The 62,045-nt window shown below is 42.6% G+C and overlaps 1 protein-coding gene and 1 non-coding gene across 3 annotated transcripts; both read left to right on the plus strand.

The window, feature by feature from the left end:
- The first annotated feature begins 20,058 nt into the window (after positions 1–20,058).
- On the plus strand, positions 20,059–20,132 carry TRNAG-UCC (transfer RNA glycine (anticodon UCC)). The gene has a single exon. It is a non-coding gene; the product is annotated as a tRNA-Gly (tRNA).
- Positions 20,133–30,379: 10,247 nt separating this feature from the next.
- CASR (calcium sensing receptor) lies at positions 30,380–59,204 on the plus strand. Of its 2 annotated transcripts, none has more exons than XM_068986648.1 (6): positions 30,380–30,567; positions 33,009–33,315; positions 37,452–38,336; positions 51,500–51,730; positions 55,619–55,769; positions 57,682–59,204. In XM_068986648.1, exons 1-6 carry the CDS (start codon positions 30,380–30,382, stop codon positions 59,202–59,204), a joined length of 3,285 nt encoding a protein of 1,094 aa, XP_068842749.1. The 2 variants fall into 2 exon arrangements, with proteins under 2 accessions (XP_068842749.1, XP_068842750.1); XM_068986649.1 differs by having other exon boundaries at positions 55,646–55,769.
- Positions 59,205–62,045: the final 2,841 nt, after the last annotated feature.

Raw genomic sequence — 62,045 nt, forward strand, 5'->3', positions numbered from 1 at the left:
GATGTTCATAATGTCCACTTTTCATGAGCTGTTATGAGAATCAAATTAAGTCATGGATGTGACAGCTATTTTACAAACTGGCAAGCCCTGTACAAATATAAGGCACTATTACTTAAGTATGTTTGTCAAATTAATCTTGTTTTTTGATAGGCACACTTCCTACAAACACTGTCACTCTGTGATCACATCATCAAAGCATAAGTGGGTAGGTCCATTCTCTTCCCTTCCGCTCTCCTCAGGTTGCAGGTTTATTATCCCTTCAAGGCTGCTTTGCCCTTGGCCTTATGCTCATTTTACTTGACTTTCCAATACCTGAGCATGGACAAGGAAAATCAAAGAAGGCCAGTGGGACACTGTTTGACTCACTACCCCTGGAATTTCTAGCTTTCAGCAGCCAGTGAGGGCAGGCGGTGAAGGTAAAGGTGTGAGTGACCTCAGTCTGGAGTGTCTATCTTGGAATTTTAAAAGGATCTGGTCAATTTACTATCTACCTGAAAGTTCTTTGGACATTTGAAACTCATCAAATCACTTTGCTCAGAACAAGGGAATCTGAATTCCCATGATGCATTTAAAAACGGAAGATTTAAAACTACCAATTTTCTCATCTATAAAAATGGGAGTAATAAATGTACCATCCTAATAGGTGGTTGCTGCTGCTGCTAAGTCGCTTCAGTCATGTCCGACTCTGTGCGACCCCAGAGACAGCAGCCCACCAGGCTCCCCCATCCCTGGGATTCTCTAGGCAAGAACACTGGAGTGGGTTGCCATTGCCTTCTCCAATGCAGGAAGGTGAAAAGTGAAAGTGAAGTTGCTCAGTCATGTCCGACTCCTAGTGACCCCATGGACTGCAGCCCACCAGGCTCCTCCATCCATGGGATTTGCCAGGCAAGAGTACTGGCTTGAGTTGGGCTAAATTTTAGGTATTGGTACAGTCTGGCACATCAGGAGTGCTCAGTAAATGCTAGCTATTACTTTTGGTATTATTATTAACAAAAGATTGGACTCTATTGACTCTCTAAGAAGGGTGTCATTGTATACGTCATCAGTAACTTTGATACATGAAAGAGTACCTCAGCAGTAATGATCTACTATTACTCAAATGTAATTTATGGATATAATTTGACCATTTGGAATGTCTGCTTTTTTATTTGTATTCTACTTTTAATTCTTTTTTATTTTATGTATGTATTTATTTTTGGCTGTGCTGGGTCTTCATTGCTGCTCAAAGGTTTCCCTAGTTGTGGAGATCAGGGGCTGCTCTCTAGTTGCAGCGTGCGGGCTTCTCATTGCAGTGACTGCTCTCATTACAGAGCACAGGCCCCAGAGTGCGTGAGCTTCAGTAGTTTCAGCATATGGACTCAGTAATTTCAACTTCCTGGTTCTAGAGCACAGATTCAGTAGCTTTGGTGCACAGGCTTAGTGGCCGGCCCTGTGGCACGTGGAATCTTCTCAGACCAGGTATAGAGCTCATGTCCCCTGCATTGGCTGGAAGATTCCTAACCATTTCATCACCAGGGAAGTCCTTATTGGTGTTCATTCGTCATATATTTATTGAGCGTTTACTATATGTAAGGCATTGTGTGTCCACTGGAGATACAACAGAGAACCAAACAGCCCTCATCCCCATGGAGCTTACTGTCTAGCGAAGGAGACGAGCAGTAAACAATTACAGAAATGAATATTCTGTTAGAACTTAAATGCAATGATGGGAAAATATAATTCTATGAGATCAAGTAGCTGAGGGGACCTAATCTTGTGTGGGTAGATAGGGAGCAGGTAGGGAAGATTCAGGGGAGTTTTCCTGAAGTAAATGATAGATGTGCTGAGATCCAAATAATGAGCAGGACAAACATAGCCAAGGATAAGGAGAAGCAGATTCCCAGGGGAAGGAATGACAGAAGCAAAGGCCCAGCGGCTGGAAGAACAGGACATAGTCATGGCTGGAGGAATGAGAGTGATGGGCTGTGGAGCAGAAAATGAGGTTGGGAGCTGGCAGGGACTGAAACAGGCAGGGCCCTGTAGACCATGATAACAACTGTGGTCTTGACCTTCATAGCAAAGGAAGCCATTGAAGTGACTTAAACAAGAACATGAAATGACCAAATTCCTGTATTCCAAGATTACTCCCACTGCACAGAGTAGCGTGGATTGGAGGAAGCTTAGAATTTATTAATCTTTCATTTGACAAAAATGAAGAATGAATCCAGTTGGTATGGCAGAGACTCTAATTCTGCAGTTTTTATTAAGTCACCCAAAGTCAAGTCTTTTGTTAAAGACATAGAATCTTTACTGATTTGTTACAGCTAGAAAGATGTAACAATTGTTTTTGTTGTTCAGTGGCTAAGTCATGTCCCACTGTTTGTGGCCCCATAGACTGCAGCATGCCAGCTCCCCATCCTTCACTGTCTCCTGGAGTTTGCTCAGATTTGTGTCCATTGAGTCAGTGATGCTATCCAATCATCCCATCCTCTGTTGCCCTCTTCTCCTCCTGCCCTCAATCTTTCCCAGCATAAGGGTCTTTTCCAATGAGTTGGCTCTTTGCCTCAAGTGGCCAGAGCAACAATAAAAACAGCAAAAATCTCCAGTATACTGGTGAAGTCTTCTGGGAACAATCCACTCTAGGTTTAAATTCTTTCTCCATCGTTTGTTACAGTGTGACTTGGCCAAGTTGCTTCACCTCTCTGAGTCTCACAAAATTTGTCTGAGTGAGGAAAACATTTGTGGAGATTGTTAAGAGGATTTAATGAACAGCTTTGGCAAATACCTTTTACTTACCTCTCTCTTGTTTGTCTATTTAGCTTCTAAACATTTTGAGATCCAGTAAGCTAGCACATTCTCCACCCAAAATATCTGCATCCACATCTATTAAACCCCTTCTCTCTGACCCAAGGGGCTTCATGGGTTGCTCAAGTGGTAAAGAATCTGCCTGCCAATGCAGGTTCAACTCAAGTTCAGTCTCTGGGTCAGGAAGATACCCTGGAGAAGAAAATGCCAGCCCACTCCAGTATTCTTGCCAGGATAATCCCATAGACAGAGAAGCCTAGTGGGCTACAAGTACGTGAGGTCCTAACCCAAGCACATCAACTGAGAATTCTATCAAAAAAAGGAGAATTGCCTGGCCTCTTTCTTCCAAGTTTAAGGTGGGGTTGTTCTTCTGCGATAGCCTCAAAAGACAACAGCGTTATTTCGGAGTAGATTCTACAAAGTGAGGTAATGGGGACTCGAAGAGGCCCTTGGGAGTGCCCATTCCAGCTAGGGGTAAACACTATTCACTTTATTTTGACCTTTGGTTTTCTCATTTGCTAAGCAGTTCTCAAGGTCCCCACCAGCTCTGAGAGGCGAGGTGCAGAGAGTGTGTGCATAAAGTGCCTGGCAGCTTGCCAACACCACTTGCCCATGAGAGATTCAGGAAGCCAGGAGGATGGCACCTAAATGACCCCGTGGCCATGTCAATATGGCTACATGAAAGGAACATGCCCTTCCTGAAATGTATATACTTAAGAGGGACACCAATGATCTGAGAAGGAGTGGATTAGAATGGTGCAGTGGAAGAATATTGAATCAGGAATGTGAAATCCAGTTCCAGCTAAGGCTTTGTCAATTGCCAGTTATATAATATTGGGCAAATAAATTGCTTAATCCCCATGAATCTCAAGTAATTTTATTTTTCCTGTTGTTTTCAGCATTGTAGAAATGTCACTAATAATCTCTTCCTTATTTAGCTCACAAGGATGTTAATAATTCTCCATATTTCCTTCCTTTGTCTATTCATATTTTCACAACAAATTAATTTCACTGTATATACTGTTCTGTTGACCATCTGGTAATGTCCATGTGTAGAGTCTTCTCTTGTGTTGTTGGAATAAGGTGTTTGCTATGACCAGTGTGTTCTCTTGGCAAAACCCTATTAGCCTTTGCCCTGCTTCATTCTGTACTCCAGGTGTTTCTTGACTTCCTACTTTTCCATTCCTGTCCCCTATAATGAAAAGGACATCTTTTTTGGGTGTTAGTTCTAAAAGGTCTTGTAGGTCTTCATAGAACTGTTCAACTTCAGCTTCTTCAGTGTTACTGGTTGGGGCATAGGCTTGGATTACCATGATATTGAATGGTTTGCCTTGGAAACGAACAGAGATCATTCTATCGTTTTTGAGATTGCATCCAAGTACTGCATTTTGGACTCTTTTGTTGACCATGATGGCTACTCCATTTCTTCTAAGGGATTCCTGCCCACAGTAGTAGATATAATGGTCATCTGAGTTCAATTCACCCATTCAAGTCCATTTTAGTTCACTGATTCCTAGAGTGTCGATGTTCACTCTTGCCATCTCCTGTTTGACCACTTCCAATTTGCCTTGAATCATGGACCTAACATTCCAGGTTCCTATGCAGTATTGCTCTTTACAGCATCGGACCTTTCTTCTATCACCAGTCACATCCACAACTGGGTATTGTTTTTGCTTTGGCTCTATCCCTTCATTCTTTCTGGAGTTATTTCTCCACTGATCTCCAGTAGCATATTGGGCCCTACCGACTTGGGGAGTTCCTCTTTCAGTATCCTATCATTTTGCCTTTCCATACTGTTCATGGGGTTCTCAAGGCAAGAATACTAAAGTGGTTTTCCATTCCCTTCTCCAGTGGACAACATTCTGTCAGATGGAGAAGCTCTATACAGTCAGCAAAAACAAGACTGGAAGCTGACTGTGGCTCAGATCATGAGCTCCTTATTGCCAAATTCAGACTTAAATTGAAGAAAGTAAGGAAAACCACTAGACCATTCAGGTATGACTTAAATCAAATCCCTTATGATTATACAGTGGAAGTGAGAAATAGATTTAAGGGACTAGATCTGATAGATAGAGTGCCTGATGAACTATGGACAGAGGTTCATGACATTGTACAGGAGACTGGGATCAAGACCATCCCCATGGAAAAGAAATGCAAAAAAGCAAAATGGCTGTCTGGGGAGGCCTTACAAATAGCTGTGAAAAGAAGAGAAGTGAAAAGCAAAGGAGAAAAGGAAAGATATAAGCATCTGAATGCAGAGTTCCAAAGAACAGCAAGAAGAGACAAAAAAGGCTTCCTCAGCGATCAATGCAAAGAAATAGAGGAAAACAACAGAATGGGAAAGACTAGAGATCTCTTCAAGAAAATTAGAGATACCAAGGGAACATTTCATGCAAAGATGGGCTCGATAAAGGACAGAAATGGTATGGACGTAACAGAAGCAGAAGATATTAAGAAGAGGTGACAAGAATACACAGAAGAACTGTACAAAAAAGATCTTCACGACCAAAATAATCATGACGGTGTTATCAGTCACCTAGAGCCAGACATCCTGGAATGTGAAGTCAAGTGGGCCTTAGAAAGCATCACTACAAACAAAGCTAGTGGAGGTGATGGAATTCCAGTGGAGCTATTTCAAATCCTGAAAGATGATGCTGTGAAAGTGCTGCACTCAATATGCCAGCAAATTTGGAAAACTCAGCAGTGGCCACAGGACTGGAAAAGGTCAGTTTTCATTCCAGTCCCAAAGAAAGGCAATGCCGAAGAATGCTCAAACTACCGCACAATTGCACTAATCTCACACGTTAGTCAAATAATGCTCAAAATTCTCCAAGCCAGCCTTCAGCAATATGCGAACCATGAACTTCCAGATGTTCAAGCTGGTTTTAGAAAAGGCAGAGGTTCCAGAGATGAAATTTTCAACATCTGCTGGATCATGGAAAAAGCAAGAAAGTTCCAGAAAAACATCGATTTCTGCTTTATTGACTATGCCAAAGCCTTTGACTATGTGTATCACAATAAACTGTGGAAAATTCTGAAAGAGATGGGAATACCAGACCACCCGACCTGCCTCTTGAGAAACCTGTATGCAGGTCAGGAAGCAACAGTTAGAACTGGACATGGAACAACAGACCGGTTCCAAATAGGAAAAGCAGTATGTCAAGGCTGTGTATTGTCACCCTGCTTATTTAACTTCTATGCCGAGTACATCATGAGAAACGCTGGGCTGGAAGAAGCACAAGCTGGAATCAAGATTGCCGGGAGAAATATCAATAACCTCAGATATGCAGATGACACCACCCTTATGGCAGAAAGTGAAGAAGAACTAAAAAGCCTCTTGATAAAAGTGAAAGAGGAGAATGAAAAAGTTGGCTTAAAGCTCAACATTCAGAAAACGAAGATCATGGCATCTGGTCCCATCACTTCATGGGTAATAGATGGGGAAACAGTGGAAACAGTGTCAGACTGTATTTTGGGGGCTCCAAAATCAATGCAGATGGTGACTGCAGCCATGAAATTAAAAGATGCTTACTCCTTGGAAGGAAAGTTATGACCAACCTAGATAGCAAATTCAAAAGCAGAGACATTGCTTTGCCAAGAAAGGTCCATCTAGTCAAGGCTATGTTTTTTCCAGTGGTCATATATGGATATGAGAGTTGGACTGTGAAGAAAACGGAGTGCCGAAGAATTGATGCTTTTGAACTGTGGTGTTGGAGAAAACTCCTGAGAGTCCCTTGGACTGCAAGGAGATCCAACCGGTCCATCCTAAAGGAGATCAGCCCTGGGTGTTCTTTGGAAGGACTGATGCTAAAGCTGAAACTCCAGTACTTTGGCCACCTCATGTGAAGAGTTGACTCATTGGAAAAGACTCTGATGCTGGGAGGGATTGGGGGCAGGAGGAAAAGGGGATGACAGAGGTTAGATGGCTGTATGGCATCACCAGCCCAATGGACGTGAGTCTGAGTGAACTCCACAGTTGGTGATGGACAGGGAGGCCTGGTGTGCTGCGATTCATGGGTCACAAAGAGTCGGACACAACTTAGCGACTGAACTGAACTGATACTGTTCTGTAAATTTTTTTTTAATTTATTTAACAACATATCATGAGTGTTGTTCCACGTCTTTAGGTAGTTTTCTTGTGTGGCTTTTAGGACTGCACAGTCTTCTGTTGTGATACTCTACTGTCTTTGCATGCCAGTCCTCACTTGTTGGTCATGCTGCTGCTGCTAAGTCACCTCAGTCATGTCCAGCTCTGTGCAACCCCATAGACGGCAGCCCACCAGGCTCTGCCATCCCTGGGATTCTCCAGGCAAGAGCACTGGAGTGGGTTGTTGGTAATGGAGTTCCATTATTTAGAAATAGTGTTGCCAGATGCAAAGAAAAGGAAGCAATCTGAGCTCCTCAAATTGAGATCACACCTCTTGCACTCTCCATAAATAGATCCATCTTTGTATCTGTCTCTTGCTGGAATCAAGACCCTGAAAACCCAAGGGACTTAAGGATTGGTGACTTAGGAGGAAGGGGCTGATTAGAACAGAACCAGAGCTGTGTCTATTTATTGAGGTCCGACACTTTTACATGTGCTAGAAGAACAATTCTGTAATGTAAACGTTGTCCCCTAAAAACAGAACCACACTGTGCCACCCCTGCTGTGCCCCCTGTCCACACCTTCCACCCCCTAACACACCACTCCTTTCAAATACATCCCTCAGATACCTCCTGATTTATCCTCTCTGCGATTCTCAGTCACATATTAGCATTTTGTTACGAATGACCTAATCCTCAGATTCTTAGGGTGACCACAGTTTATTCACACAGCCTTGCCTGTGTGCAATCAGGTCCATACAAGATAGACAAACACTTGGAGGTTAAAATTTAATGATTCCACAACACTATAAAGATACTCTATACTAAGTGCATATTTTATTGTAAACAGTCTTAAATTTTAAATACATTTTAAGTGTGCTAAACACTTTTTGCCAGCCTCTGTACTTTTCCCTGGGACTTCCCTGGTGGCTCAGATGATAAAGAAACTGCCTGCAATGTGGGAGACCCAGGTTCAATCCCTGGGTCAGGAAGATCCCCTGGAGAAGAAATGGCAACCCACTCCAGTATTCTTGCCTGGAGAATCCCATGGACAGAGGAGCCTGGAAGGCTACAGTCCGTAGGGTTTCAAAGAGTTGGACATGACTGAATGCCTAACACACACACACACACACACACACACACACACACATACACACTTTTCCCTGTCACCCTGAAAATCAGGACACACACTAGAAACAAAATTTTTTACTTTCTTCCGGAGTGTGTGGGTTTATTTGCATTTCTATTAAGATAATGCTCTTCTCTGCCACTAAGTCACAATAACTGAAATGAGGGAGTGAGCTGGAAGACCTCTAATATCCTTTCTAAATGTAAAATTCTGTATCATTTGGACATAATATGTAAATGTTGCAGTGGGATGGATCTTTCTGTCAACAAAAATAAATTAACCAATAGTCAATCTAAGAAAGAAATAGCACATTTTATTCAAGTCAAACTGAGGATTATAACCAGGAAGACAGTCTCTCAGAGAGCTCAGAGAACTGTTCTGAAGAAGTAAAGGGGTATTTTGTGATTTGAAGTAAGTATGTGATTTCGGTGAAAGAGGTACATGCAGTCAAGTACACATCTTGGTCGAAGGTTGCTGCTAGTCATGAGGAACAGACATCTTAGTTAACTATATTAGTGCTTTCCTAAGGATGAGAAGATGCCAGACCAGGTTCATAAAAAATTTCTCCTGAAAATATGTATCTGAGGGCCAGTTCTGTCAGTTTTCCCAGAGCATAGAGTGCTTCATCCTGAACTTCATCCTGAATTCCTTTCAGGGTGTACGGTACGCCAGCAGCCATGCAGAGGCAAATGACTGGATTCATGGAGTACTAGGTTGTGGGCAACATTCTTTATGTTGCCATCCCCTCCCCTTCATGGGCTTCCCTGGTGGCTCAGATGATAAAGAATCTGCCTGCAATGCAGGAGACATGGGTTTGATCCCTGGGTTGGGAAGATTCCCTGGAGAAGGGAATGGCTACCCACTCCAGTATCCTTGCCTGGAGAATCCCATGGACAGAGGAACCTGGTGGGCTACAGTCCATGGCATTGCAAAGAGTCAGACATGACTGAAGCGACTAACACTTACACTTCCTTTCTTTCCCTTCAGTCTTAACTTCAGCCAAAGTTTGGGTGGCATTTTGTGACCAGTTCGTCCCATGGTGTTAGGAATGTTCACCCCCAGGTCAGGTGAGGACTTTATTGATAGGCCACTCCATGTGCTGTTGCTGGACTTGGCTACTTTTTAACAGCAGTCAAAAGCCTCTGAATCACCAGTCTTACTAGTCTTTTGTGGTCCAAGAAAAATGGTTCTCTCTTATTGCTTCTTTCTGTATCTAGAGCTACACGATTACAATCATTGATCTTATAGGATTATATATTTGGTCAATTGTTTCAAGTCACCGAATCATTGTTAATCTTATTGGAGGCTCAGTCACACATTTGGTAATGCAAGAAATAATAACCATATAAAATGGGCAGAATACAAGTAACACAGCTAGTAACATTAATAGGATCACAAGTAAGTATTTAAGCTAAGAAAGACCATAAGTAAGTATTTAAGCTTCCATTACATGGTGCCCAGTATCTTCCCAGATCAGCTGACCAGTCTCCACTAGTTGATATCTTTAAGGGAAATAATAGATTGGCATTTGTACATAAAATTCATCAAAGATGTCTGCACATGTAGGGCAAATAGTAGAACATTATGACTTTACATTGTGAACTGTAAGGTCATTCTTACAGGATTGAGAAAAAAATGTTACTGTCTGGGGAGCTACAGGGCTGATACCAGAAGAAAACTTAATTTTTATTGCTAAGAGGGTATTTCTGCCATTGGGGAGGTCTAGTTAAGGCATAATGCACAACAGAGAGCAGGGAGGAGGCAAAAACGGGCAGAGAAAATTTTTTTTGTTTAAATTTTTCTTGTCTTGACTTAAAATATGAATTATTTCATTTCTGTTGTCATACTTTCTCTTGTAAAAAGTGCACACTAAAAAAGTGTTGTACTTACAATGAGAGATTTAAGCCAAACGTATTCTAAGATGTCTTCTGGCCCAGGTATGACTGGATTCTAATTACATATTCGTTCTGCTTATAGTGTCACTGGTCTTACGTTATCAATAACCCCTGAAGGAAAAGGACCCTTGGCCGGGATCCTCCAAGCCCTTAGGGGCGGCCCTTTGGAGGGGCCCATAGGGGCGCGTAGGGGCGGCCCTTTGGAGGAGTGGCCAGCCTGGGCCAGGAAGGCTCAAAGACAGCATCCCCTCTCCGCGGGGCCAGGCCGGAGGGCCTCTCCTCCAGCCCCACCGCATCGCAAGTCAAAACAGCCTCTCTTCCCTGCTGACGCCACGGCCGGGATGGGGCTGAAAATCGATCTTCAATCTTTCTGCTCCAGCACAGCCGGCCCCGCCGCGGATGCGGGCGCCGACGCGCAGGCTGAAAGGCCGAGGGCGGCGCAGGGGCGGCGGGCGGGCTGCTGACGGCGGAAAAACGAGCAAGCCCGCGTCCGGTGGAGCGTTCTCTCACCGCCCGGCGTTGGCCACGGGACGGTGGCCGAGTCCCCAGGTGGTGGGCGGTGGTGGGAAGGAGAAGAGGGACCCTGTCACGAAAGAGGGGAGGGGACAGGAAGAGTGGCCATTCTAAGCCCAGCCTCTACTGAAGCTCCGCCTGTGTAGACCGATTCTCAGTACCCAGGGCTCAATTCAGCCAGCATACAGATGAACAGACCAACGCCCAGGGTGCGGGCAGCAGCTGGACCCCAGGGGCAAGGGCGAAACCGAGACTAGAACCAGGGTCTCCAGACCCCTTCTAGACCACTGTCTCCTCCACCAGGTTCCTTTAGCCCAAGGGCTTTGTCTTGGTTTCTTCACTAGCAGGCTTCCAAGTTGTTGCATTCACCTGTCAAATTGATGGCTTTGCACGTTTGGAACCTCCCTATAAAATCTATAGCAGACTTTCCTTGCTTGTTCTGTTTGCCGTCAGTTCAGATTTTCTGCAGCTTCCTGAGTGTTACCATCTGCCCTGTGTCACCTTAGAGATGTCAGCAAATGTTTTGACCATGGTCTCATGTCAAGAGTGTGTCACACAGCTAATCTGATCCACCCTGTGGACAAGATGCTAACTGCATCTGGGACAGTTCCATTTCTCTAATCAAGCTGTTGGGTGGCTTGCCTGGCTTTCTGAAGCAGTCCTGTCTCATCATCGTACACTTGCTGTTTGAAGGTAGCCATGCTGCAGGTGAACTAAACCAGGTGACTTCTAGGACCAGAGGGAAATGACAAGCTGATGTGCGTGCAGGCTAAGTCACTGCAGTCGTGTCCTTTGCGATCCCATGGAGTGCAGCCTGCCAGGCTCCTCTACCCATGGGGATTGTCCAGGCAAGAATACTGGAGTGGGTTGCCATGCCCTCCTCCAGGGCATCTTCCCTACCCAGGGATTGAACCCAGGTCTCCTGCAGCTCCTGAACTGCAGGTGGATTCTTTACCACTGAGCCACCAGGGAAGCCTTGACAAACTGACAGTTCTGCTCAATTCAAGTGGGGAGTCACTATTTCATCATACAGGAACCAAGGTTTCTTGAGCATTTACTATGTGATAGGTTCTCTGCCAGATTCTCACAAGTGTTATTTTAATATTACCATTACAGCAACCTTGCTATTGTTATTCCAGTATTGTTATACAGATGAGGAAACAAAGTCACAGAAATTAAACAATTTGCCCCAAGTCACCAACTGTAGTTGTTGAAGCAGAGATTTGAATCCCAGGTTCATCCTGAACCTGGACCTTCAAAGGTTATGCCCTGTTGCTGCTTATAATAGAATAAATGTTTTGGTGTAAGGGAAAGGATGCTCCATGAGGAACGAGGAAACAAGCCTTCCATTCGAGCTCTACCTCTGTGGGCAAGTCACCTCACCTTGGTTTTAAGGTACATGAAACCCCTGACATATTTAGAATTATGTAAAAATAAATAAATAAATAATAAAAATAAAATAAAAAGAATTATGTGCATGTTTCTGGGATGCGCAGCCATAGTTTTCATCAGCTGAATCTCAGTTAGATTCATATACCCTCTCTCCCCTGCAAAAAATAATATGTATGTGTCAGAGCTCTCTGAACTATCTTAACTTTCTACCCTTTTCCATGCCAGTCTACTCCATATTCTCTTCTGACACTTTAGACAATGATGCAGTTACAGCTACAGACTCCAGGACCTTTCTCTGGTTCAGGGGTGTGAAGGGCTCCTGGCTGCACAAGGAGTCCTTTCAAGCACACCCGCATGTCCAGATAGCAATCGCAGGAAAGACGACATTGGAATAAGATCATCAAATTCACCCTCCACCTCCTTGCAACACCTCAGCATTTTTACTTTAGCCTGTTGTATTCTTTACTGGCAATAAGACTGTTTATATAGAAGCCCCAGGAAAAGATTTCAGAATCCTTTTTTTAAACTCTACTACAAAAAGAGTTCTAGTAGCAGATCCTCCAGCAGGCCTGGGGTAAAGTGTCCATTCATTAGTGAGCATCTTCTGTGTCCTGAGCAAGGAACCTGATAGACCAGACCCCTGATTGCTTGGAGACTCAGAAGGACTCTGACAGGGAAGTGTTAGAATGATGCATGGAGCACAGAAGAGTGAGGCCTGGGGAATCAGGAGGCCCCTTCTTGAGAAGTGGTGTTCGGGCCAATCTGTAAAGACAAGAAGGAATGGATTAAGCAAGAGATACAGATCAGAGGGGAGGAAGAGCATTCCAAGCAGAGGAAACAGCTAGTGAGTAGGGCCTAAGATGATAAAGTTGGAGGAACTTAAGGGCTGGGCAGGCTGGAGCACAGAAACAGGGAGAGCAGGATAGGCTCTCCCTGCACCTACGGATGAGGCTGCTTAGGAGGTAGGGCCTGTGTATTCAGTGCTTCCAGAGTCAAGAAACATGGATCCCAGTGCCAAGTGTGACACTAACTGGCTGTGTGACATTAGTAAGGCAGGTGACATCTCTGAGCTTTCATTTCCTGAGCTTAAACATGAGGACTTTGAACCAGTTGGTTTCTAAAGTTCTCTCTGTTTCTACTCTCCAGTGACTTTGTCACATTGAAAAAAGTGAAGTGATCTGTAAAAAAGAGAAAAACAGCTGCTGCTAGCCAGGAGCAGGGTGGTGCTGTCAGTGAGGCCCTGGTGTTCTCCTGTTGCACATAAACCACTTCATAGAATAATACCATCCAACATGGCCATTCTGTGACTGTGATGGATAAGGACAAAAATAAGGCCACTCTGTGATCACATCTGAACATGGACAAAAAAAAACAGAAACATTAACATTGTTTCCACTCCACAGTCACATTTGGACATGAAAAAAAAAAAAAAAACCACTGTCCAGACCTCAGAAATGACCAAACATCTCCCTATCCTGGCTCAGATGACTGCTGCCTCTTTAGAGTGAGCTTCAGCTTCACTCTAGTCTTTCCCCCTTCTAGACAAAATTTACCAAGATACACAGTCATAGAAGGACCCCTGCTTCCTGACAGCAAGCAAGCTCTGCTTCCTTAAACCCGTCCCCAAATCACCAAGCACAAGCCCCAACCCTGTTAAGTCCTTGCTAACAGTCTACATCTCTGCGGTGAGTAACAAACCCCCTTGTCCAATTGCAGGGGTGTTCCTCGAGCAGGGTGGGACCAGGGCCACCGTAGCAAGCAGCGCCTTTTACACTTTGCACCCTCGCTGCCTCTCCTTCCTCACCCTAGTTCCAGCCCCTTCCTGGTGTTCCTTGGCCAAAGGGTGTTACATCAGCCCTTTCTGCTTCTGATGTTCTCTAATCTCAGCCCAGGTACCCAGTTCTGGGCCTCAGGCAGGATATTGGGAAGTGGGGCCTTGAAGCAGGGGAGGAGAAGAGAGTGAGGAAGGAAAACGCGAGAGAACAACATTACCAGGGAATTTGCTCCCATCCAACAATGAGGAAGGGTCTTCCCTGGCGGCTCAGTGGTAAAGAATCCACCTACCAATGCAGGAGACCTGTGTTCGATCCCTGGGTCAGGAAAGGGAAGATCCCCTAGGGAAAGAGAAGGCAGCCCACTCTAGTATTCTTGCCTGGAGAATTCCATGGACAGAGGAGCCTGCTATGCTACAATCCATGGGGTCACAAAAGAGCTGGACATGACTTAGCAACTAAACAGCAACAACGATGAAGGAGCAGAATTAATACTATCTCCAGAGTGGACATTTCTTCCCTCACTGGAAGCCCTGGGCTTTCTCTTTCAGGCCTGCAGCACCCCCACCCATCCCCCACCAGATGGAGCATGGGCTACACGGGAGGTGGTGGTACTTCTGTTTCCCAACCAAACCACAGCAGTCATACCCTCCCTCAGAGTCATCTTCACAGGAAGATAGCTGGCTCCCAGAGAACTGACTCATCTGGCAGTGTTGATGGGGGCAGAAATTGCTGCTGGTGGTGATTCAGCTTCTCAGCGTGGACTTCCCATCCTTACCTAAAGTGTTTTCACTGTGGGGAGAGTCCCACTGGACAACCCACTCTACTCTGCTCATACAAACAGATGGTAAACAAATACCACCCCTGACACCTCCTGAGTCAGACGGCAACCAGGGGGAAGAAGTGACCTGTTTCTCTGGCCACAGGACAGACTGCTGGACTCCTTCCTCTGAGAAGGCTAGTGGAGTCAGCTCCTTTTAACCTGCAGAAATCATTGCTCACACCAGGCACATAACTGTTTCCAAAGCTGTCAACATACAGTCATGGCAAAAGTAGAGTTTTCTCCATGTTCTGTATAATCCAGGGGTCAACAGACTTTCTCTGTAAAGGACCAAACCGTTAACATTTCAGGCTTTGTGGACCAAATAGTCTCTGGATGGACCAAACCATCACTACTCAGATCAGCCTTTTTAGCCCCAAAGCAACCACAGATAATATGCAAGTGTATACACATGCCTGTATTTCAAGAAAACTATCTACAAAAACAGGTGGGCCAGATTTGGCCCACTGGCTTCGTGAGCTGACCCTTGGGCTACTGTAATTGACACATGAGCACAGCTGAATAATAACCATACCTGTAACTTGTAAAAGAGCTTTATTTTTCATCAGAAAGATAAGACTTTTTAAAAAGTTAAAAACTTCCAAAAGACAAAGGAAAGAAAAAAAGAGAGAGAAGAAAGCAAAAGTAAGAGAATAGAATTTTATTTCAAAAAAGGAACAAGCTCCTTTTTTGAGATGGGGGAGCTCTTTGTAAAGCCTCTGGTGGCTGCTTCTTACCCTGACCAGCTCTTCGGGAGCCCCTCACTGGCTCAGGGGCTGGCAGAGAGCACTGAGAGGATACTAGATGGCCAAGGATTCAGATTGTTCAGGACTGTTCCAGTTCCTGGGGAAAAGAGGCCTTTCTGAGCCCTTGGAAGGACTCTCGGAGAGAGCAGAAGAGACCAATGATGATAAACAAGGAGTATTTGTGAACGTGACTTCTAATGGCCCTGTGTGAACAGGGTCCTGCACCTTCCTGGGCTTCTGGGGTTAAGGTACTGGCTGTGAGGAGTATGTACCTCAAATTTTGCAAATTTTAAAATGGTTAATAATGAAAGATTTAGGTTTAAAAATAGGGCTCTCAAGATTCTGCAGAGAAAGGTAGAGGAGAATGGAAACCAGATAGAATGGAAACCCCTCCGTTTCTTGGGAGAAAGGGCAAGAAGTGGCCATTCTGTGGTAAGTGGCCATTCTCTAGTTCACAGAACATGTGTCCTGCTTATGCATGCATTTCAGAAAGTTACCCTAGCAAGAGAGCAATGATTTCTGAATTATGTTTCCTGGAATACTAGTGTCATAAAATGTTAGCAATTATTGCATGAGAAAAATTTCAAGGAAACTGAAGAATGAATTAACAGGAAACTGTCGTTGTTCCTGTGCATTTTTGTTTTCCTAGGTTATGCTGGTTGGGGTGGACAGGAGTGGGGGAAGCGAGTATAGTACGGTGGGGGCAAAAGTTTCATTCTGAAAATCATATTTTAGGAAACAGATTTTCTAGGGCCACAAATAGACTATTCACCTGAGCTAATGCAGTGTTTTTCAAATTTAAGTGTACAATAGATTCATCAAGAGAGCCTGTTAAAACACAGGTTGCTGGGTCCCACCCACAGAATTTCTAATTTAGTAGCTTGGGGTAGGACCAGGAACTTTCATTTCTAACAAGTTCCCAGGTGATGCTGCTGCTGCTGCTGCTGATCCAAAGACCTCATGTTGCCCTGCACCCAACCTGATAGATATGAAGCTCTTTATATAGTCACAGTTCTCCCTGAGGGGTACCACATTACAGAGAATCAACTGAATGGGTTTCCACCATGTGTGAGGATGCATCGCATATTCCAGCTTCAAAGTCAGGCTTATAGAAACATAGATGTGATTTATTTGGGGAAGGTTTATCACTTTGAGACACGCTTTCTCCAGAAGAACAACAGGTGTCATTAACCATGGAGCATCTTCTCATAGGAGCGATGGAAGGTGGTATGTTGCAGGATTTGTTTTTTAAAATAATGGCTCATGATTCTTCTGTGCAGAGTTAGAGAGGCCAGTTAATAAGTCCTAAAAATTTTCCTGGCATTTCCTGACAGGGAGACATGGTCCTTAAAAAATAGGAACAAAATCCAAAATGAACTTAACAGGATGCAATAGTTCATCAATTATAACATAATATTCAGTTTGAATGGTTGCACTGTGATGTATTTGGGGATTTAAAACATACAAATGTAAATTTGGATGGGACTGTTCAATCAAATGTATATTAGAAAAATGAGGAGGACCTAAATGACAGAATGTGGATGTGAGTCAGCTAGAGTGTGGAGTTATGGGCAAAAGGCAGCAAACTTATCCTGAGATCTGTCATGGAAGGACTGGGATGTGGTACACCCCAACCTGAGGTCAGTCTCAACCATGGTACCAAGTTTTATTAGCATACTCTAAAAAATGACCAAAAAAGAGTTAGAGAAAGTCCATGGGATATGAGTGTACTATCTCTTTAGAAAATATTTAAGGTAACCCTTAGCAGAAACATTTGAAAGAAATTTGGGTTGCTAAGCCTGGAAAAAAATTAAGCCATTCTATTCTACCTTTAAATGATTGAGAGTTTTCTACCTCTGGTCTTTCATTGCAGTGGTAAAATAAGCAAGAGGAAACAGCCCTAATTTTTTAAATGTATGTAATTTTCATTAACTTTGAGAAGAACATCTTCTTGAAAGCAGGATGATAGAACACTGGGGGTATGTCATTTTGGCCTTGCAAATGTGCAAGAAGCTAATAGCAGTTATCCATTTCAAGTTTCTTTAAAATTTCTTAAGCTCTTGCATGATTCTTGCACAGTTCTGGAGCAAACTTGAAGGAAAGGATTGCCGTTTACTGCATCAGTCCAAATGCCCATCAGTGGAAAAGTGCATAAGTATGATATATTCACATAGTGGCCTACTATACAGCAGTCAAATGATGAACTATAGTAAAACATAGTCATAGAGGCAAATCTTATTGATATAATGTTAAGCCAAAAAAGTAAGTCTCAGACGATTACAGCATGATACACTTGTATAAAGTTCAAAACTAAAAACAATTTTAATACTTTTTAGGAATACAGATGGACACAATATCACTATATAAAAGGAAAGCAAGAGATGACCACAATATAAAAGACTGGCAATTCCAAGGGTGGGCAAGGATATGGATCAGTGGAAATTTTCATATGCTGCTGATGGGAAGATAAACTGGTTCAGTTCAGTTCAGTTCAGTCACTCAGTCGTGTCCGACTCTTTGCGACCCCATGAATCGCAGCATGCCAGGCCTCCCTGTCCATCACCAACTCCCAGAGTTCACTCAGACTCACGTCCATAGAGTCAGTGATGCCATCCAGCCATCTCATCCTCTGTCGTCCCCTTCTCCTCCTGCCCCCAATCCCTCCCAGCATCAGGATCTTTTCCAGTGAGTCAACTCTTTGTATGAGGTGGCCAAAGTATTGGAGTTTCAGCTTTAGCATCATTCCTTCCAAAGAAATCCCAGGGCTGATCTCCTTCAGAATGGACTGGTTGGGTCTCCTTGCAGTCCAAGGGACTCACAAGAGTCTTCTCCAACACCACAGTTCAAAAGCATCAATTCTTCGGCACTCAGCTTTCTTCACAGTCCAACTTTCACATCCATACATGACCACTGGAAAAACCATAGCCTTGACTAGATGGACCTTTGTTGGCAAAGTAATGGCTCTGCTTTTGAATGTGCTGTCTAGGTTGGTCATAACTTTTCTTCCAAGGAGTAAGTGTCTTTTAATTCCATGGCTGCAGTCACCATCTGCAGTGATTTTGGAGCCCCAAAAAATAAAGTCTGACACTGTTTCCACTGTTTCTCCATCTATTTCCCATGAAGTCATGGGATACAACCATTTAAAAAACTTTTTGCATTACCTACTGGAGCTAAACATACACAAACTCTGTGACCCCACATTTGTACTTCTAGGTATATACTCAACATATTTCACCAAAAGGCATATTCAATAATATTCACAGCAGCACTATTCATTAAAACTCCAAATTCTATATAACACTGAGAAAAACAAACTGTGGTTACATATAACAATGCAGATGAATCTTGCAAAAACAATGTTGGACAAAAGGCAGCCATAAAAAATATATATTATATAATTGCATTTATAAAAAGTTCAAAAATACAAAACACTGGTTTGTAATCATAAGAGGTCAGGCTATTGGTTGTGAAGTGTGAAAGTGTTAGTCACTCAGTTGTGTCCAACCCTTTGCAACCCTATGAGCTTGTAGCCCACCAGGCTCCTTTGTCCATGGAATTCTCCAGGCAAGAATACCGGAGTGGGTAGCTATGCCCTTCTCTGGGGTCAGGCTGCTGATTACCTTGGATGAAGGGTAATTACTAGGAGGAGTCATGAGTGAGATTTCACGGATTCTGGTTCTTTTCTGGATCTGAATGCTGCCTACATGTTTACATTGTGCCAGTTCTCTTATGATTTGTACATATCTGATGTCTTAGATATAAATTAAAAGTTTATTTTGAGAGAGAGAGAGAGAAGTGAGATGAGGTAAAAATGACAATTAAAAATAAGAAAAAAAAGTATGGAGGATATGAAGAAGTAAAGGTATCCATAGGCATATTTTCAAAATATATTTCAGGGTATATATACTAAGCGTGTGCATGCTTAGTCACTCCATCACGTCTGACTCTGTGTGACCCTATGGACTGTAGTGCGCCAGGCTCCTCTGTCCATGGGAATTCTCCAGGCAAGAATACTTGAATGGATTGCCATGCCCTCCTCCAGGGGATCCTCCCAACCCAGGAGTTGAAACAGGGTCTCCTGCACTGCAGGCAGATTCTTTACCAGCTGAGCTACCCAGGAAGCCCATATATACTAAAATTAGATAGTAAAATCTTAGTAAAATCTCTTTTTTGCAATGTTTTTCATTTTTGGTAAATGTTTTTGTTTTGTATTGCCATCCTTTTAAGTAAAAATTTACAGTAATGCCTTCCTCTGATTTAAAAGTAATACTTTTTGTTCAAAACCAAAAAAAAAAAAAAAAAACAAGGAAAAATACAAATCTCATCACTGAGATCTAATCACTCATCATTTTGATGTGCATCTTCCCAGGCTTTATTGTGATTTTAAAAGTCTTTAAGCAGGTGTTCTGGGGGATGAGGGTGGGGAGGAAAGCAAAGAAATGATGAATGCCTTGTTTAGGGTGATGGTTTCTTTGGTGGGAGGGAGGCAGAACAGTATACAAGAGGGGAGCATAGGTTTCTACTGATGTTCTTTGTTTTGGATGATAGATTTTATTCATTATTAAAAATAACTCAGAAGTAAAGAAATAAAAGTGGGTCAATAAAGAAATAAAAGAAATTGGTCAGAAGGTACAATCTTCCAGTTATAAGTAAGTCATGGGAATGTAATGTACAACATGGGAACTATAGTTAATTATACTGTATTGTATATTTGAAAGTTGCTAATGAAGTAGATCTTAACAGTTTCATTACAAGGGAAAAAAAGCTTGTGACTATGAATGGTGATGATGTTAATGAAACTTATTGTGTGATCATTCCACAATATATACAAATGTCAAATGAATCATTATGTTACACATCTGGAATTAATATAATGTTATGTGTTAATTATATCTCAATAAAAAAAGAAATAATAGGGTCTTCCCTGGTAGTCCAGTGGTTAAGACACTGCACTTCCACTGCAGAGGGTGCAGGTTCAATCCCTGCTACAAGAATTAAGATTCCACATGCGTGGCCATAAAAAAAAAAAAAAAATTGGTTGAAAGAAAGAAAGAAGAAAGAATATCTCTAGGAGATGCTAGAGAATCAGTGAACAGCAAAGCTAATTTAAATGGTAACATAACTCAGCAAGGTATCTGATATATAATTGACATATGAAACACAATAGCTTTCACAGACACAAACAATGACCAGCTTAAGGACATAATTGTAAAGGAAGACCCATTTATAATAACAAAGGTGATTAAATACTTAGGAGTAAACTTGACAAAAATGTGCAAAACCTAAAAGATGAAACACTGGAAAATTAGACCTGAACAAAAGGTAAGGCATTTCTGTTCTTAGATAGGACAGTTATCATCATAAAGGTGAAAACAATCCCAGCAAAAATAGCTACAAGCTGTTATTTGTGGAGCTGACAAGTTGATGCTAAAGTTCTTAAGGAAAAACCAACATGCAGTAATAGCTAGGACACACTAAGAAATACAAGCTACAAAGGTGGGCCAGTCTACCAGGTATCAAACTGTACTAGGTGAAACCATACTATATGTTCCCATAACGAAAATAGCATACTACTCCCCAAATAGACCTATAGACCAGTAGAAAAGAATAGAAAGACCTGAAGTGTATCTGAATAAATATGGAGATAATAAATGTGGTATCTTAAATTATGGAAGCGAAGATGGGCTTTCTAATAACTATTGCTGGCACAAGGAGGCAGCCACTTGGAAAAAAAGATAAAATTAAATCTAAACCATAGGGCTTCCCTGATGGCTCAGAGGTTAAGAATCTGCCTGCCAGTGCAGGAGGCACTGGTTCAATCCCTGGTCCAGGAAGATCCTACAGGCCACGAAGCAACTAATCCCGTGCACCGCAGTTATAGAGCCTGAGCTCTAGAGCCCTGGAGCCGCAAGTACTGAGCCCGTGCGCCCTACAGCCAGTGCGCCCTACAGGAGAGGCCACTGCAATGAGGAGGCCCCGCACTGCAGCTGGAGAGTAGCCCCAACTTAACACAACTAGAGAAAAGCCTGTGCAGCAATGACAACACAGTGCAGCCAGAAGTAAACAGATAAATAAAAGATGGACAAGGATACAGCAGGAAAAAAGAAAGATCCACCCTCACACCATATACTAAAATTAACTCCACACTCTTTAGGAAACTAAATGTAAAAAAGAAATTGATTGAAAATAATAAACTAGAAAAAATATGGTGAATTTCTCTATAAACTCAATGTAAGGAAAAGCTTTCTAACATCGACTCAAAATCCAATGGCAGTAAAAGATATAATTCATAAATTTGGCTACATGAAAGTGTTTTTTTAAATTGCATGGGAAGATAAAATCAAAAAAGAGCTGCCAAATTAGAAAATGTTTGCAACATATATCACAGATACAGGGCTAATCTGTAATATATAAAGAACTCTTAAAATTTGAGGAGAAAGGACCAAAACTCTGATGAAAATATGGGAAAGATATAAGAACAGAAAAAAAAATCAAAATAATAAAGAAATATGAAAGGACCAGGCAAGGGCCAGTGATGAGGCTGTGTCACCAACCATGGATTAATCCAATTTTGTGCACCTGAGGTCCAATTAAAACTATGAGAATTCCCACAATAGATTTCAGGCTGTAATTTAAAGTAAGTTAAATCTTTCAAAGACCTAAAATAATACTAAGATATACTAGGGTACACTGACAAATCAGAAAAAAGAAAGAAAATTACTTCCTTTTCATTACTAACCCTTACAATGAGTTTTTTCAATGAGTTCTGAGTTTCAGTTCCTACACCTGATAAAACTGACCACCACAATCCAAACCTCAGTGAGTCAAAAGGCTTCAGTATAAACTAGATAAACTTCCCAGGTCCCTTCTACCTCTAAAATTCTGTAGTTTATTTTAAACTAATGTCCTGGTGTCCCAGTCTGTTTAAATCTACTCACTCAGTGAGGAAATAATAACTTTCCCAGGCCCCTTCTTCCTGCTTACACAGGGAGTTTCACCTGGGGACACTTATTGCCTGCAACAAAACACCAGATTCATGCATTTGTTTGTGTGTTTATATTCCCATCACCGTTTATAAAAATGAAAGATTTAACATGGTGAGGAAATTGGAGTGAAACAAGAGCAGTAAGAAATTAGAAAAAGTAATACCATAAGTAATATTAGAACACAAAAATGCACGCTTCTAGTTTCTAGAATGGGGCCACAAATTTAGCTTGCAGCTTCCTAACAATTGGAGCAGAGAGGGAAACAGGAGATAAAAGATTCATAATGTCTATAAAGTAATTTGGGCAGTTTTGCCAAAGACTAGGATTCCATTTACTTAGAGATGTGTTCCAGTGGTATGCTGCAGTAGATTCTAGTGCTTCACAAGAGTTGTTTGTTGAGCCATTGGTAGCTTGGATTCAGCCATGGTGGGAATGTTCAGTAAACACTACCAATCAGGGCATTTGGGGGTTTGTTATTGTTTTTCACTTGGCCTTCAAAGAGCTGGTTTGCCAGCACACCACTGCATGTTCCCATGGTCCTTGTAGGGGGACATAGTTTTGAGGCCAAAAGAGCTGCAAGTAGGAGAGAGAAGGGCTTGGTGTGCAAGTTTATTGAGTTCAGCAGAAATACTCCAGAGGAGAGAGAAGGCATATATGCTCAAAACTGGAAAATGACTAATATGCGCCAGTGCTCACCTCTCCCACTTCAATCCTTCCTTCTCCCCGGTATTACCTTTTGGAATCTCATAGCTGGGGTTACAAAAAATGCTAGGTCCAGGGAGAGGCAGACATACCTCCCCAAAACCCATCCAGAGAGACTGGGATGCATTTCACCTACGTCAGCACTTCCCCAGCCTGTACTTCACAGCATTGTAACAAGTGTCCTGAAGGGAGAAAAGTGTCCCAGGCTGAAGTAAATCTGGGAATGAGTGGGTTAAAGTGAAGCAGCTTTCTTTACTGCAAGACTTATCAGGGCTTTTGGGAGGTGAATGTGCCCTTGTGGCATAAAGTACACAACCTTATTTTACCTGCAGAATACCTTGGAGTGGCAGGTCATCTTGGGGAATGAAGCTGAAAAATGCCACCCTGGGTTGTCAGGGTTCCCTGAGATTTTGAAAGGCAATACTGAGACATTACTCAACAGAAATAATTCTTTCACATAGGACTTGAAGCTCTGGCATTTTTCTCTTTAAAAACATGACTTGTATGTCTTTACTTTTCACCTGAACCATTTTATTAAGTCTGAGGGTGTCCACACATGTATCAGCAGAGCTGTCTTAAAGGAAACATTTCAGGACAAGGAATTTCATAACTTGTGTCTCCCACCCCCAGGAACCCATTCAGTTCTGCCATGGAACAGAACAGGCAAAATCAAAGCCCAAAGCCAGTGTCCACTTATTTTCAACTCACAAGATTCTCAACCAGAGAAATGAGCATTTCTTGTCATTTTTTAACTTGGAATTTTCACCCCCCCTCAACTCTCATTCTATTTTTTCTTCTTCTGTCTCTTTTTGCAATAGTTTTGTAAACTTCTAAGACAGTGTATCATGCCCTGGGCCCTCCACACACATAGTCACTTAGTCATTCACGGAACCCCTCCAGGCTCCAGACCCTCTGTCAAGGAGCTCATAGTACAACATTAATGAATGGCCATTTCCTCTCCTATTCATCTTCTTTCTTTGCTTTGTCTGAGCTCTCTCCCAGGCTTTGCTCAGCACCCCATGCTGCTCCTCCCCACTCAAGTCCATCCTTCCTTTCTCGTCCCTTCCCTTGTAGCTTTTTCCAATGACTAACAGGAACCCAACTCAGCTGGTTTTTTATCACGCTCCTGTCCTTGCATTTTCCGACTCAATTAAGCCATTACCAGAGCTAAATGAGGCATGGACTCTTCAAAAGTCACACCTGTCGTCCGGGAGATGGAGGGTAAGAACCTGTGCAGCTGGTGGGAGGTGGCGAGCAGAGCTGGAGAGAGGCAGCCGAGTGTGACCCGGCAGTCTGTGCTCCCGCGGTGCTGAAAGAGGGCCCTCATGGTAAAACAAGGTGTCCCCTGCTTTCATATAGAAAGAGTGAAGTCTTACACAGAACTGAGGTCAGTCACATTGGTGATCACAGATAAGAGGTCTCTAATGCTTTGGCAAATGTGTATCAGGTGCTTATAATAACCCACATTCCGGATGTGTCCTCAGCAAGAGGTAAAAAGTCTGTAACCAGAACCAGCTCCACGGGGCTCTGTGATTAACAGTTGAATTTTCTCAGGTTTTTCCCTCCTGTTCACCCTCATTAAAACATACACGTTTCATCTTTCTGCAGTGGTGGCTTCACAGCTTACTGTTAGTATTCTTCAAAATCAGAATAACAAAAGAGGGCAAAGATAACAGTACAATAAACCAGAGACAAATCCATGTACTTGCCCTAGGAAGAAAAATGATAAGTGATCTCTATTGGAAATCAGTTGGGTTTCATAAACACCTTTCTTCTAGGCAACCTAGAATTCTTATTTCTGCAGGCTGGGAGTTGAGAAATTGTAGTTTCTGAGCTTGTTGTGCTTCTCATTTACTAAGTGATTTTATGTTCAGAAGGTCAGTGCCTCTGTTTTCTCTCATTGAAAGGTGGGCAAAACCGTTCTCCTCTAGAGTACCGAATTTCTCAAAATGTTAAAGCCATGGGGCAAGAGCCAAGGTTTCTTTTATGAAACTTGAAATGTTTCTGTGCTGACCCCCTAACCTTGCCTCGCTGTCCTGTGTTAATTTGTCCTTGACTCTGGAATTTGGATGAGCCATCCATCTTTTTGGACAAATGCAAGTTCAACAGGTATTTTTTGGGCACCCATTCAGTACCAGGTTCCTGGTTCCATGCTGGGGATGCAACTGTGATCATGAAGCCCCTTCCCTTGGGAACTTTCAGTCTTGTGGGTTGACCTCTTCCCTGTTCCACCCTAGAATTGCCCTGCTGCTGCTGCTGCTGCTAAGTCACTTCAGTCATGTCCAACTCCGTGCGATGCCCAACCAGTCCCTAGTTTTAACTGGTTATACTTCATTTATTCATTCGGCAAATATCTGTGGAGCATCTACTAAGTTCTAGGCACTGTGCTTGGTGCCAGTTTACAATGGGGAAGAGAGACAGGCCCCACCCCCTTGAAGCTTCCAGGTCCCACTATGAATTAATTTTTTCTCATGGCAGTCACCAGAAAGAATGTCACTCCTCCCTTTGTACTTTCTCAATGCTTCATTCATTCTTCTTCTTAGCATTTGTATCACTGTAATTATAATACACCATCCTGTCTCCTTTTAAACCATGAGCGCCTTGAAGACAACAGTCTCAACTTTCTTGCCTCAATACCTTGCACTCCCTAGTGTCTAGCAAATAGAGGAGCTCAATCAATGTTTTTTGAGTGAATAAGTAATTGCATGAATTTAGAAGCTCATGAACTTGTGGAACCATAGACCAGTCTGCTCTGACCTCCCATCCCAAGTCTCTTGGATGAGGAGCTCAATGATCAATCAATCACCTGTCAATACTGAAACACTCATGATTTCAAGGACCTTCTAAATTAAAACCAACTAGTCTGAGTCATTTCTTCTTCTTCTATCTGCCATTGAGATAAAGAAGAAATACTAGCTTCAGCTTATGTTTGAGATACTTTTTGCAGGAGGTAAACATGATTATATAGGATTTAAGTGAAATGAACCTACAGTGAGGAGAACAAATGAGTTTATTTGTGACTCTTGGATAAGATACTGTTAATATCATGCATGTGCTGCTTAGTCACTCAGTCATGTCCAACTCTTTGCAGCTCTGTGGGCTGTAGCCCACCAGGTCCCTTGTCCATGGGATTTTCCAGGCCAGAATACTGGAGTGGGTTGCCATTTCCTCCTCCAGGGGATCTTCCCAACCCAGGGATCAAACTGGGCTGTCCTGTATCTCTTGCATTGGCAGGCAGATTCTTTTACTACTGAGCCACCAAGGGAAACCGTTAACATAGCTGCATATATATATATATATATGTATGTATATATATGTATATATATATGTATGTATATATATGTATATGTTTTTTTATATATATATATATATATATAACAGTGGCTTAACCAGCTAGAAGGTTTCTTTTTCTGTCATGTAAAAGTTCAGGAACAGCCTGAGATTCTGCTCCATGAAATCCTCAGGTCATGGCACCATCATTCCCTGGGATATGGTTCATGGTTCAAGATAGGCTCCAGCTGTCACATCCACCTCCATGCAGCAGAACAGAGGAAGGGGGAGATGAAATAACAAAGAACAAACACCAACTCTTTCTTAAGCATAGTTTCCTAGAAGCTGCCATAGGGTACTTCAGCTTACATCCCACTGGCTAAAGCGTAGTCATATGGCCACACATAATTATAATGTAGTCATATGACCACACATAATTATGGAGAAAGTAGTCTTTGTTCTGAACAACCTTATCAGGTAAAAACTATTTTCAGTTCAGTTCAGTCACTCAGTCGTGTCCGATTCTTTGCGACCCCATGAATTGCAGCACACCAGGCCTCCCTGTCCATCACCAACTCACCGAGTTCACTCAAACTCATGTCCATCAAGTCAGTGATGCCATCCAGCCATCTCATCCTCTGTCATCCCTTTCTCCTGCCCCCAGTCCCTTCTAGCATCAGAGTCTTTTCCAATGTGTCAACTCTTCGCATGAAGTGGCCAAAGTATTGGAGTTTCAGCTTTAGCATCAGTCCTTCCAAAGAACACCCAGGTCTGATCTCCTTTAGGATGGACTGGTTGGATCTCCTTGCAGTCCAAGGGACTCTCAAGAGTCTTCTCCAACACCACAGTTCAAAAGCATCAATTCTTCGGCACTCCGCTTTCTTCACAGTTCAACTCTCACATCCGTACATAACCACTGGAAAAACCATAGCCTTGACTAGACGGACCTTTGTTGGCAAAGTAATGTCTGTGCCATAAATGGAGTATAACATGAGGGATACAATTCAAAGTCCCTACCATAGATCCTACAACTGAAATGTTAGTGATTATTCAGAACTTTTGCCTGCTAATTATTACAAGCTAAAGTCACAATGATGAACCCAATAGTTAATCCACTGTGCTAGGATCACACTTGATACTTCTGTGATCGTCAATATGTAGGGGTTAGGAGGAATGAGGTGGAAAGATAAGAAAACTTTTGCAACAAAGAAGTTGGGGGTGGTGGGGCAATAGTAGTCTGGCTAAAGCAGTGGCAACAAGAATCGAGAAGGAAAAATGGAGTGGAAAGAGATGGTAGAGTCAATGGAACAATATATTTGGATGTGGGAGGTAAGGGGGAAGAAGGATATAAAATGATTCTCAGCTTTGAAAGCAATTAGACCCTGGTAATTAGACTAAAAAGGGTAGTTTGGAAACCACATTAGACTCATGGAATTAACTGCTGCAAATTGACCCCAAATCTCCACTTTATCTATTACTTGCCATAAATTTTCTGTTGAATGTACTAATGAAGTTAATAAACTTCTCCAGGTAGTTAATCTTTCACAGGAAAAATCTAACAGGTCTCAGAGACTTCCCCTAGCAAGTTATAATGTCCCCTTTCCTCATTAAGTACACCACACAGGATTTCTTAAAATTCTGAGTTCTTGAGTCATTCTTAATTCAAGCACCAGAATTTCTCACATGAGTAATCCATTTCCCCATCTAGAAAGTGGAATTGGTATTGCCCTCTTTACCACTGTAAGGTTCAAAATACACTGGATGTTTAAAGGACCTGACATGATGCTAGTTTCTATCTTCCTCCAAAGTACTATCCTGTATATGCATTCATTCAACAAACAAATACTCAGCAATTCCTATTTCAGATGTTGTGCTAACTGCTGGTGAGTAAAGTTGAATGTAATCACTAGAAACAAAGTTACTATTGTGTGTGTGTGTGTGTGTGTGTGTGTGTGTGTAGTTTACCTCTGAATGTTGAGGTAGATTCTGCCCACTGGTTGGGGAGCTCCTGAGGGTAGAGAACATCCTTGTGTGTGGCACCTTTATATTTCCAGTCCTTAGCACATGTACTGATTAAATGTATGAATGAATATATGACCAAGGACAAGAAATGAAGCCCAAAGTCTGAGAGCAGTACTGGAGACATAGAACTAGGATGGTCATGGATGTTCAGACGTTATTGGAGACAATTCTGTGAATGTTGAGTATCTGCTGGGGTGCTCCTTCCAATGAGGGCTCAGCACCCTCTGCTAGTGTGACTACTGGAGAAGCAGGTGGGCTCCTAAGGGGCTAGGGATGCATATGACCATGGTTAAGAGCTTGGAGTATAAAATCAGTTATGCATCTAATTATAATAAAGTGTGATCAGTCTTCCAAGACTGGAACTCCAAGATACAAGATATAAAAAACTCTAACAGGTGGACCTACCTAATCTGAGAGTCCTTGAAGAGTCCTCTAAGTTGCTCACTGCACAACTGAGGGGTTCGTGTGGCTAGAAATCCAACCTGTGCTCCACTCCCAAGCTGGACAAACATCTTGGTACAAGGCTGTGTCTGGCCCACAGGAGTTCAGTTATGTATGTCTGAAAGCTGAAAGACAAGGAGATGTTTTCCAGGCAAAGTTTAGGCCAGAGGGATCATGGTAGGGGAATGGCATATGTGAGGTCTAAGGATTTTTTAAAAGGCCTGTACTTGAGGATGTAATGGAAGTTCAGTGAGGCTGCAGTGTGAAGTTCAAAGGGAAGACTAGCAAGAGTGAGACTGGAAAGGTATTCATTACAGCTGGCGTTTCCTGTGAGTTTACTAGTTACACTGTGCTAATGGCTCTCCATGCATTATTTTATTGAGTTCAGAGGTTAAGTAACTTTTCCAAAGTCAGATGGTTAGAACTATGATTCAAACTCCAGAGCCTGTGCTCCAAACCACTTGTTCCATAGCATCCAAAGACTTGCAAAGGTGGATTGCAAAGGGACAAAACCAGAGACAGGAAGACCAGTTAGGAAATAACTGCACAAATCCAGATAAGAAATGCTGGTAGACTTAAGATGGCCTTGGGAATGGGAAACGGTGGGTGCATTCCAATGACATTTAAGAAGTAGAGTCTATAGAACTTAGTAACTATTTGAATGTGAAGGACAATCATGAGAAGAGGGAAGAGGTAGTGTCTTTGTGGATAACATGTCATTTGTTGAGCCAGAAAACGGAGGAACAAGGTTGAGATGAAGGTGAGTTTAGAGTCTGTTAAGTTGGAAGCGCCTGTGGGACATTGGGGTGGAGATGCCCAGTTGACAGTTACAGTGCTTGGGCCTGAGCCTGGCCTGAGCCTCAGGAGAGGCTGTGCAGTCAACAAGTAGTTGGTGATTGGGAGTTGACCCAAAGAAAGGGTGAGACAGAGTGTAAAGTAAGAAGCAGAGAGCTCCTCCTAGGATAATGGTGCTAAGGCAGAAGGACCATTCCCTAGATCCAGCTGTAGAGTCTGGTAGAACATAATCAGACCCTTGATTTATCTGCATCCTTTACAAGAACTGCTCTTTGAAGGTTTATGGAGTATCATTTTACAAACTGAAACCATAGATCTGGAATGAAGAGGCCCCAAAATGGGAGGCTACCATAATAAATAAAAATAAGTGGCCTTCTCTGACATTTTTGTTTGACTTATAGTCAGATTTAAACTTACATGTGACCCAATCTGTATTTTCCATAAAAACATGTATTCTGAATAAAAGAGCATTAACAGTATTATGATACAAGGAATAGCTACCACTAGGCCAGTTCTAAGCATTATTCATAGGGAAGAATGAATAGATTAAAATTCAGTGGCAACATCAGTGGAGCTTTAGTTTATCAGTGGCCTCTTTAAACATGGTTCTGCTCTGAATATGGGCAAGTGAAGTTTTCTGTATCTTACAAGAATTGCCATAAACATGAGCCTCTAAGCCATGCCCTCCCCACCTGCCTCTCTAAATGGAAATACTGAGCCATTTCTGTTGCAGTCATCCTAACATGGGATTGAGGCTTAGTTGAATTCATTTTTCCTCTCTTTTTTTTAGAAAGTACTACACACGGTCTCTGCATGATGTGACTTCTGAAGACTCAAGAGCCACCCACCTCACTAATCTGCAATGGAGAAGGCAGAAATGGAAATTCAAACACCACGGTTCCATTCTATTAATTCTGTAGACATGTGCCCCCACTGCAGGGAGTGAGTCGCACCAAGGGGGAAAGTCCTCAGGGGGCCCCAGACCACCAGCACTCGTGTCCCTCTCCCTGGAGAGAAAGCAGAACTATGGCACTTTATAGCTGCTGTTGGATCCTCTTGGCTTTTTCTACCTGGTGCACTTCTGCCTATGGGCCCGACCAGCGAGCCCAGAAGAAAGGGGACATTATCCTCGGGGGGCTCTTTCCTATTCATTTTGGGGTTGCAGCGAAAGATCAGGATCTAAAGTCGAGGCCGGAGTCCGTGGAGTGTATCAGGTAAAGTCAGGAGTTGCTTCTCCTCTGGGTGGTTAGAGAAAAGCTGTACCAAACCCAAAATAATTTTTTCAAAGTTGGTTCTCTTTTCAAAAATGGTCATTAGTCATCATGCTGATGCTTATTATCCCCTCCCCTCATTTTTTTAAAAGAAATTTTTCTAAAAATCAAATGTCAAAGATATTAAATAGAAAAACCCATTGGCTCTTGGAGCCTGTGCTCCGTCACTGGGTAACTGAGTCATCATTGTTTACCTGGAGGCAGTGTTGCTTAATGGAAGATTAAGTACCTAGAAAGAAATTTATTGTAGGTTTTTGCAAACCTGAGTAGTAAAACCTCCCATTGACCTTAAGTGCCCCCAGTGGTCATAATTGAGTGTCGGCTGCCTCACTCTGATTTAGTTAAGGATTTTAAAGTTGAAAGAAGCTTTAGTGACTGGCACGACCCAGGCATCTTCAAAATGCAGCCCATAGCATTTGGAACCACTCCTATCAGAAAGTCTTATAGAAAGCTGAAATCCTCCTGCTAACACAGAATCCATCTAACTCCTGCATGGACTCTATCTTCAGCCACTAGAAGACAGCTAACATGCCCTCTTGAATCATTTCTTTTCCAGACCTAATAGTCTCGGTTTTCTAAATAATTATTTCATGGCATGATTTTCAGACCCTCACCACTCTGGATGCCCTCTGTCTAATGTTCCCTAATTTATCATGACTCCTTTTCTGGCATCTAACACTGGGCACAATTCCTTCAAATAGTGTCTGACTTCTCCAGAGGACAGTAGGCTGTATATCACCACCCTTAATCTGAACATCAGAGACCATTACTGCACCTCAAGCCTTGACCGGTCTTCTGAGAGAGAAGAGCACTTTCTCTTGAAACTTACAACTTCCAGATGGGATCCAGCACTTCTCCTTTGTCTTTCTGATGGATAGAAAATGAAAACGAAAAATATAATTGTTCCAGCAAAACTGGTTTTCTGCTCATGTTCTAATGAGGGTTCACAAATTAGATAACATTCTCACATTTTTTAATGAGTGCAGAAAAGCTAAGTGCAGAGTTTTGACAATGCTGCTTATAACCTTCACATAATCCATGAGGACATATATCCTCTTTGTTGTACCCTACAGGACAGAGTTGTGCAGGCACCACATACATAGCTGAGATCACATAAGAGCTTGCCCTGAAGTAATACGTATATATTAATTGTATTAAAGAAAGATTGGAGAAGGAAATGGCAACCCACTCCAGTATTCTTGCCTGGAAAATTCCATGGACAGAGGAGCATGGCAGACTATCGTCCATGGAGCAACAAAGAATCACACATTACTGAGCAACAGAGCACACACGTGCACAGACACACACACACACACACACAAAGATAGGAAAATCAGTTTAGCAGTATAGATGCTTTGTGTAATGAAAAATTCTATAATATGTCTTCATAACTTTTCAGTTTAAAAATAAACAAATGAAGGAAATATGAACAAATATTACTAAGAGAAAATGTCACATTAAAAGTTAGACCAGGAACTTTGGGAAGCTAACTGATACAGTGAAGTATAACAACTTATATTTCTTGCCCCCTGCCACTGAGTTCAAGTCATGAAACCCACAATACAAAGAGAGAACCTGCAAAATTGTTAGGTTTTCTTCTCTGGGCACTGATACAGATCTAGAACACTTACCAAGTTCTCACTATGTGCTGTGTCCTGGGAGGGCAAAAGCTATGTCACGGACCCTATTTCTCTTTGTTCTTTTGCCTGATTTTTATTTAAAATAATGTTCTTTGAAAAGCAATGCATGCTCATTTTTAAAAATACAAAGTATGAAAGAGACCAGAAAAAGCACACAATGTTAAAACTCATCATTCTACCACCCAGAAGTGACCACTGTTTGCGAACAGCTTCCTATGCATAATATTTGTTTGTTTGCTTGTTTGTTTATGAAGATGAGATCACTCATTTCTCTTTCCCCTTCAGCCTCCAGAAATGTCATAGTTTAAATTTGTGACTGCAAATCTGAAACTAGGTTTAGGTTCCTAGGTGTTAAAATCCTAATCTATTTATGTTTTCCCTGATCCTTTTTTTTAAAATCTCTGTACCACTGTTATTAAAATACTTCATATCAGCTACTTCAAATTCTTTACTGGATGATGCATAGAAAGTGATTCATTCTATTACCACAATCCTTGTTATTACTGATCCCTAACTTTGTGTGAGGCATCACACTGAGAATTTTGTGTAGTTATCTCATATTCACAGCCTCCCTCTGAGGTAGGTGTTATCCCTGTTTTACAGAGAGGATTTTGAGTCTCAGAAAAGGGAATGTCATGAGATTAGAGTTACAGAGCCAGGTTCAAACCCAGCTTTGCCCGGTCTGTCCTCTAAAAAAGTTGACCAGAAAGCCTCTTGCTTTCTTCCATTTCTTCTTTCTTCCAGGTATAATTTCCGAGGATTTCGCTGGTTACAAGCTATGATATTTGCCATAGAGGAAATAAACAGCAGTCCAGCCCTTCTTCCCAACATGACCCTGGGATACAGGATATTCGACACTTGTAACACCGTCTCTAAAGCCTTGGAGGCCACCCTGAGTTTTGTGGCGCAGAATAAAATCGACTCTTTGAACCTTGATGAGTTCTGCAACTGCTCAGAGCACATCCCCTCTACCATCGCAGTGGTGGGAGCTACTGGCTCAGGCATCTCCACAGCAGTGGCCAACCTGCTGGGGCTCTTCTACATCCCCCAGGTACCCATGCTGCCTTAGATGGGGCGATGAGGGCAGGACTCAGGAGCAGCAGGCTTGGAGGATGCCACTCCCAGTGTTGATACCGTTTGCTGTTATATTTTCCTTTCTCTGGCTTTACTTTGGCACCAAAGATCTTTGAATTCTCTATATTATGACCACTGGGGATTTCTGAGACCCCAAAGTCGTCAACGTCTACTAGACCTTCACAATTCTTCCAAAATTCTTTCAAACATAAAACTTTTTTCTTTAACTTGAGTGCTTATGGCCACTCTTCTGCCCTTCCTAAAAGGATGTAAGACCAAATGCTGTAAATCCCACCTTTCAAACCCAAAATATCCGCCATAAATCCTGTTTCCTGAAAAGTCTCTGTCTCTCTCTCCTCTGGCTGAAAGTTTAGCTCAGAGGAAAGTAGAGCATATTTTCTCACCGGAACTTAATCATTATCCTGCACATTCTAGTGGAAAATATCCCGTTTCATTCAACAAGTACTTGTAGAATGTATATGAATAAGCAGTGTCTACTGTGCAAGAGCTCAGCCTAGATAGGGAAATAGATGTCTGCATTTTCAAATACTAACAATTCACTGAAATAAGTGCTTTAATAAATATTTGTTCAAAGTTGCATGTTTTTTTCACCAAAAAAAGACAGCAAACTCTAAATGCCATTTTGTGACTGATTTTTTTCCCATTAAGTCTATAGAGCAAACCTTTTTTCGTGTTAATATTTATAGGTCTGTGACATCATTTTTTAATAGTGAAAAATTGGAAACAACCTAAATGTCCGTGGATGGGAGAATCAGCCCAACTGTGTTGCACCTCTGATATCAATTTTTAAATGTAATCATAAATCACACTTTAAATTATTTTCTTCAACATCTAGTATTTAAAATTTGCAACAGTACCTTTGCTAATTCACATTTCTAGGCTGGAAGGTTTCCATTTCCTTGGTGATGGCCATTATCCCTTTTTATATATGTGGCAACTGAGAAAGTCTCGTCATCATTTCCCGAATCCTTACTTCAGGGAATTAAAGGTGTTTCCCATGGGGAAGCCCTGGCTCTGTAATCTTTGTGCCAAATGATCTAACAAAGCCCGCAACAGTAAATGTGTTGGACGAGATGCAAATATGCATCTTTATATTTAGCATATTGTGCAGTACTATTTCAAAACACAATTAAAGCAAGTTGTCATGGTCAACAGATGTAAGATGTAACTGCCATCAGGTAAATAAAGAACATGAAGGGGAGGGTTTTAATTCATTGTGGTTTGGATGAAACATCAAGTTAAGTTGAACTTGAATTTTAGAAGTGTTGAGGACACCATAATGATTATCAGTCAAACCAATGTAAGTATATCTGTGGCCCCAGTTCTCCATCATGGCTGCATGCTGGAATCACTTCAAGAGGTTTAAACATACTGATAACTAGGACTCACCCACCAAAGATCCTTGTTTAATTAATGTGAGATGCAGCCTGGGCATCAGAAGTTCTGAAAGCTCTCTAGAGGAGTTTAATGCACAGCAGAGCTGGGAACCACTGCCCTGCAAGGTGAGGACTGCTGCTGCTGCTAAGTTGCTTCAGTCGTGTCTGACTCTGTGTGACCCCTTAGACAGCAGCCCACTAGGCTCCTCTGTCCCTGGGATTCTCCAGGCAAGAACACTGGAGTGGGTTGCCATTTCCTTCTCCAATGCATGAAAGTGAAAAGTGAAAGCGAAGTCGCTCAGTCGTACCCAACTCTTAGCAACCCCATGGACTGCAGCCTACCAGGCTCCTCCGTCCATGGGATTTTCCAGGCAAGTGTACTGGAGTGGGGTGCCATAACAGAGGCCCCAATTGTATTTCTTATGCCACTCACGCCACCAAGTGGCTGGAACAAGTGAGCTGGCTGGAAAAAGTTGTGGTTAGAAGTTTTCTGAATCATTCATGAAACTCTTCCCTCTTACAACAAAAAAGTTTTGTGTGTTTTTAAGGGGCTTTTTCGGGGGAGGAGTGGGTAATGAAGTGGTATTTATCCCACTTTTATAGTTTGCCTTTCTAAAAGTAGACAAATACTATAAATGCATTCTTTAAAAGAAACATATCCATGAAGGATATGTTTGTTTGTAATTTTCAAATCTTTGAAACCCTTTTGGCCCATTTTTCAAAAGATCAAGAAGTGAACAATAATGAATAAATTTACAAAAGGCCTGAACAGACTTTTCTGTCACTTGAGTCTGCAAATGGAACTCTCTAAAAACAATAACATCTCAGCAATTAATCTAACTACCTGCCTGATGAGATCTCATAATAGAACAAGAAGGAGGTTGTTTCAATGAAAGAAAAAGGTGTCACTTTCACATTATAATTCCCAAAATCAAATCCCTTACCATTCCCTCATTTCTGAGAAGTTCCATTTAGTGTAAAAATGCTTTGTCCTTCAGAAAAAAATGGTCCAGTAACTTGGAACTTCCTAACTAGTGAGCCAGAACACCCAAGGGTGCTGCAGATGAGCTAAGACACTAATCCTCTCTGGGTCTGGGATGGTGGGTGGGGTCTAGGGTGGTCAGAACTAGTCAGTCTCCTCCATTCACCCCACCTTCTATGTTCGCCATTAGGTGAAAAGAAATTGGAAACTCTGCACTAATGAATGCTCTACATGGTATTTGGATACCCCTTTAGGCAAAGATCTTTTACCACCAAAGATTTTGGCTTTCAATTATTGGTGACCCAGTCCCATGCTCAAATATAGAACTGGCTATGTCCTGGAAAGTGGAAATACATCAAGACAGCTTCTCCAGGGTGTTTTTCAGCCTCTCCAAGTTTTGGAGACCCACATCAAAAGCCTGTCAAGGGACCTCCCTGGTGGTCCAGTGGCTAAGAGTCCAAGCTCCCAATGCAGGGGGCTTGGGTTTGATCCCTGATCAAGGAACTAGATCCCACATGCCAAAACTAAAGATTGAAGATCCTGTGTGCCAGTACAGCCAAATAAATTAATTAAATTTTAAGTCTGTCAAGCAGCCTCGACCACCACCCGAAACTGCAGAGGAAAGGGCTCTCAGTGGTGGCTGAGCTCACTGAGAAGCCAGGACAGGAAAGGATGTTTTTCTGACTATATTTGATCATGCGCCTCATTGGTATTGTGATGAAGGGGAATTGAGCCTAATAAACCTAAATGGCTAATTGAGCCTAAATGATAAACAGTTCTTAGAAATGACTGCAATTGTGGGTACTTCTGTCTAAAGTACTGTGGGGGTAGAGTAGGTGGGAAGATAGGGGAAGAAAGAGAGGGAACAGCTGGAGACTAGAAGAGAGAAACTAGGCAGAATAAGAAAGGGGAACCCCTGGAGCTCCTCTAAAGAGCCTTAGGTTCATAATCCAAAGGGAACCTGACTCCTTCCAGAAGTGAGTCACGGACAAAGTGTTCATTATAGTAAAGGGGAAGCTAAAATATTCAAATGAGAGTGTGGACCCCACAGGCAGAAGATATGTGCATGGAGCTATTGTAACCAATGAAGAAGCACAGAGAAAGTTAGGAGAAATTATGGAACAGTGCATACAGGATAAGCAGATCCTATGGTTGAGTTGACTTTATAGCCAGATCCTTTTTTTTTTTTTTTTTTTTGTCTATGGTGGGTTTTTGTTCCTCCACACAGGCTCTCTAGTTGTGGTGTGTGGTTTTCTCATTATGGTGGCTTCTCTTGTTGCAGAACACTTGCTTTTGGGTGCACAGGCTTCAGTAGTTGCATCTTCAAGAAATCTAGAGCCCGGGTTCAGTAGTTGTGGCTCAGGGGCTTAGTTGCCCCAGGCAGGGCACGTGGAATCTTCTCTAGCCGAGGATCGAACCCATGTCCCCTGCATTGGCAGGTGGATTCCCAACCACTAGACTACCTGGGAAATCCCAGACCCGTTTTGAAGGGAGCAATGTGAAGGATCACCTACTAGGAATTGGAATGCTCTTTGATAGACTGGCAGGTGCTTGAGTGCTCACACTGGAGAGGAGCAGATTCTGGTTGTCCTCACGCTTTTATCCTGTCTGCAGTGGCCAGCATGGCCAGCATGTCTGATGTATTAGATCAATGAATGCTCAAAGATTCTTCTCCACACAGCCTTGAGGTCCACCTGGCACTTCCCTCACTCATTCAATCTGTATTCTCTCCAGGTCAGCTATGCCTCCTCCAGCAGACTCCTCAGCAACAAGAATCAGTTCAAGTCCTTCCTCCGCACCATACCCAATGATGAGCACCAGGCCACGGCCATGGCTGACATCATCGAGTACTTCCGCTGGAACTGGGTGGGCACAATTGCAGCTGACGATGACTATGGCCGGCCAGGGATCGAGAAGTTTCGAGAGGAAGCTGAGGAGAGGGACATCTGTATCGACTTCAGCGAGCTCATCTCCCAGTACTCTGATGAGGAGGAGATCCAGCAGGTGGTGGGCGTGATCCAGAATTCCACTGCCAAAGTCATCGTCGTCTTCTCCAGCGGCCCGGACCTGGAACCCCTCATCAAAGAGATCGTCCGGCGCAACATCACAGGCAGGATCTGGCTGGCCAGCGAGGCCTGGGCCAGCTCTTCCCTGATTGCTATGCCCGAGTATTTCCATGTGGTCGGAGGCACCATTGGGTTTGGTCTGAAGGCTGGGCAGATCCCAGGCTTCCGGGAATTCCTGCAGAAAGTCCACCCCAGGAAGTCTGTCCACAACGGTTTTGCCAAGGAGTTTTGGGAAGAAACATTTAACTGCCACCTGCAAGAAGGTGCTAAAGGACCCTTACCCGTGGACACCTTCCTGAGAGGTCACGAAGAAGGAGGTGGCAGGATAAGCAATAGTTCCACTGCCTTCCGACCTCTGTGTACAGGGGAGGAGAACATCAGCAGTGTCGAGACGCCTTACATGGATTATACACATTTACGGATATCCTACAATGTCTACTTAGCCGTCTACTCTATTGCTCATGCCCTACAAGATATATACACCTGCATACCTGGGAGAGGGCTCTTCACCAACGGTTCCTGCGCAGATATCAAGAAGGTTGAAGCTTGGCAGGTACCTCCTTCCCTTAGACAGCAGTTCACTGTGTAATGAGCAGAGCTGGACTGATCCAAGCAAGACAGATTAAAGTGGTCACCTCAAAAAGTCAATACCTAAATGAGGTCACTAAATGTAGCCTTGGAGTCAAATTGCCTTTTCAAACATCTGGGCAACTGACTTCTGTAAAACTGATAGTAATTTAATTTGATTCTCTGTTTCAAGCCTTGAGCTCAGCTATTTGTTAGGATAATGGTTCAAAATACCTGAAGTATGGTCCCTAAATATCTTTAAATATCCCAGGACAGATTTAGTACTGGGTAGAGTGCCTTTATAGTGCTTAAATTAAAGATATTGTTCCCTCGTAGGCAACAAATATTTCTTGAGTACTTATTATATCCCATATGCTAAGGGGCATAAAACCATAAAATTAATGTCACTATGTTTAGCCACCTCTTTTGCCTTTGTATTACTCACAATATAATGTGTTGGACCCCAAGAAAGTCAGCTAAGCTTAGGACCCAAGTAAATCAAGGGCACAGAAAAAAAAAAAAAAAAAAAAAAAAAAACCTCTTCTTAAAAAGATGCTGGATATTTCAAAAAGAAGCCCTGAAGTAGTTCTCATAAAAAATAATCCAAACTTCAGTGGAACCCCTACTCTTTAGACTTGTTTTGTATTTTTGAATTATACACAGGAGAGACATAACCAAGAGCTTCTGAAGATCAAAGTCTGCCCTGACATATCCCATGAAGCCATTCATGTCTTGCATACGTACTTTGATTTTTCAGTCAGACCATGTTTTACGCTCTCTTTGTATCTTCCTCTGATGGGCTGAACTATCAGAGTTCATGATGAGAGGGTAGTGAGGGGAGAGTGTGGTACCCCTGAATATGGGTTGAATGACTCAGCATCCAGCTTCAGCTATGGTTCCCCCTTTCACTGTCTGCATCATCTCAGGAAAGACACCGCTCTAAGTCAGTCTCTCCATCTGTAAAATGACCGTAATACCCAGCCTACTTTCCACCCAAGTTTTTTGGAAAAGGAAATGAGATGATCTACGTGAAAGCAACTAGTAAATTTTCAAACTCTGAACAGGTGGTGATTGTTTTAGGTAGGATTTCCAACATGCCTCAGATTAATCAATAAACTGGGTAAAAATTGATAATGAAAATAGCTTTACATACAGAACCCAACCACCTCAAACCCTTGGGAAAAGTCAGTCGCTTTAGCAATTCTCATAGAATAAGGAATGACTGTCTAGGCTGGTAGAATGAGCCAGGAGGACCTACAGGTTCTCAGCCCTTCTTGTGTATGAAAAGTCTCACTCAGACATCACTGTTGGCTAAATGTTATGAGGGACTGAAAGCTTCCTTCCTCACATTGCTCCCTACACACTGCCTAACAAAGAAAAAGGAGCTCTAATGACGGTCAAAGATCAAAAAGACTTCAGGAACCATGATACAAAGGAGTAGAGTTTCAAGAAAGAATAGACAGTCTTTTAGTAAGTACTAGCGTCTTTCTCTGGAGAAGGCAATGGCAACCCACTCCAGTGCTTTTGCCTAGAGAATCCCATGGACAGAGGAGCCTGGTGTGCTGCAGTCCATGGGGTCGCTAAGAGTCGGACACGACTGAGCGACTTCACTTTCACTTTTCATTTTCATGCATTGGAGAAGGCAGTGGCAACCCACTCCAGTACTCTTGCCTGAAAAATCCCATGGACGGAGGAGCCCGTTGGGCTGCAGTCCATGGAGTCGCTAAGAGTTCGGCACTGCTGAGCAACTTCACTTTCACTTTTCACTTTCATGCATTGGAGAAGGAAATGGCAACCCACTCCAGTATTCTTGCCTGGAGAATCCCAGGGACGGGGGAGCCTAGTGGGCTGCCGTCTATGGGGTCACACAGAGTCCGACACGACTGACGTGACTTAGCAGCAGCAGCTGCAGCAGTATCTTTCTCTCTTCCCTTTCATGTCTCCCTCTCCTTCTTCCTTTCCTTCCTGAGAAGCCTATGGGTAAAAAAACAAACAAACAAAAAAAACCTAAAGAAAAGTCCCAGGGTGGGATTGAAGGGAAAAGATGCTTCTAGTGGGTAGTTCGACAGGTCTGCTCTTAAATGACGCTTTTCCCAGACAAGGAATCAAATCTGGATGTTCAAGGCTGAAACAGACATATGAGGGGGGAAAAAAAAGAATTAAGCTATAGTCAACAGTAGGACTTTCAGTTTCATGAAGTGGAAAATTCAGACCAATTGGCTTAAACAAAAGCATAAACGTTATTAATATCTCACAATACTGAAAATCTCAGAAAGACTCCAAGTAAAACTAGACTCTCTCTTCATCTCTTTGTTCCTTATCCCTTGGGGTTAGCAGTTTTCCACCTCTGCAGCAGGTTCAGGATCATAAAATCCTTACTGCTAGGTTATCCTTCCTTCCCAGGATTTCTTGGAAAAGTCCCAGAAACCACATTGATTAGGTAGCGTGAGATCACAAGTCCATCCATGAAGTTAGGAATGGAGTTGGATCCCCAAAGGGCAATCAGAATGCTATTAGCGAAAGGAGGAGGAAAGAAAAGCTAAGTGGCCAAAATAAAGAGCAGCCACTATACAGACGCCTCAGCTGACCCTAGGACAGATAAGCGTATGTCCTCCTGGCTCACACAAGGTCTGTTACAATTCATCCAGGAGAGGAGACAGGAAAATAGGGTCAGCGCTCTGGGGAGGAGCAACATGTGGGCATTGGCCAGAGTGTCCTGTGTGCTTGCTGTAAAGTCTCCTTTAAGCCTCAGGAACCCAGGAGGTTGGGTGGGTGTTCTGCAATTTAAGATCTTCGCCATGTCTCGGTCTATCAGGAGATGGACCAACAATTATTCACTCTCATTATTAACACCTACATGGAAACTTATCACCTGTACAATCCATACAGTCTAATCCCGGAATTCCACCCCCACCTTCTCTGAATTCTCTTCTAAGCCAATCTGCCTCGTACCTCCCCACAAAGCACTTAACTCGTTTTTGGCATAGTACTTGTACCTGAAGAGCTGTCAATTTTTGTCTCCTCTGTCATTGTCCACCATGAACTTTTAACCTTTTTTCAAAATTGTCTTTCTTCTGGAAGTCTTTTCTAATTATACCCCTCACCACCACACACACACACACACACACACACACACACACACACACACACTTTCTGACCATTCTTTCTTCTTCACTTTTGCCAGTTATATAGACCCAATTTAATCTTCTACAGCTCCTCAGTTGACCAAAATAGATTCTTATCAACAAAACTTCTGGTTAAATCAAGTCAATCACAATTTTCTTCTTTTGTTGATCTTTTCTCCCCATAAAATTTATCAGTCAAGTCGTATGCCTTTAAAGTAACACTAACAGGTAACTTAAGAGCACACAGCATACAATTCCCTCCTGACCCCCACAGACACCCTCAAGGCCTCCTCTTGCCATTCCTCAGCTTTCTCTTCCCTCTGACTCCTCTGCTGTTCTCTGAGGTTCATAAAAGCAGGAATTATGTCTATATTGTTCAGCACTGGGTCCAGAACCTCTGACACCTGAATATGTGTAGAAAAAAATGAATGAATGAATGAATGAATAGCAATCTAGTTGACTTGACCTGACAACACAACATAGAGAGAGTCCTTTGTAGACAATTATTCAACCCAACAACCCAGCCTTGAATCAATGACTCTGGCCAGGCTATTCTAGACTCTGATTGGATGAGCTTGGGTCACATGCCCAGGACAATCTAAACTCTGATTGAATGAGCATATTAACTTTGATTTAATAATCAAATTTGAATGGAACATCATGTAAATAAATAGTTAAGGATCCACGTGCTTCCTTTCAGGATGATTGTGCACAAGGCATGCTTCCTGCTTTCTCCCACCTTATACCAGCCACTTACTTGTCAAAAAATAGGCATGCATGGGAATTCCCTGGTGGTCCAGTGGTTAGGAGTGGATGCTTTTGCTGCGGGGGCCCAGATTCAATTCCTGGTTGGGAAAATAAGATCCCATAAACCGAGTAACACAGCCCCAAAAAAAGTATGTGTGATGAAAGAACGGTGGTGATAACAGAAGTCAAATGGAATTAATCTTTCTAGGAATTGCCAGTACCATTGGGGTCTGGGAGGGAGGGGGTGAATTGAGGTGAGAGCCAGAGGCAGTAGAGGGGAAATAAGAAAACATGACTGAGGTTAGAGGAAGGAGTTGGTCCTGGATTTCCTTACACTCAGCACAGAAAGTGGCCATGAAGCAATAGACTCTTTGTGAGCTGTCCCTCGTTTTTGTGAACGGAGTGCTTCATGCAGTCCATCCCATTTTCCCTCTGTGCTAAGAAGTTATGTTCATGCTGGAAATTCTAGTTTCTAGTCTTTGGCTTAATTCAATTGACCCTTAGAGTACATACCAAGAGGTGATTCCCATTTATGCTTATAATGAGCAATAATTTGACTTTAAAATCCTTTAGAGGAAATACCCCAAAAGGCCACAAGATGGAAATATTACCACATACTAGATAATACATGATAATACACACAATAGATGATACATAATAATACATAATAAGTGATGCATGGTCCCTCTTCTAGAATGCCTTTCTTGGTGTTTACTTTTCTTTTTGACTCTGTCAGTCTCTGTCTGTATATTATCTTCTATGTTTAAGTCTTTCTTTCAGGTTTTTTTTTTTTTCTTTTTCTTCCAATCCAAGGATTGAACGTATATATCCTGTGTCTCCTGCATTGCAGGCAGATTCTTTACCTGCTAAGCCATCAGGGAAGCCCTCTTTCTCATATTTCTCCCCAGATGAAATAATTTAAAAGCATATCACACAGAATTATAATCTCAAGTAAAATTTGTATTTTGTTTTTTAAGGAAACTATTAGTTCCTTCTTTTAAAATTCTCAAAAAATAAGTGTGTCCGTGTGGGGATTCCCCAAGAGTTCCGTGGTCAGGACTCCACACTTTCACTGCTGAGGGCTAGGGTTCAGTCCTTGGTCAGAGAACTAAAATCCCACCAGCTGCGTGGCTTGGCCAAAGAGAAAATAAAAACTAAAAAATGAAATAAAATTCTAAAAGAAGAGTGTTTTCTCTGGGGGAAATATCTAAATTATTTTTTAACTTATGTCGCCTTTTTGTGGGTCAGTGATTATCACTTTAAAGATTCCCTATCATTGCTTTTAAGGGTGAAATGGTTTCCATCTGCGCCTCTGCTGATATGATCCAGAAAATCAGGTGCTTGAGTACCTAACTTGCAAGTCAATATACCAGAAGAAATACTAAGATGCCTAAAGAGATGACTTGAAGACATGACTTAGTAAACTGATAATTGATTATTAATGGACAAGGTGCAAATTTTGACTACAAAAAATGCAACACTTATGTTATCTTACTTATATACCTGCTATGAGGATGAAACACTACAGTACTATGCAGGTCAGAATATCTGAAGTGAGGAGAAAGTAAACGATATCATCTGAATGGAGCTTTTAGGATGGATAAGATGTATGGGGGGCTTCCCTGGTGGCTGAGACGGTAAAGAATACGCCTGCAATGCAGAAGACCCTGTTTCAGTCCCTGGGTTGGGAAGATCCCCTGGAGGAGGGCATGGCAACCCACTCCAGTATTCTTGCCTGGAGAATCCTCATGGACAGGGGAGCCTGGCAGGCTACCATCCATAGCGTCGCAAAGAGTCAGACACGACTGAGCAACTAAGCACAGCACAGTATGATGTATGGAAAGGATCTATTCCTTGAAGGAAATGTCAAATGCAAAGGCAAATATAACAACACAGATGAATAACAAAAATATCATGAAAAAAATCCATATTGAAAAAAAGAGAGTACACACTGTATTGTGCAATTTATATGATATTCTATCTCTAATGATAGGAAAAAAAAAATCAACAGTGACCCGGGGCTGCAAATGGGGTGAGGACTGACTTGAAAGGAACATCAGGAAAGCCTTTTGTGGTGACAGTAGTGGTAGTTACACAGGCATACATATTCACCAAGACTCAGAACTCTACACTTACAATGGGTGCATTTTATCCTATGTAAACTATATGTCAGTAAAGCTGATTAAATAGGGGACAACAACAGAAAGTCTCCAAGGGAGGGCAGGTCATGCACGGAGATTTGAATGCCGTTCAGTTTGGAACACTTCCAGTTACTGCCTCTTGTGTTGCCACAAGCATTATACATGTCTCTACCATCCCATTTTAAAATACGTCCATCTTCTCAACCTAAATTTCACATTAGTCAAACTATTGTAGCTAGAGATAGACAACCTAATAGCTAGGCGATAAATCTGATTCCTATACCTCTATAGGTGAGGAGGGCATGGCAACCTACTCCAGTAATCTTGCCTGGAGAATTCCATGGACAGAGGAGCCTTGTGAGCTACAGTCCATGGTGTCGCAAAGAGTCAGACACAACTGAGCGACTTAGCACAGCACACTTATATAGGTAGTATATATTGTAATGTTGGAGAGTTTGGACTCTAGCACTAGACTGCTACTGCTGCTAAGTCACTTCAGCCATGTCCAACTCTGTGCGGCCCCATAGACGGCAGCCCACCAGGCTCCTCTGTCCCTGGGATTCTCCAGGTAAGAATACTGGAGTGGGTTGCCATTTCTTTCTCCAATGCAGGCATGCATGCTGAGTCGCTTCAGTCGTGTCCGACTCTGTGCGATCCCATAGCACCAGACTAACTGGATTAAAATCCCATTTGCTACCGAACAGCTTTATGGCCTTGAGTAGTCACTTAATGTGCCTGTGCCTCATTTTCCTCACCTGAGAAATAGAAGCCTCTGTCTGAAACTTATGAGTTTGTTATGAGATGACATTAGTCAATATGCATGCAGTGCTAAGACACTGCCTATGCATAATGAACTATTTTTTAATATATTTGGCCTTTTTATTAAAAAAGAAAGGATCATACATTGTGTAATTACTTTGAATTACTTTATTGCAGCTAAGTGAATAATTCTGGCACTCACTATATTAAGAGACTTCCGTCCTGCATTTTAGGTGTTGATTGCTCCCTTCATCATTCTTTTATGGAACAGCTGTGGTTTGGGACTTACCCTTCTCTTCAGGCAACTCCCAGCTATCACTCCAACATTGTTACACTATGGTGATTCCAACTTTCTTTTTCCTCAAGAAAGTGGTAGGGGTTTTATAGTCAGTTTACTCCATTTTTTAACGGTTACTGAGAATTAAATTTGCCTATAACCAAGGACATAACATGCAAAATACAATATTTAACTGCAACTTTCTAAAAAGACCACAAAAGAGGAATGTGGTAGGCTACAGTCCATGGGTCGAAAAGAATTGGACATGACTGAGTGACCTCACTTTCACTTTCAGAAGGTTTGTTTATCTTTTTAAATCAGAAACAAGAACTTAGGTTACATTTATACCTCAAAAGGAGAAATTGTGTTGGCCCTTAATCCCACAGTATAATTTTAAATATTTTGCTTTTTAATATATAGGTTTAAGTTCCAACCGTAAAAGTCTCATAAAAAAACTAACTTTTATGGTCCTCCTGCCTATTTACTCTCTAATATCACATTGGCCTCATTTTTCTCATCTATCCTCAGGTCAGTGAAAACCTCATTTGGAGCACCATTTGACAGACCTACCAGTATTGATTTAATATCTATTCTATTATGCTGGGATCGGGAAGATTCCTTGGAGTAGGAAATGGCCACCCACTCTAGTATTCTTGCCTGGAAAATTCCATGGACAAAGGAACCTGGCAGGCTATAGTCCATGGGGTTGCAAAGAGCTGGACACAACTTAGCAACCAAACAACGACAACAACAAAATAAATTTCTAGCCACAAAGGTCCCAGGGTGCTTTCTTTTCTGGATAAGATGTTTGCGCTACTAATTCTTACCTCTGCCTATCTTTATCTCTTGTCCCGTCTGAGGCTAGAGTTACCAGGTATCCTTAGTAAACTCTCAGCACCAAGTATCCTGGAGGTCATCTTGGTATGAAGGTCTCTAGACCTGCTGCTGAATGTCAGCTCCACCAGCGAAGTCATATTTGTACATTTTAAATGTCTTTCCTTGCTTTCTTTTTTGAAACAGCTTTTATTGAGATATAATTCATACACCATACAATTCACCTATTAAAATGTACGAGTCAGCAGTTTTTAGTATATTCACTGAGTTGTGCAGACATAACTGCAATCAATTTTAGAACATTTCACTGTATCAAAAAGAAATCTCATATTCCATTCCCTTTGTATATCTGAATCACTTTGCTGTACACCTTAAACTATCACAATGTTGTTAATCAACTATAGTCTGATATAAAATAAAAAGTGAAAAAAAATAAACCTCATACCTTTTGGAGAAGGCAATGGTACCCCACTCCAGTACTCTTGCCTGGAAAATCCCATGGACGGAGGAGCCTGGTGGGCTGCAGTCCATGGGATTGCTAGGAGTCGGACACGACGGAGCAACTTCACTTTCACTTTCACTTTCACTCTCATGCATTGGAGAAGGAAATGGCAACCCACTCCAGTGTTCTTGCCTGGAGAATCCCAGGGACGGTGGAGCCTGGTAGGCTGCCGTCGCACAGAGTCGGACACGACTGAAGCGACTTAGCAGCAGCAGCAGTAGCAGCATACCTTTTAGCTATCACTCCCTCTTACCTCATTCCCCCCATTCTTAAATTACCACAAATGTACTTTCTATATCTGTATATTTGGACATTTCTGGACATTCATATAAATGAAGTCACAAAATATGTGGTCTTTTGCAACTGGCTTCTTTCACTTAGCATGTTTTCAAGATTCATCCATGTTGTAGCATCTATCAGTACTTTATTTTTATGGCTGAATAGTATCCACTTGTATTTTATTTATCCATTCTTCTAATTGATCAGCATTAGGCTGTTTCCACTTTTTAGTTATTATGAATGTTGCTGTTATGAACATTCATGTATGGTTATTGTGTGGACTTATGTTTTCATTTTTCTTGGGTATATACATAAGAGTGGAATTGCTGGGTTGTATGGAAACTCTATGCTTAACTTTTTGAGAAAGTGCCAGACTATTTTCAAAAGTAGCTGCTTCATTTTACATCCCCACCAGTAGTGTATGGAAGATTCTAATTTCTCTTCATTCCTATCAACACTTGTTATTACCTGATCCTGTGCCTCTTGATATGAAATCTAGTTTCTTTGCCTTGACTGCTGTTTGCCTGTCAACTTTGTTTCCTCTTGTTGTCTAACACTTATACAAATTTTGAGAAGTTGGTCTCTTCACTGCCCCCATAATACTTTGTTTGCCCATGTTGTGCCCTTGTCTTTAACACCTTCCTTTCCTTTGTTCTTTACCACTCCACATTTCTACCATGCCTCAAGCCTGCATTAAGCCCCTTTTAATGTCCATCTCCCCTGAATTCCTCTGTGCTCAGAGTTGATTCCCATAAGTTAGGCATTAACTGTATTTTATCTTGCACCGTTGGCTCTATCATCCAATATGTCTTATATCTTATCACTCTAATCCATATGTAAACTCCTTGAGGACTTTATTACTACATCCTGTACTACCACAGCCCAATTCAAATCACACAGTAGATATTCTATAAATATTTGTTTGTTGATTGATTTTAACAGTATAAAAATATAACCTTGAATTTACAATGGGTTTTTAATTGACATATAACATAGTTTTTAATATTTATTTTATTTATTGTTTATTTATGTGGCTGCACCAGGTCTTAGTTGCAGCATGTGGGATCTTTTAGTCGTGGCATGCAGACTCTCTAGTTGCAGCGTATGGGATCTAGTTCCCTGACCAGGGACCAAACCCAGGCCCTCTGCATTGGGAGCACAGAGTCTTAGCCATTGGACCACCAGGGAAGCCCCTACAATGAGTTTTTTAATCAAAATGTTTTAAATGATAGTGATTGGTTCCCTTTTCTTTTAAGGTAGGATATGCTAGAAATCACTAGCCTATGCCAACAGCAATACAGAATAATTATAGACAGTGATGATCTTTGAGTCACTTTTCTGTCCAGTCTGATTAATATGGAAGATGACCATTTAATTGTGAAATGATCTTATTCCAGTTCCCCTTCCAATTCACCCACTGTTGCCCAGAGAGTTTCTTGCAGAGGAGCTGTAGACTGAGAAAAGTAGAGGAGGAGCTTATTGTCTGGAGAATAAGAACCAAGGAATTGAAACTTGCATAGGCGAAAGGAAATGTATGCTAAATAACCTATCTTTACTGTTGCATATGCTTTTTAAAGTATTCTTCAAACGAGAATGATGTTTTTTAAAAATACATGTAATGAGGAAACATATCTGACAAATACTTGCCATTGATGCTCTCAACAATTCATATTGGTGTCAAGAGGGTGTGGCAGAAAAGCACAAGTTTAAATCACAGCTGGAGAACTTTTTAGCTTATGACTTCAATGAGTTTCTTGACCTCTCCATGCCTCAGTTTCCTCATCTATAAAATGAAGATAGTAATAGTCCCTATCCATAGATGTGTTATGAGGGTCAGATGAGATGATGTGTGCAAAGCATTAGTACAATGCCTGGCAGAAAGGAAGTGTAAATAAGAAGTAGTCCCCTCTCTCTTCACTCTTCTTACCTTTTATGCAGATCAGGGCAAAGACAGAGTTAGCATGACATGCGGAAAGGATATGACGAGGATAAAACATTTGCACTGACAGGTAGTGGTAGATACATGGAACGAAAGTATGGAAGTATGGAAGGCTTTGGAAGGTACCTAGAGAAGTTTGAAGCATGTTTTATCTAAACCATGGATGATCCCCACTAGGAAGTAGGAGAGGCATGGTTATAGAATGGAGAAGGGTGGGCTGGTCATGTCAGAAAAGTTCCAGAGTAGGTGGGAAGAATGAGGTTCTGAGTGTTGCATGAGGGGTCGGTCTTATAGAGCAGAAGGAATGCGTGTTCCTTGGAGAGAAGGAGATGTGTTGGGACATCTGGGTAGAAACAAAAGGATGTACCCTCACTGTGTACAAGTCATCCTGAGAGCAAGGGGGACCAAGGGAGGAGAGCTGGAGATATCTAATATAGGAAAGGAGCATGTCTGAGGCACCACCTCTCTAAGGACTGCTTTAAGGGCTCAGTAAAAACGAAGGGAAAATGTAAGATTCGTGATCATTGAGGAAGGTTTGGGAGAACATCCTTAGTAGGATCCATTCTCCATCTTTATTTAATTATTTATTATTTGAGGATAACTCAGCATCTCTGGTTGCAGAGCAAATGAACCAGGCAGTAGGGAGTGAGGGATCCCCATCCCCCTCAAGCCTGGGACAAAAATCAGAGCAGCCAACTTCCGCCAGGACAGCAATGAGAGCACTAAAGGGGTCACCACACGCACAGCAGGTGACTGAGGCGCCCAGGTGCTGTGTCTCCGTGCACATGTGGCCAGCCACATTCTCTGTCCCCACACTCACCCCAGGACTGTTTATGAGCAAGTTCAGGTGGCTCCTTTTCTTTATTTAATTTTCCTTACAATAAATGTTGGCTTTAAAATACAGTCAAATACAGATATAAATTTTTTTTTTTTTTTTTAAAAAGCTGTGTCATCTCTAGAGTGGAGTAGGAGATGAAAGCTGCCCTTCCGTTGTCACACACGCGGATAATAGGGCCCAAACTTTTCTCGGTGTCAGATTAGATGCTGGTTTTTCAGGTACCTTAAAAGTTATGCTAAAGGGGAGAGGTACTTCTAAATGTATTCCTAGGGCCACCACAGCATAGAACAGAGAGATGTTCAAACTAGAACTTGGAGATTCCTGCAGTCTCTAGGGCCCAGCCCTCTCATCCTGCTGGTGAGGAAACGCACTCACTAGAGCCAGAGAGTGAGAAAGCCCTGTAGTCACGAGGTACAGTGTAAGTGAGCACCCCTACTCTCACCGTCTGGACTGTGTGTGCTTCACTCTCTCTCGGTGCCTCAGTGACCTCCTGGCCCTGGGCAGTTCCCATGTGAAAGACAAGCTGCTGAGTGCCCACTGCTTCCTCTTGACCCAAGTCAGGGGTGCACAAGACGCAGAGGCAGGAGCCTAACCATGCTGCGGTGGAGCAGGGCCAATGCAAGTGCAGGCTTGGCAGCGCTTCCTAGCTGTGTACTCAGGACTAGCTACTTCCTGTTTCCTCAGTTTCTCCATCAATAAAGTGGGAGTGCATGCACGCTCAGTCATGTCTGACTCATTGCAACCCTATGGACTGTAGCCCTCCCCCCACCCCCCAGGCTCCTCTGTCCCTGGGATTTCCCAGGCAAGAATACTGGCATGGGTTGCCATTTCCTCCTCCAGGGGATATTCCCCACCCAGGGATCGAACCAATGTCTCCTGCATTGCAGGCAGTATTCTTTACCGCTGAGCCACTGGGGAAGTCCCAAAATGAGAGTTAATAGTACTATTTGTTGTGAAGATTAGATAACAAATATAAAGCATGCAGTATTGTGCCTCAAAGGTAATAAAAGGACTAGTAAGGTTTGGTGATTATTATCATTACTTTTTTGTACAAGGGCTTTGTGACTCATAACACCCTGTAAAAAGTAAAGGACTGGCCATGATTACAACAGTGATGGCCAAGGCTCTGCTCATAGCCTTCTTTCTTCCTTCCACCTTCTCTCTGTGAACTTTGGCAGCAGGGCACTTCCACAGAAGCAGTAGCTGAGAGAAAGATGGTGCAGAGTGTAAGAGTACTTACTCTTTCCAAAGGCCATCTCAAAAGACACCAGGGATGGCTCTGGCTTACAACCCATTCCCTCCTGGGCATCACCAGATGATGGTGCGCCTGTAAAAGCCTTGACTTGGCCAGTTCAATGGTATTCCTTTTCCTTTTCTGACTTCTAGAAAATGTTTCCTACCCCAGTTGTTGAGTTGACCAAAAAATTCATTGGGGTTTTTCCGTTATATCTTATGAAAAAACCCAAACGACTTTTTGAACCATCTGACACAATTCCCATACCAAATAAAGCTCATGGCTTACCAAGGCTGCCATTAACACACATAAGTACCTTAGTATAAATTTTAAAAAGGTCCCTCTTCCTCAAGTCATGGCCCTTCCACTTTGTTTGAACAAGATAGCTTACTGTCCTTGTGCAGCGTGCAACCTACATAACTATATGCGGCAGCCCTATGGCTTGTGTTAAGAATATTCATCTCTGTTCTTTAGGTCCTAAAACACCTGCGGCACCTAAATTTTACCAGCAATATGGGGGAGCAAGTTACTTTCGATGAATGTGGAGACCTGGCAGGGAACTATTCCATCATCAACTGGCACCTCTCCCCAGAGGACGGCTCCATAGTGTTTAAGGAAGTTGGATATTACAATGTCTATGCCAAGAAAGGAGAGAGACTCTTCATCAATGATGAAAAAATTCTGTGGAGTGGATTCTCAAGGGAGGTATGTGCTGTCCATCGGGATACTAGATGCCTCCACCATGGGAAGAAACTGTGCTGGGCTTTGGGAGGGCCTTGGGCTTTGCCACTGGACTTCCAGAATCACGAGTCCACTTCCATCAATTCACTAACTGCATTGTCAGGATTCCCTGTGAAATCCACGAGTGTTTAGTGTCCAAAAGAGAATTCTCAGAACCAGAGCCCCATGCTTACTGTATTGAAACAATGTTATTCTTTACAAATCTGACTCCATGGCTAATAATAGTTTCTTTGGCTAAAACTTTCCCCAACCAGAGCAAAATATTTAAGCAAATACAAGCATCACTCAAGACAGGGCATGGACAATTCACACAGTGGTAGCTCCCTGTTATCCAAAATAGCTTAGGACTGGCGTATAAATCAAAAGGACAATTTATTCTCCTCCTATGGGAGACCTGTAGCAAATAGGAGGATGCTTGTGACTGCGATCACGGCCTCCTTCCATGAGGTATCACTTCATCTAGAAGCCTGATTAATAACCAGAGGCTCATTACTCCCAGTGAATATGCACTTAAGGAAAAGATACGTGATAGTCTGAAAAAATCACCATTCTATGATAGTTGTGTCCTAGAATATAGTATGTTCCAAGGACCCAGATCCTCTGTAGGAACAAACCCTAGACGAGGCATCCTCTCAAACTCTTCCAAAAAGCCTGGGTGAGAACTGCTACATTCCTCTTTGCATTTGCCTTTCTATTATTGGAGTAGGACATGGCAGCCTACTCCAGTATTCTTGCCTGGAAAAGCCCATGGACAGAGGAGGCTGGTGAGCTACAGCATATGGGGTCACAAAGATTCAGACACAACTGAGGGACTAACACTTTCTATTATCACCTTTGAGTATCTTGGACCACTTTTTATGACATGACCAAAAATTCAACTTCATCTTTTTACCAAATGCTTCTTAGGTTGATGGGTTTCTCAGTTTAAAGGATAAGTTACCTTTAAGAAGTTCTCCTATAGATAGCAAATCTCATCCACAGTATGCAAGTCTTTTTAGTTTCTACCTCAGAGAATGAATTCTCACTTATAAACATGTCATGACCCTTTTTTCAAATAGAGCTTTGGGGATTCCAGAGGGTATGTTCCTCTGTCCACTAATTATACTCTTGTCTAAATTATCACAAGTATCAATTGACTACAGTCTAAATTGATCAGCTATGTTATTTATTATCTGTTCCCTGCTGTTGTGGACTCATCCAGGTTATATTGTACCTCCATTGATACACACAGTTGTCTCTAACTGGTGTAGATTGAACCATTGTTATTTTGTTATTTTGAGGTTTTTGCCACTCACAGCCTAACAGAAGCCAAGAAGGAAAGCTACTAAACTCATTTTAAAAGGCTAATATAATCTTAATTTCAAAAACAGGCAATAACAGTACAAGAAAAAGCCAATTATAGGCCAATCTAGAAACACAGATGTGGTCACATCCTAAATAAATGTCAACAAAGTTGGACCAGCAATGGATGAAATACATATCGTGATCCAGTAGAGTTTGCAGTGAATTTACAAGCACATAATAATAGCAAACATTAGTGTCCATAGATGTAGCTTATCCTTTCCTTCCTTCAAACCAGGGTCCTGAGAGTCTCAGGGATCATCAGATCTGGTGTTGCCACTTCTATTCCTCTTTTGTTAGAAACTATTACTGATCATCTGTTGAAGTGTTTTAAAATTCCTTGTCAAGCCAGTTATTTCTTTTTTGCTGGAAATAATGATAATTATTTTACTGCTTTCCATGTGTTTAACTTTGTAAGATGTCTCCAGTTCAAGCAAGTAGTGGAGGAAGGGGGATAATCTTCTTAAAGAGATGTTTTGAAAATAGTATGAACCCTACCATGTATCAAGGGTTATTCAAGGCTTTGTAACTGGGGCTACAAAAATGAAGACTTGCTCCCTAATTCAAGAAATGTATGCTTTTTGCATTCTTATGATGTATTTATTATCTCTGATACACATAGACTGTTAGGTAGTAAATACCTAATAAGTACTCAGTTACCTGGCATGATCAAAGATTGAGATGGAAGCAGGATTTCTGAATGGTAAAGCAATGGTAGATTGGGCAAAATTGTCAAAAACAATCGTTTAAGAAGCTAGAAATCAACCAATAGCATACATCAAAAGGTGAAGGGTTTTTTTTGTTTTTTTTTTTGTTGTTGTTTTTTAAGAAAAACTAATGGCTGGGGCTACTCTCCAATTATTTCTAATGTGGACAAGCGTGTTATCTGCATTATTATTAAAAGTAACAGTTTTTTTACCCCTTCCCAATATGTTTGCCCATATTTTTCTTGTTCCACTAACTAGGAACCCTGGTATAATATATAATAATAGTGGTGATACTGAGCACCCTTGTTTTAAATAAGCACCCTTATTTATTTTAAATTAAATAATATTGTGTCATATGGATTGATGTTTATGCTAACAATTTGGGGATGTTTTTTCAAGGTAAAGATATTTCTTCCTACTCTCATTAAGTTTTTTTTCTAATTTTTTAAAAAATTTACTTATTTTGTAATTGAAGGATCATTGCTTTACAGAATTTTGTTTTCTGTCAAACATCATTAAGTTTTTTTTATCACTAGTGTGTGTTAAATTTCATCAAATATTTTTTCATCCATTGATGATCATGTTTTTTGTGTTAATTTATTATTACAGTGAGTGGCACAGAATTTCTAATGTTAAATTTGCTTACATTCCTGGCAGGAACTCAGCATGATCATGGTGCATTTTGTTTTTCATGCCCTTTGAGTTTGTCTGTTATTTTAGTACTTTCATCTGTTTCCAGGCGGTAGAAAGTAGTTGTACTCTTTCCAGATCCTTTCAGAGTCCTTACCCTTTGCATGTATCTCCAGGATTTCTATACATTTCTATTTCCAATAACTTCTATACATTTTTACTTCCAATAATCAGAACTTCATATTCTTTTTCAGAGACTGCCTGCAGGCTAATGGAACCCATTTTGCCTACAGGCTCAGAGAGGCAAAGGAGAACCTCAGAAGAGCCTAGGAATTTACATTTCCCTTCTGCTCTGAGTGCTGTGCAAGTATGAAAGCTCTAGCCCTTTTTTTCAGGTCAGGACAGCGTTGGGGCCTAACCTGCAATCCAGAGCTCCCCCAGGGAATCAGGCAGAAGTCGGAGGGACTTTGCTCAGGATCATAGCCTTGCTTCTTCTCCTCCCTCCTATGTCCTGTTTCCTCCATGCTCTTCCTGATTCCCTTGGGGAGAACTTTCCTTATAAATTACTTGGACACAAATCCTCAACTCAGCTCTACTTCTGAAGACAACTTAATAAGTGAGATGGGCCTTCATACTGTCCTTGTCTTGTTTTAGAATCAAGGTTATTATACTGGGCTTATAAGAATTAGTTGGAAGGTACTCCTTTAAGAATATATATATTTTCCTGATCTCTGCTAGAGTTTGTATAAGATAAGATTGCTCTGTTCCTTGAAAGTTTAGTATTACTTGCTTGTGGTGAACAAGGATGATGGTCATCTCAGGTATGACTATGTGGTGGGGAGGAAGTAAGTGGAAAGAGGACTATATTATTCTGGGACTTGTAGAGGATGGAAGGGAAGGCTATTTAAGGAGGATTTTGTTACTGCGTAGACTCATAACAATTAATCTTCTTAAATTCCATTGAGATGTGTTTATGTGTGTGTGTGTGTGTGTGTGTGTGTGTGTGCATGCACTTTCCCATAGTCATTTGTCCCCTCAGAGATAATAGGAACACAGATGGCTGGTCCTTCCTCCGCCTGGATTGGGCCCGAGTCTGCCACTAGCTGGTGCTAGTGTCCAGCTCCTCCCTCTGACACATGTCAGAGGAGCTGGAAGACTGATCCCCCAGCTGCAGCCCCTCTGTTGTGATCTCCGCCCTCAGGTGCCTTTCTCCAACTGCAGCCGAGACTGCCTGGCAGGGACCAGGAAAGGAATCATTGAGGGGGAGCCCACCTGCTGCTTTGAGTGTGTGGAATGTCCTGATGGGGAGTACAGTGACGAGACAGGTAAAGGAGCAACCCCTGGTGGACATGCAGAGCTCCCTTCACTGTGGGGCCCTGGGCTCAGCAAAGTCCCTGGAAGGGCTGGGCTGAGACAGTGCTTAGCACGGTTTCTCATTTAACAAGGTGTGTCTGAGCATCACACTGGGCTGCACACTGAGGGGGATAGAGTCGGAATATTAGATATCTCTGTAATACCATAAAAGTTTACAAACACATCTGTTGCACATCTTTCTCTTACTTTGATACTGCAATCCAATATTGTTTTTCTTTTCTTAGAGCTCAGTGATCCTGAATAGACAAAGTTGTGTCTGTTCCCTGATTAAGGCAGCAGCAGTGCCAGAGAGAGTATCAGGGAATCACCATCTAAAATGAGAGACTGGATGGCAGCAGCAAGAAGATGCTGTAGGCAATAGTGTAACATCAAATTCAAAGCTGGGCTAATAGAGCTAAACAACAGAATGACCTCTTAGGAACCAGAGATGTGTGTCCCAGGCTCCAGAGTTAATAGGTCAAGATAGATTGTCTACAGAGTGCCTGGCACTGGACTTACTATCTTATTTATGTTTCTCCTATGCCTCAGTTTCTTCATCTATAAAGTAAGAATAATAATAAACCTATCTTACAGAGTTTGGGGGATTAAATTAGATAAAACTGGTAAAACACATGATAAGTTATAGAGAAATATTTGATTGGCATATTGGAAGCACTCTATAAATACTAAATATAATTTTTTTCTCATTATTATTAACTCATTTCATCCTCACTACCATGATGGAGTTATTGCTTCCATTTCACCGATGAGGAAACTGAGGCTCAGAATGGTTAAGGAGCCTGACCAAAGTCACACAGCTAATAAATGGCAGGGCCAAGATTCCCATCCAGATCTCTGACTGCAAAGCCCATGCTCCTTTCACTCCCCAAAACTGCACGCTGACTGAGACACAGCAGAGGCTTAATAAACACTTGTTGGTCAAATGAGTCTGCAGCCCCTCTCACTAGAAAGCCATTGATTTGGAATGAGGAAGGCACAGGTCAGAATCGTGGAGTACTTTGCCGTGATCTAAGAGGCTGCTCTGGCGTGTCTACAAAGCCCATCCTTATGTCCAAAATAAGTCAGACTGAGTGTGAATCACTGTGAAAATTGGTGGACAGCGCCAGACCCCCAGTGTGCAGGGCAGCCACCTGTCTGGCAAGACTGATCATTCTGTGCTTGCTGAATGATTGTTTGTACATCAGCAAGTAGTGTTAAAGGAAGCAAGTAGCCCTCCTAGAGTTTGGGATTGACATGTACACACTGCTATATGTAAAATGGATGAGCAACAATCTACTGTATAACACAGGGAAGTCAGTTCAATATTATGCCACAACCTAAATGGGAAAAGAATTTGAAAAAGAATAGATACATGTATGTGTATAAACTGAATCCCTTCTGAAACTATCACAACGTTGTTAATCAGCTACACTGCAACATAAAATTTAAAAATTTTTCAAAAAGTAGCCCCCATATATACAAACTGGAGGAGGGCATGGCAACCCACTCCAGTTTTCTTGCCTGGAGAATCCCATGGATAGATGAGCCTGGTGGGCTACAGTCCATAGGGTCGAAAAGAGCTGGACACAACTGAAGGGACCTGACGTATGACTGAACACACATATGACTGAACACACAGCACATATGACTGATCACAGCACACATGACTGAGTACAGCACAAAAGAAAAAAAATAGAACCATCAAAGAAACATGAAATTAAGTATATTATTAAGCATAAGTCAGGGTTCAGTACATTATCTGATAATGTAAAAATCACATTTCATCAATAAAGCAAATTTAAAGTTCCCTCATCACCACATTCACACTCACAAATGTCGGTCTCTGCCACGCAGTACTGACCCCTTCGTTGCGACATTTTACAGACGCAAGTGCCTGTGATAAGTGCCCTGATGACTTCTGGTCCAATGAGAACCACACTTCCTGCATCGCCAAGGAGATCGAGTTTCTGTCCTGGACCGAGCCCTTCGGGATCGCACTCACGCTCTTCGCTGTGCTGGGCCTTTTCCTCACAGCCTTCGTGCTGGGCGTCTTCATCAGGTTCCGCAACACGCCCATGGTCAAGGCCACCAACCGGGAGCTCTCCTACCTCCTCCTCTTCTCCCTGCTCTGCTGCTTCTCCAGCTCCCTCTTCTTCATCGGGGAGCCCCAGGACTGGACCTGCCGCCTGCGCCAGCCGGCCTTTGGCATCAGCTTCGTGCTCTGCATCTCGTGCATCCTGGTGAAAACCAATCGGGTCCTCCTGGTGTTCGAGGCCAAGATTCCCACCAGCTTCCACCGCAAGTGGTGGGGGCTCAACCTGCAGTTCCTGCTGGTCTTCCTCTGCACCTTCGTGCAGATTGTCATCTGCGCCATTTGGCTCAATACGGCGCCCCCCTCCAGCTACCGCAACCACGAGCTGGAGGACGAGGTCATCTTCATCACCTGCCACGAGGGCTCGCTCATGGCGCTGGGCTTCCTTATCGGCTACACCTGCCTGCTGGCCGCCATCTGCTTCTTCTTCGCCTTCAAGTCCCGGAAGCTGCCAGAGAACTTCAACGAAGCCAAGTTCATCACCTTCAGCATGCTCATCTTCTTCATCGTCTGGATCTCCTTCATCCCCGCCTACGCCAGCACCTACGGCAAGTTCGTCTCTGCGGTGGAGGTGATCGCCATCCTGGCGGCCAGCTTTGGCTTGCTGGCCTGCATCTTCTTCAACAAGGTCTATATCATCCTCTTCAAGCCGTCCCGGAACACCATCGAGGAGGTGCGCTGCAGCACCGCGGCGCACGCCTTCAAGGTGGCCGCCCGAGCCACGCTGCGCCGCAGCAACGTCTCCCGCCAGCGGTCCAGCAGCCTGGGGGGCTCCACGGGATCCACCCCCTCCTCCTCCATCAGCAGCAAGAGCAACAGCGAGGACCCCTTCCCGCAGCAGCAGCCGGAGAGGCAGAAGCAGCCACAGCCGCTGGCCCTGAGCCCGCAGGGCGCGCAGCAGCCGCAGCCGCGGCCACCCTCGACCGCACAGCCGCAGCCACAGTCGCAGCAGCCGCCCCGATGCAAGCAGAAGGTCATCTTCGGCAGCGGCACCGTCACCTTCTCGCTGAGCTTTGACGAGCCTCAGAAGAGCGCCGTGGCTCACAGGAATTCCACGCACCAGACCTGCCTGGAGGCCCAGAAAAACAATGACGCCCTGACCAAACACCAGGCGCTGCTCCCGCTGCAGTGCGGGGAGGCGGACTCGGAACTGCCCGCCCAGGAGGCAGGCCTGCAGGGCCCTGTGGGTGAGGACCACCAGCTAGAGATGGAGGACCCCGAAGAGATGTCCCCGGCACTTGTAGTGTCTAATTCCCGGAGCTTTGTCATCAGCGGTGGAGGCAGCACTGTTACAGAAAACATGCTGCGTTCTTAAAAGAGAAGGACAAAGCCAGCTCAGGGAGAATCCAGGCAGTTTTCCCGGGATGACCTTCTCCACAGGGATGAGGAACTGCCCCCTGCCTCCCTTCCTCCAGGAAGGAGGGATAAGACCCACCAAATGCTTGGAACTTAGTTGCACTGCTATAAACGACAGTGAATGAAATAATGTCCCCCTTAAAATTAAAAAGAGGAGAGCCGTGTGCTTCTGTGGTTAGGTGTATCACAGTGCTGAGATCCCTGTAGTCAGGTTCGTCTTTCCTATCCCTGCTTCCATTCTGCTCTTCTGTTCTATCCCATCCAACAGTCCAGAGATAAAACCATGGCTTTAAGATACCCACCTATTCCCCCTAGGGTCTTATTTGTTGTTTTTGTTGCTGTTGTTTTGGTTTGATTTTTGTTTTTAATGTTGAAACGTCTGCCCTGAACTTTGCAGACAGCCTGGTCCAGAGACAAACCTGTGCAGAGTGACAGGACCTCATATTGGCCACCACTAGGGTTGAATGTGAAAGATAGAATGTCGCCAGCACTGCCCAACACCTTGACAGTGGGAAGAACTCGAAATGTCCAGAGCTGTAAGATGAATTTGTCCCCTCCTATTTATGAAAACTGTTAAATATGTGGTTTCCTACTTGCTGCTGCTGTCGTGTGACGTGGAGAAGGTTAGCATCCATCCTCTAACAGTACGTCTCATTTTGTCCAGAGTGCGACGGTGATGCCATGTTTAGATTCCAAGATCTCAGGAATCACCTCAGACTGCTGGGAAGAGACTGCATGAATCCAGTGAGCTGTATCTGTAATTAATATTGTCATATGTAGCTTTATCCTTAAGAAAATGCTTTTGTTTTAATAGTCCATGGACCATATAAACTGGAAAAAATGTCCCAGTCTGGTTTATATAAGGCAGTATTATTGAGTTTCATTTTCTTTGCCTGCCCCACCACCCACACCCCAATGAGCTAAGCCCTAAATGAACCTTTTCAGGGCCCAGGGATCCAGAAGCTCCCTCTTTCTCCACCCCAAATGGTTCCTGAAGTCAGATCCATGCCTTCCCCTGTGAAGAATAAGCTCCCAGTCTCTGACCTCCTACCAGTTTCTGGGGTAAGAACATGTGGTTCCAAGAGAGCTCTCGTGGGATATTACTCTTGGCACCCCCCAATGCCGTACTTAGATTCCCTCCAGCAGTAGGAATCTGCCCAAGGGTAGTTACAAGATTGAATGGTTTTTTTTGTTGTTTTTTTACAAGATTGAATGTTGAACAGCACACTGCTGAACAGTCAGGTTCCGGAGCTAGAGAGGCCTGGGGTCAAATGTTGGGCTTGTCACTCACAAGTTGGGTGACCATAGGCAGGGAACCTTGACCTCACTCAGCCCCAGCTTCTTTGTGTCTAAAATGGAGGTAGTAATCATTCTTTTCCCTCAGAGCTCTTATGTGGGTTAAATGAAATAAATGTATGTAAAGTGTTTTAGCATGGTGCCTAGCCCATAGTAAACACACAATAAATATTAGTTAATATTATTACTGATATTGTAATTTTTTTCACTTGTTTAAAATAGAAACAACACATTTATTTAACCATTCACACTCTAACAACAAACCAATGATCACACTAACTTTCTCCATAATAAGCCCAAGAAATCTACGGCCCAGTCCAAGGGGTCCTGAACACCATAGCTCATGATAAAGCCAAACATCAGTCCCCCAAGGGTCCCATGATCCCCGCACCTCTGTGGTGTCAGAACCAAGATGTCCAGCACCAAGGGAAGGCCATCCCAGTCTGGCAGCCAACTCTCAGATCTCTCTAAATGCTGCTTTTAAGCCAGTCAAACCTGTGTGACACCACAAGTCTACGGTTCTTGATGGCTTTCTGACCATTTTCTTCCAAAAGGGCCACCTTTCCTTGATTTTTAAAATGAAAATGAATTGTGGAAGGGACTTCCCTGGTAAGCCAATGGTAAAGACTCCATGCTGCCAATGCAGGGGATGCAGGTTTGATACCTGGTCAAGGTACTAAGATCCCACATGCCACACAATGAGGCCAAAAGATTAAAAAAATTAAAGTTGAAAGTTAAAAAAAAAAAAAAAGACTTGTAGGCAAAACACTCTCTGACATACATCACAGCAGGATCCTCTATGATCCACCTCCTAGAATACTGGAAATAAAAGCAAAAATAAACAAATGGGATCTAATTAAAATTAAAAGCTTCTGCACAACAAAGGAAACTATAAGCAAGGTGAAAAGACAGCCTTTGGAATGGGAGAAAATAATAGCAAATGAAGCAACTGACAAACAACTAATCTCAAAAATATACAAGCAACTTATGCAGCTCAATTCCAGAAAAATAAATGACTCAATCAAAAAATGGGCCAAAGAACTAAATAGACATTTCTCCAAAGAAGACATACGGATGGCTAACAAACACATGAAAAGACGCTCAACATCACTCATTATCAGAGAAATGCAAATCAAAACCACAATGAGGTACCATTTCACACCAGTCAGAATGGCTGCATCCAAAAGTCTACAAGCAATAAATGCTGGAGAGGGTGTGGAGAAAAGGGAACCCTCTTACACTGTTGGTGGGAATGCAAACTAGTACAGCCACTATGGTGAACAGTGTGGAGATTCCTTTAAAAATTGCAAATAGAACTGCCTTATGACCCACCAATCCCACTGCTGGGCATACACACTGAGGAAACCAGAATTGAAAGAGACATGTGTACCCCAATGTTCATCACAGCACTGTTTATAATAGCCAAGACATGGAAACAACCTAGATGTCCATCAGCAGATGAATGCATAAGAAAGCTGTGGTACATATACACAATGGAGTATTA

This window comes from Capricornis sumatraensis, chromosome 1 (assembly GCF_032405125.1).
Source record: "Capricornis sumatraensis isolate serow.1 chromosome 1, serow.2, whole genome shotgun sequence".
In the NCBI taxonomy this organism is placed as follows: domain Eukaryota; kingdom Metazoa; phylum Chordata; class Mammalia; order Artiodactyla; family Bovidae; genus Capricornis; species Capricornis sumatraensis.

What these genes read in the sequence shown, in the direction of transcription:
- CASR (XM_068986648.1), top strand. Translation starts at nt 30,380, where the DNA reads ATGGCACTTTATAGCTGCTGTTGGATCCTCTTGGCTTTTTCTACCTGG. An exon ending in GGAGTGGATTCTCAAGGGAG is followed by an intron (nt 51,731 to 55,618) that starts GTATGTGCTGTC and finishes CCCCAGCTGCAG; the next exon opens with CCCCTCTGTTGTGATCTCCG. An exon ending in GGAGTACAGTGACGAGACAG is followed by an intron (nt 55,770 to 57,681) that starts GTAAAGGAGCAA and finishes GACATTTTACAG; the next exon opens with ACGCAAGTGCCTGTGATAAG.